Below are 72,089 nucleotides of genomic sequence, written 5' to 3' on the forward strand. Positions count from 1 at the left end.
AAAAATGAATCGATTGTATTATCTTGGAAGGAGCATATACACAACTTTATATAGAATTACAGAGCTAATTTACAGGGTGATAAAATAGGAAACTAACTTTCCTAAAAAACCAATTTCTATATCAGTGGGGTTCTCCAACTAATATCCCATGATTCTAGGATATCCCATGATTCTAGGAAATTAAGTTTCCTAAACTGATGGACCTAAAATTATGGAGAATCAATCAGAGAGTCAATCTTCTACTTTCCAACAAATGGTTTTGGATATTCAACTTGGAGAGGGAAGCACTATGGAAAAGAGTGCAATTACAGGTTGGCCAGCTTTGAGTGGGATTCTAGATAAGTGTTTACTTCACATGGAGTTTGTGTTTAAAATAGAGTTTGTATTTAGAATGAGATTATGCAGTTTCAACAATCTTGTATGGAGATGACAAAATTTAAGGCGGGAGAGCAATCTAGTTTGAGATCTTAGGAGGATGATTGATGTGGAATTAGAAAACTGTGTGAGTTATGCCCAAGACAATGCAGATTGTGCTCCCAAGTCATTACAATTCCTAATGCTTTGAGATTAAAGGTAATCCAGTGTTTTAAAAGGCGTGGGAGGCATACGCCTCCAAAACGTCCTGAGGTGCATGCCAGTGGTGTTGATACCTTTGAGGCAAATGCCTTATGCACCTTACACACCACATACAAAAAGACAAAAAAAAAAGGAAAGGAAAGAAAGTGAAGGGAAAGAAAAAGAGAAGAGAAAAGAAAGAAAAGGGAAGGGAAGGAAAGAGAAGGGGAAAGAAAGTTTTGGAATAAGACCCCCTTCAGCTAGTATTCTCATCTTCATTCTTCTTAATATAAAAGATTTTTATTAAAATAAAGAAAAATGAGATCTTCCTTCCTTTTCTTCCTCCTCCTTCCTTCTCACCCCCCTCCTCTTAAGGAGGTTTATGCTTCTTTCATTCTGAACTATGCCTCTACGTTTTAAAACACTGAGGTAATCAAGTTGTTTGATGTCCCAAGTTTAGAATACCTTTATTAGATAGGGAGATGGAGGAATGTATTGTTTTGTTAAGTTGAAAACAGGAGATAGCACCCTCAGAACTTAATTTGAGATGGCAGGTGTGCAGCAATAGTTGTTTTACTGTTAGATCTTGTTACAATTCTATAATTCAGAATCAAGTGGAGAATTCAAGCTTACCAGTATATGTTTGGAGTGAACGAGGAAAATTTCATTAGAGTGGTAGGCTGACAGTCATTATATTTTTTGGTAAAATATAAAAACCTCCCCTGTAGTTTTGAAAAACCTACAGTTACCTCCCTTCTGTCATTGTCCAAGTAGGCGATCAAGACTACAATCAGCCTTGAACCCTAATAAATTTCAGATTAGAAAAAGTAGAAGAAAAGAAGAGAAAGGGAGAAAAGAGAGGAGAAGAACTGGAGAAACAAAGGTTGAAAGAAGGGACAGATTCTCAATGATCTACCGCCACTACTCTCTTAGTATTTATAGGTTATGTTCAGTACATAGGGAAAATGACAGATCTGCCCTTAGTACTTACATGACAAATAAAAAAAATAAAAAACTGAAATAACAAACTGACCACCGACTGACACTACCATGACTTACATGACAAATAAAAAAAATAAAAAACTGAAATAAATAACAACTGAAATAACAAACTGACCACCAACTGACACTACCATGACTGAAACAAATAATTACACATACTGTCCTACGAACACAGTGGGGACCACAGATGTGGGGCCCACATCAGTGTTCTCTACACTCCCCTTCAAGTTGGGAATAGATATTTATCATTCCCAACTTGGATAGGTTTGCCTCTAACTTCTTCCTTGGTACTACCTTGGTGAGAATATCTGCGAGCTGCATGTTGGATGTGATATACGGGAGACATACTTCTTGTGATGAGACCCTCTCTCACACAAAATATCGATCAACTTCAATGTGTTTAGTTCTGTCATGCTGCACCGAATTGTGGGCTATATTAATAGCCGCCTGATTATCACAATACAACATCAAGGGCTTCTCATAATCAATACCCAACTCTTCAAGTAGTGATCTCAGCCATAGGATTTCAGCCACTCCGTTAGCCATTAACCTATACTCAGCTTCAGCACTAGAGCAGAAAACAACACTCTGCTTCTTACTCCTCCAAGAGACAAGGTTACCTCCCACAAGGGCACAATAGCCAGAGGTAGACCTCCTATCATCAGCACTCCCAGCCCAATCGGCATCTGTATAGACCTCCACCTTCATTTGATTATTGTTCTGGAACAGTATACCTTTACCCGGGCATCTCTTCAAGTATGCTAATATTCTCTCTGCCGCAAGAAGATGAGTAGTTCTAGGGGAATGCATGTACTGGCTGACAACACTAACTACATAACTGATATCTGGCCGAGTGAGGCAGAGATATAGGAGCTTTCCAACCAACCGTTGGAACATAACTTTGTCTTCAAGAGGCTCCCCGCCCTCTGCACTAATCTTGTGATTCTGTTCAATGGGTATATCAACAGCCTTAACACCTAACTTTCCAGTTTCTGCCAATAGATCCAGAACATATTTTCTCTGAGAGATAAAGATACATTGTTTAGATCTAGCAACCTCAATACCCAAAAAATACTGTAGTTTACCAAGGTCTTTCACCTCAAACTCTTTATGAAGGAGCTGTTTGAGGGACTCAATCTCACTACTACTATTTCCTGTCACTACAATATCATCCACATACATAGCAAGCAGGGTCGGAGAGGAGTCCACCCTCTTAATGAACAGTGTATGATCTGACTGGGCCTGTACATAACCGAATTTTCCAAGGGCTAGTCAGAATTTATCAAAACAGGCTCTAGGTGACTGCTTCAAACCATACAATGCCTTGTTCAGTCGGCAAACCTTCTTACCTGTCTCTGTATCATAGAATCTAGGAGGCAATTGCATGTAGACCTCTTCCTGTAAGTCTCCATTCAGAAAAGCATTTTTAACATCCATTTGGAACAGGGGCCAAGAATGACTTGCTGCAAGGGATAACAGAACTCGGATGGTGGTCATCTTGGCTATTGGGGCAAAAGTCTCCAAGTAGTCTATACCATAAGTCTGGGTGAACCCCTTTGCAACCATCCGGGCTTTGTACCTTTCAATGGAGCCATTAGCATTATGCTTCACAGTAAATACCCATCTACATCAAACCGGTTTCTTTCCTTTGGGTAGGTCAACTAGCGCCCAAGTATTATTTTTCAACAGAGCATCCATTTCAACTTGCATTGCATCTTTCCACTCTGGAACTGGTAATGCTTCTTGCACTGTTATTGGAATAGGGACATTGGCAATGGAAGTGAGATAGGACTGGTAAGAGGGAGATAGGCGACCATAGGATAAAAACTGGGAAATGCAGTGAGCTGTAGATGTGGTGCAATTCCGTTTCCCTTTGCGGACGGCAATAGGGAGGTCAAGGTCATCCGCAGGAGGTAAAGGAACAGTGGAAGGTGTCTTAGTGGGCTCTGGGACTGTAATACCTGGATCTGGAGTTGTAGAAGGAATTGGAGTTGGCCTGGACTGCCGATGACTGGGATCAACCTGCCTGCATCGCCTGTGATAGACTCTCAACTCCTGATCTCTCTGACCACCCTTACCATTACAGCCTTCATCACCCAATGGAATAGGTAAGGGAACAACCCCACTCCCACTGCGCTCCCCCTGAGGAAAAAGACCCAAATCCCCACTCTCATTACTCTCCCCTTGAGGAGAAACCCTAGGATAAAAGGGTGTCTCCTCAAAGAAGGTGACATCCATGGAGACAAACTTCTTCCCTGAAACAGAATCATAACAGCAATAACCCTTTTGGGTTGTGCATAGCCGAGGAAAATGCATTTGGAGGCCTTAGGGTCAAACTTGGAATGATGGGGCCCGAGAAGCTGGACGAAACAGTTACAACCAAAGGTTTTAAGGGGAATGGTAAACAACTCCTCGTCTGGGCATAGAAGGGAAAAAGGGGTTTTCATATCAAGAACTCGGGAAGGAACCCGATTAATGAGATATACTGCCGAGAGGATGGCATCATCCCAGAAGCGAATAGGTACATTGGAGGTAAACATAATGCTTCTAGCCACCTCCAAGATGTTCCTATTCTTCCTTTCAGCAACTCCGTTCTGCGGTGGTGTATGAGGGCAAGTGCTATGGTGAATAACTCCATGATGGAGGTAGGAGGTCAATGGCTTAACAAAGTATTCCTTTGCATTATCAGATCTAAGAACTTTGATCTTGGCCCCAAACTGGGTTAGAATCATTTGATGGAAGTTTTGGGTCAGAGCAGGAACCTCATCTCGAGAATACATAAGGTAGACCCAAGAAAAACGGGTATGGTCATCAACAAACAACAAAAAATATCTGTACCCACCCATAGAAGGGATGTGATATGGCTCCCAAACATCAGTATGCATAATATCAAAAGAATAATTACTCCTTTTATTATTCAAAGAATAAGATGTTCTACAATGTTTGGCAAGCTCATAACTCTCACATCTCAACTTTGACAACTCAACAGACTCAAATAAAGTAGGAAATAGACTCTTCAATGACCGGATAGATAAATGACCTAATCGGTTATGCCAAAGCATAACCAGACTCACAAACTGAGAAACAAAGGACTTCTTATCCACTGGTTCTTCCCAACAAGAACTCTCCCCGAGCAGATAGATCCCATTCGTCTCACGGCCAGTCCCAATCACCTTACTCGTCTCCAAGTCCTGAAAAACACATTGGTCAGGGAAAAATGTTACTGAACAGTTCATATGTTTGGTAATACTACTGACTGAAAGCAGGTTAGTATCAAGCTTAGGAAATGCAAGACTGAAGATAGAGAGATAGTATCCGATAACTTGATGTCACCCTTGCTAGAAATGGGAACAAGAGAGCCATCAACATTGGATACTCTATCTCTACCGGATGACAAGTGATAAGTAGTGAACAATGATGGCAAGCTAGTCATATGGTCGGATGCACCTGAGTCTATTACCCAATAGTGTTCAGTATTACCTGGAGCTGAAGCATGGTAAGCTGAGGCTCGAGTACCTGAATGTGCAAAGGCAGATGTGGCAAGGGCCGTTGGTGTGCTTTTTGTGCCCAACAGTGTTTAGCAGCCCGAACTGCAGCTAAGGTCCCTAGGGGTGTGCTTTTTGTGCCTGACGAGGATGCTGAATCAGTATTCACAGCCACATGAGCATTACCCTTCTTATTTCTCAGTTTTGCTGGGACCAAATGAGGATGCAACTTCCAACAAGTATCTTTTGTGTGCTTGGGTTTCTTGCAATGTTCACATACCAGGTCCCGTTTATCTTCCTTCTTTCTGTCCCTTTCTGGATCACCCCTGACTTGGGTTTAACAGCTGTCAGGGCTGGGGAAAGAGGCTGAGGTTGTATCATGACTTTCCGCCTGGTCTCTTCACTATGCACCAAGGAGTATGCTTGAGAAAGGGTCACACTATCTCTGGTCAGTATCTGTTGCCACACAATGCCATATTCTGAATTCAGGTCAGCTAAGAATTCAAACACCCTATTTGTCTCGACTTGCTTTCTATGAGTCTGTGCATCTCTGGGACTCTCCCACTCAAGGGTCTCTAGGTGATCAATCTCATGCCACAAGGATTTCAAGGTAGATAAGTAGACAGAAACTAGTTTCTCTCCTTGTTTAAGACTATTCACTTCACACTTCAGTTCATAGGCTCTGGCAACATTTAGGGGTTGGGAATAGGTTTTTTTCATAACATTCCATATCTCCTTGCTGTCTTGGCCCACAAGTAATTTCGCTGATATGTGGCTACATAGAATTACACAGCATGCCATAACCTAGTAGTTTTCTTGAACCCACTTGGTGTACATCGGATCCTCCTTGGAAGGTTCTTTCACATCTCCCAAGAGGTAGCCCGGTTTTTCCCTTCCCCTAATAGTCATCATGGCTGATTGGGCCCATTCCAAGTAGTTTGACCCGTCAAATCTCATAGTTGTAATCTGAAACCCAGTTTCAGATATACTACCATAACTACTATTCCCAAGACTACCTTCTCCCTGATTTTTAAACTCCATCTTTGGTCAAGAACTAGTAGGTACGAACTGTTAGGGTCACTACATCAGAAAACAGCACTTGGACAGTCTATCACAATCAGAAATCAGTATGGAATTAATGCAGGTCTGATCTGAAACCAATCGGCAACCACAGTATATGCATGAAACCAGTATAAATCTGATATGAAACCAATCGGCAATCACAGTACCAAGCAGTTCGTACAATTTTTCACCCCCTAAAAGAGCTCGAAACCAAAAACACGTCTGAAACCAGCTTAGAGAGCAATCTGAGATGCTGGGACAGAATTAGGGTTTCAATCGTAGGTCAGAAATAAGTGCTCAGCCGCACTTTCCAAGTAGTCCATATAGTTAGGTTTTGTCGTAGGGTCAATGTGAAACCCTAAAACTGATCACCTCTGGGAGAAAACCCTAAAACAAGCACTTTCCAAGAGGATAGCAAGAGTTTGGCCCAACAAAAAGGTTTGCCGCAAGGTTAATATCAAACCCTAGAACTGAGAGAAAACCCTAAAACAGTTCGGCCGCTCCTTCTAGATAGGTCCAACCTATCTTCACTGATAGCAGTCTCTAGAAAATAAATAGGACTTACCAAGGTTGCCTGAACCCTAACCTTCTCTGATTCTTCCTGATTACCAACACTCTGCAAGCCGTGGCAAGTCTTCAACAGCTGCGAACCTCTTCTGGTAACTTCCAAGAATCAGCCAACGTATTCTTCTTCATAAACTTCCAGCCCTAGATGGTTCTCATGTGGTCGGCTGGACTAGACTCACATGAGAAACCCTAGATAGATAGGCTCTGATACCAAGTAGGCGATCAAGACTACAATCAGCCTTGAACCCTAATAAATTTTAGATTAGAAAAAGTAGAAGAAAAGAAGAGAAAGGGAGAAAAGAGAGGAGAAGAACTGGAGAAACAAAGGTTGAAAGAAGGGACAGATTCTCAATGATCTGCCATCGCCACTCTCTTAGTATTTATAGGTTATGTTCAGTACATAGGGAAAAGGACAGATCTGCCCTTAGTACTTACATGACAAATAAAGCAAATAAAAAACTGAAATAACAAACTGACCACCAATTGACACTACCATGACTGAAATAAATAATTACACATACTGTCCTACGAACACAGTGGGGCCCACATCAGTGTTCTCTACAATCCAAAATGAAAAATGCTGGCCTAATGCATTAATTTTTCAAAATACCCATTTACCCTTTGTGCCTAGAAATATGGATAGAGATATACTAAAATACCCCTGAAAGAACTTTTAACTAAAAAAATTCCCGGGTCAGATTGAAAAGAGTAATGCTATTTTACTTTGTAAGCTCATAAGGATTGAGTGAAATCTAGATGGGCAAATTTGGCTTTTTGAATCATGTTGAAGATGTCCTAACAAATAGTAAGGACATTTTTTTTTTTTCTGAGAACTGTAAAGTCAAGTGCTTTCATTAATAAGATCCACTACAAAAAAACCCATGTACAATGAGAAATGAACAGAGGATATACAAAAAAACCATCTCATCCCGATACAGCCTTAATCCCCCCAAACAAAAACAAAAAACTATCCGTTCCTTACATATAGAAAATTAAAATAAAAAAAATACACTTGGATGTCTGCCTTAAAACATTGGGTGTATTGCCAGCCATGAATGGATCATCCCCAGAATTTTCCTTAGTACATCTTCTTTTGAGTTCTGATTTCCTTAGAATATTCTATTATTTCTTTCACTCCACACTGCCCACATAACAGCTGCGGGGATGATACTCCATGCCACCTTTCCAGCCTTACAAGACCTCCCAGCCACCAAACTTCTACGAGTCCCTTTACATCTGCTGGAAAGCACAGCTTAGCCTCAAATAAATCCACCACTCTCACCAAACCCAGTGTGTAAAATCACATTGTAACAGTAAATGACTTAAGGATTCCACATTTCCACTACATAGGGGACAAGCCAAGTCAGCCACTTCTACCCCTCTTTTGGCTAAGTTCTCCTTGGTTGGGATCTTGTCCAGTACTGCTGACCAAACAAAAAAAGCTATCTTTGAAGGTACAGGTTTAATCCATTATTTTTGACATGGAAAAAAGATGTCTTCCTCCTCTGAAACAACTTTAAAGAAAGTGTTCACAGAGAATACCCCTGATTTCTCAAAACTCCAGTCTTTTATCTTCCCCTATTTCGGGTATGTTTGAGTCATACAACAGCTGGAGTAATCTGATTACGGATGACACCTCCCAATCATTTAAGTTTCTCCTGAACTTGAGGTTCCAAGTGCATTGCCCATTCTGTCTTTCCAAGCAGTCAGCAGCTGTTGCATTTTTGTTTGTGGAAATTTCAAACAGATCCAGAAATGTGCCTTCTTTACAGCAGTCATCCTTCCAAAATTGGACCCTTCTACCATTTCCCACTTTGTATTTAATGCCCTTCAGAAACTGGGGCTTTATTTTTTGAATTGCCTTCCAGTTTGAGCAACTGTATGGGGAAGCTATTCCTCTGTTTCCCAACCCCTGCTACTCCCATATTTGGCAGCTATCAGCCTTCTCCACAAAATTTCTGTCTGTTCATTAAACCTCCATAGCCATTTTCCAAACAGAGCTTTGTTTACCTTTCTTACTGATCTAATCCCTAGGCTTTGTTTACCTTTCCAAGAAGAGCTTTGTTCATAAAACCTCCACAAAATTTGCCTTGGAACAGAAAATTTTCTTCCAATTCACCTGGTGGCATTTTGATTCCTCCCTCCAACCACTCCACAAAAAGTCCCTCATCTTTTTTTCTAAAGCTGCAGCCCATTTAGTTGAAATAGGGAATAAAGATAAGTAAAAAACAGGGAGGGTGGCCAACACACTTTTAATTAAGGTTACTTTGCCACCTTTTGATAAATATTTTGTCTTCCAAGAGGCTAGTTTCCTGTCCACTTTCTTCAGAATCGGTTCCCATATAGATTTGGATTTACAACTTTCTCCCAAAGGCATGCCCAAGTATTTACCAGGAAGCTTGCCAACCTTGCATCCCCAATCATCTGCCCATTCTTCCATATTTAACACCTCCCCCACAGTCATTAATTCACTTTTCAAGATGTTGACATGTAATCCTGACACCACCTTGAACCATCTTAAAATAGCCTTCACATTCCAGAGCTGCTCCCAAGAAGCATCACAGAAAAATAAGGTGTCATCTGCAAATTGAAGGAGAGCTATCTCCTCCTCCTCACTGCCTACTTTAAAACCTTCCAACAGACCTCCCAACTGGGCTCTTTCTACCATTCTGAACAAGGCTTCCATCACACAGATGAATAAGAGGGGAAAGAGAGGGTCCCCTTGTCTCTGTCCCCTAGAACTTCTAAACATTCTACAAGCACTGCCGTTTACCAGAGCTGAGAAAGATGGAGAAGATATGCATACTTTTATCCAAATTTTCCATTTTTCCCAAAATTAAACCTTTTCAGCTTATAGTCTAGAAAGTTTCAGTTCATGTGATCAAGCCTTCTCCATATCCACCTTGCACAGCAGACCCACTCTTTCAATTTTCTTCCTTGAATCTATTTACTCATTTGCAATCAGGAACCCCATCCACTAGCAGCCGGTCCCCTATAAATGCCCCTTGAGATTCTGCAATCAGATTTGATATCACCTTAGCCATTCTATTAACTAACACTTTAGCTAATATCTTGTACATGCTACTAATTAGACTAATTTGTCTAAAATCAGCCAACTTCACTGCCCCCTTCTTTTTTGGGACTAAGGTGATGAATGTGTGGTTTAGGCTTCTTCCGAAAGTATCCGTTTCATAAAATTCTTTTAAAACATTCATCACATCCATCTTCACAATTTCCCAACGTTTCTCGTAAAACAACATTGTGAACCCATCCGGACCCGGTGCCTTATCACTCTCAAACCCTTTTATCACTTCCCAACTTCTTTCTCTGTAAATGGCTTCTCCAGATCACTAGATTGCTCAGTTGAAAGGGATTCAAACTGTAAACCTTCTAACGGAGGTCTACGCTTCCAATTTTCTTTGTACAGGCTTTTGTAGAACTTCACTATGTGGACTTTAATCTGCCTTTCCTCCTTTATATCCACTCCCTGCACTTCCAGTTTTTTTTATTGTGTTATCTCTCTTTGCACTGGCCATTTTATGGAAGAACTTTGTGTTACTGTCCCCCTCTCGCAGCCATAAACATCTTGATCTCTACCTCCACTTAATTTCCTCTTTATAAGCTAGCCCGTCATACTCCCTTTTTTCCATGTCCCTTCTTTCTCTTTCCTCTCTGCGAATATTTCCAATTTCCTCTTTCCTATCAATTTCAGCAATTACCTCCAGAAAATTCTTCTTTTTATGCTCACTTTCATGGAAAATCTCTCTGCTCCAGCTCCACTCTTTAATCTTCTGTTTTAACCCCTTCAATTTTTTGCTGAATATGTGACTTGTGCCTTCAAAGTAAAAACCAGCCAACCACTCAGCTACCAAATCCAGAAAATCTGGTTCCTCAAACCATAAATGCTCAAATCCAGAAAACCTGGTTCCCCTTATACCACCGAACTCCAACATTATTAGGGCATGATCTGAAACAGGTCTTGGTAGCGCCTCCAAGGTCAGATTTGGGAATAAATCCTCCCACTCTGTTGACACTACAGATCTTTCTAGTTGCTTCTTTTTGGTTGTTTGTCCATGTATATTCCCCCCTTCCCCCCCAACAAAGGTAAGTCTATCAACTCCCATCTCCTCATGAATTCTGCAAAACCCCTCATTCCCCTCCTATTCTCCCTTATACCCTTCTTCCCATAAGAAAGCTTGATTGTATTAAAATCCCCACTTATAACCCAAGGATGACTCCATTTTCCCCTTATCTTGTCCAATTCTTCCTAGAACAAGCGTCTCAAACCCTCCTCATTTGGACCATAAACCACATTCAAGACCCATTCCCAATCTCTTTCTTGTGATTGGAGAAGCAAAGAGATCAAGAACTGCCCTAGAATTTTATCTTTCACTGATACCAACTCAGTGTCCCACACCACCAAGATCCCCCCCCACCCAATCACAGCTTTGTAGCCACCCTCCTACGGCCTGAATTCAACCCCCTTATATTCCACGACACTAACTTGAGCGACTCCATCTGTACACTAAAACCTATAGTTTCTATTTACAATTAACACTCTCAACAACCTTCTACTTTTTTCACCACCCCTTTCCCAATTTTTTCCCTCTGTCCGCATTTTCAACCCTCTCGTTTAGACCCCAAGCCAGTCTAAAGAGTTCTTTCCTTTCTTCTCCCTCTTTTTCCTTTCTCTTCTAAAACTTTTCTTTCAATTTCTTCTAGGTACTTCTTTGTCACTCCTTCCAGTCCCTTCATCGACACCCTCAGAAAATCTCCTATGCCTAGGAGCTTTGAAAAAACCCAACTCGAGACTTCCACTCCCTCTTCTAACGTCGGTTGAAGATCCCGCTGCTCGTTGTCTATCCATTCCACCCTTTCCTTCGCCATGACCACTACAAGTGGTTGCACCTCTTCTTCATCAACCATTGCGTTGTTCTCAGCTACCGTGACTAAATCTCCACCTCTGTCAGTAACTTCTTTTCCTATGCCCCTTGTTTCACCCTGCACTCTATCTTCCCCTCTTTCTTCTTCCCCTTCCCCCGCCAACATCTCTAAACTCTCTTGCCTGAGATTGCTTTCTGCCATAGTTCCCCTATCTTCTTCTCTTCTACTTTCCCTCCAATCCTCCCTCATTTCTTTTTCATGAGAGCAACCTTTGCTAGACCCCAATCTAACCAAATCGAGCCGTTGACTAGTTCCCCCACAGCTGGCCCCCTTCCTAGTCCCCCATGTTACCTCACCAGAGTTTGCAGGTGGGTTCAGTCTCCTGTCACCTCTTCCCCTTATCATGTCAGAAGATCCATGTGGGGCCAACTCTGCACCCGTCAAGGTTTTTCCACTGCCATTCAAAAAATTGGGTGGGGACATGAAAGACCTAGATCGCCTTCTTCCCTCGTGTCTTCTCGATCTACTCCTCCCTCTTCGACAGCCCAGATCACCCCATCTGTCTTCTAGCATCCAACAACATCTCTCCACTACTTTTTCACAGAGCCTTTCGAAATTTGTAACTTCCAGAGAGTTAAAGCAACACCCTGCCCATCCTCTGGCAGTTTGCTGCCCACTCCCTTTGGCTGAATACCCTTGTCATCTTTACCTCCCATCTGATTGGTGGCAGCGACTACAGTGTCTGTAGAATTTGCCACGCATCCCACAGCCATAGCTGTCCTTGTCCCCTTTGTCCCCTCTGTCCCCCTAGCTTATCCTTCTTCGGCACCGGTGGGTCTATCCCCTTCGTCTCCACAAATCGCCTTCTCTTTCATCTTCGCCCTTACTTCTTCTTCTTCTTCGATATTAGCCCCTAAGAGAACCGAATTTATCCAGTGCCTGTCCACTAACACCGCTTGTCTTGCTTCTTCCGTTCTCTGACATTTATTTGGTGGTAACTCCAGCCATAATGTTGTTTCCACCATTTCATTTTCTTCCACAATATTCGTTGTTGCCGGCGGATACCCCTTCCACTTTACCTTAATCTTCACCCACTCTACCGTTTCTTTCGCCTCTTGTGAATTATCCATCTCCACAAACCCTCCACATAAATCACCTTTCCGATTAACCACCGCCTCACTCTAGAGTTGCAACGGAAGTCCGAATATCTTCACTCAATATTCGCCGTCCTCTTTAAGAGGTTTACCCAATCCTCAGAAAACTCTTCCCAAGGGACCAAGTGCATCAAGGAACCTTCAATATTCCTCACCCTTATCTTCCAGTCCTTGATCGCCTCCTCCTCAGAAGGCGGGATGGAAAGGTAGCTTTGTCCCTATAGTCTCCTAACCCTCACCCGGAGGCTACATTTCCATTTTCTTACCGCCCACTGCTGCAACTTTGAGATTGAGTACGAGGTCTCCACTGGGCCAAGCAGGCAAGATTTTGGAAACTTAACTTCCTTCTCTTCTCCTCCCCTAAACCACCAACTTCCACGAAGAAATTTTTTCTCTCCACTTTTTTGGCTTCTCCCTCCTTTGTCCAATCCAGACCTTTTGCTTTCTTTGCGAAGGACTTCCCTTTCCGAATCTCCCTTCAACTGTACCTCTTACCGTTTAGTCCCTCTACTCTTCTTGTTCTCTGAGGAAAAGGCCTTTAGTAGTAATGGTGACGACTCCCACTCTCTCTCGGGTGGAAGCTTTTTCGAGCAAATCTATTCCCTAACACCTCTGGTCACCTCCAAACAATCTCCTTATGGATTTACACAAAACGTCATTCATATCAGCCCACCAGCAATCACCATATCAATACCTTTCCAAAAAGCAGTAACTAACCAACCACTCAAGGAACTTCGGGGGGGGGGGCGGGCAATGATAAAAAAAGGTGTAACTGCAGGTTTTTTTGAATCTATAAGGGATGCTTTTGTTAAAGTGAAACCTCAGGGGATGTTTTTATATTTTACCTTTTTTACTCTTATCTTTATTTAAGGTTCATCCCCAACCAAAGGAGCTAAGATGGCCCATTGGGTAAAAGCACAAAAATTTGTTCAGTGGAGGATTGTGTTAGAGAGAGTGGTATTAATTGCCAATTCTGCTATGCTGAAACCAAAGAACTCTTAGCAATGGAGACCACCAGCAGTGCATCAAATCAAATGGAATTTTGATGGCAGCATCATGGGCGGGGGGTTTGGGACTGTCATGGCTCTGTTTTGGCATTGTACTCAGGACAGGACTATGTGGTCATGGTGGCTTGACCAAAGCTGAATTTACAGCTCTAGTATAAGGTTTAAGAATAGCAAGACCTTTGAAGCTTGACAATCTGATTGTGGAGGGCAATTCAAAGGTGGTTATAGGATGGTGGAATAGCAGAAATCAGATTCATTGGCGGCACAGAAGCATGATGAAAGAAAAACAAAATCTGGGAAGAGGCTGAAGTTTAGAAAGTATATGGGTCCCCAGATCAGCCATAGAAAGTTGTTTGACAGAAAGAAGAAAACTACCGAAAAGAATTTGTGCTGATATTGGCATCATGATCATGGAATTGATCCTAGTTTTGTCAGAATTTTCCAAGGTGTCTAGAGAGTTTTGGTGTCCAAGGTTTCCCTTGTGGAGTTACTTGTAACTGTTGTTTGGGGTGCTAACTCATCACCTTTATTTTTCTGTACTCTTTTTGTTGTAATAAAGTTATTCTTTTTTACTATAATAAAAGTGAGTTCCTTTTGAAGGTTGACATCATTGTCAAAGTCAGTTCAAAAGTCAGAGAAAGAGAGAAGCAGACAGAGAGAGAACAACCAAATGGTGGGTGTGACACCTTGTGTCAGTCGACACCCTAAAAGATATATTTATATTAAGATGTAAAAGGACAGATCTGCCCTTAATGTACGGGAGAGAAATAATACAAAGAATAGATATATAGCAAAGAAAAGTAAAAGTACAAAAATAGCCCTACGACTAGATTTCACTATCTCTACACTCCCCCTCAAACTGATGCCTAGGAATAAGCATAAGTTTGTCCATGAGAAATAGATGTTGAGCCCGTGTTATTGCTTTAGTCTACAAGTCTGCTAGTTGAAGCCCGAAAGAGACATGAGGAAGATATATGGTACCCTCAAGATGGAGATCGCGAATGAAGTGGCAATCAACTTCTATGTGTTTGGTGCGCTCATGGAAGACGGGGTTGGATGCGATTTTTATTGCACTGATATTGTCTGCATAAAGAGGAACAAACAATGATGGCTCATTTTGTATTTCAAATAGAAGAGCCCAAAGCCATATGATCTCACTACATACGGAAGACATAGCCCTGTATTCAGCTTCAGTGGAAGATTTGGTCACAGTAGCTTGTTTCTTGCACTTCCAGGAGATAAGAGAGTTGCCTAGGAAGACACACCAACCAGTAGTGGACCGTCGGGTGTCAGGGCATCCAGCCCAATCAGCATCCGCATAGGCCATATGAATGTGGTTGTCTTGGAGAAGAATATCCCATGTGATAGTGTGCCTCGCACATATCTTATAATCTGATGAACTGCAAATAAATGTGGTTGTCTCGGAGAAGAAACAAACTGACTTATTATTTGAACTACATAAGATATATCTGGCCTTAGTCATGGTGAGATAGATTAAACTTCCCACTAGCTGACGATAAAGGGTAGGATCTTCAAGGGGAGATCCATCATCTTTGCTGAGTTTCAGGTTCAGTTCTAGTGGAGTGTCCCCAATCTTAGAGTCACTAAGATTTGCCAATTTAACCAGGTCGACCGCATACTTATGTTGATTAACAAAGTAGCCTCGAGAATTTCTGCTCACTTCAAGGGTGGAGAGTAGGGAGGCAAGAAGTAGTGGTTACTCATTTACAATTTGCAGATGATATAATTCTCTTTTATGAGGGAGAGCTTGAGGAGATGATCAATCTGAAATTGTTGGTTGAAGGTTTTGAAAAGGTCTCTAATTTGAGAGTGAATTGGAATAAAAGTTGTGTGGTTGGGGTTAATAGATCAGATGAGGAGGTGTCTTCCTTGGCTAGGTTGTTAGGCCGTGAGTGGAGTGATTGGCCTATAAAATACTTGGGTTTACCCCTGGGGGGGAACCCAAAATTAGAAAGTTTCTGGTACCCAGTCTTGGAAAGATTCACAAAGAGACTAGAAGGGTGGAAGAGGAATTACATCTCTTTATGAGGTAGAATCACTTTAATTAAGTCAACTTTAGCAAATTTGCCAGTGTAATTCCTGTCTACCTTCAAAGTGCCTGTCAAGGTGGCAAATTAGTTGGAAAAAGTAATGAGAGATTTCCTCTGGGAACCTGGGGAGTCAAAAAATGATCACCTAGTGAAGTGGGAAATGGTCTCTAGGACAAAAGACAAAGGGGGTTTAGGGATTGGAAATATCCGTCTAAGAAACATAGCATTCTTAGGTAAGTGATTGTGGAGGTTTCCCAAGGAGCAAGACAGTTTGTGGCATAGAGTGATAGAAAGCATACATGGATTAGCAGCAAATGGATGGGATGCTGGTATCAAACCCAAGGGCTTCTCGTTCCTTTTCGTGGAAAGACATTGTTGGTATCTTGCTTGCCTTTTCTCCTTTCATCAGGTATGACGCTTGTTCGGGTAATAAGGTTCTTTTTTGGGAGGACGTTTGGATTGGGGACCAACCTCTTAAGGATAGGTACCCGGCCCTCTACTCCTTGTCCTTGAACAAATTTAAAGTCATCTCTACCTTTCGTGTTTCTAACGAGGTCTGGGATTTAGGGTTCAAGAGAGGATTAAGGGAGTCAGAAATAGGGTTGGCAGATGATCTTTTCTCCCTTTTAAATTCAGTGTTTTAGGGTCATTCTTGTCTTGATAATAGAATTTGGTCTGAAGAGTCCTCTGGTGTTTTTTCATACACTTCTTTCTTCAATGCTTTAGTGCACTCTTCCAATTTAGTTTACTCTTTTCCTATAAAAGAAGTGTGGAGTGCTCCTGTACCTCCAAAGGTGAGGGCTTTTTGTTGGGAAGTGGTTCTCCAAAAAATCAACACTTTGGACTTGCTTCAAAAAAAAAGACCGAATTGGTTCTTATCCCCTCATGTTTGTAGCCTTTGCTTGAAGAGTGGTGAGACAGTAAATCATCTACTAATATCTTGTCCTTTTTTTTACTCTTATTTGGGATTGATTTTCCTCTCTCTTTGGGTGTAGGTGGGTTCCCCCTACAAGCGTGGTGGATCTTTTTGAATCTAGCTTTTTTCGTCAATCAAAGAAAAGATTAAGGGTAATGTGGAGAGCAACGAGGGCAGCAATTGTTTGGGCAGTGTGGAAGAGAGAAATAACAGAATCTTTCAAGGGAAAGAAAAATCAGCACATGAAGTCATAGAAGAGATCACCATCAAGATCATACATTAGCTGAAATCGCTGGATCTGTTCAAGGACTTCTTTGTGGATGACTTAATTAGAGGGTGGAGTGTGGTAGCAGCTTCTTCCTGCCCCTCTTTAGCTATTCAAGAGGACTGGTTGCCCCCGTTATCTTTGGATGTTAAGTTAAACTTTGATGGTAGTTCTATAGGTAATCTAGGCCCCTCTGGAATTGGGGGTGTCTTTAGAGATGGGGGAGGAAATGACCTGGCCCTTTATTCTGGCCCGATAGGACTGGGGGACTTTCTTAGAGCAGAAGTTTTGGCACTCCTACAAGGGCTCAAGTTGTTTAAACAGTTGGGTTTTCAACAGTTGGAAGTGGAGGGAGACTCGAAATTGGTAATAGGTTGGATGCAAACAAACAACTTAGGCACTTGGTCCCTTAGACAACCTGTAAGGGAGATTATGCAACTAACAAGGGAGCTTGAAGTCAGGTTTAAATGGAGTAGGAGATCAGCCAATGCAATGGTTGATACTCTAGCAAAGCAAGGAGTTAGTAGGCAGAACCTTTTTTGGGCATGTTTGTAATCTGTAGAGGGGTCACCTTGTTTTTTGAAGGTGACAATTGTACCAAGTTTCTTAAAGAATTAATGAAAGTTACTGTTTCCAATAAAAAAAAAAAAAGAAATATGTCAAAGGCCCCAAGTCCTTCATCTTGAAGGATTCACTAACTATTGTAGCCTAGAAATTCCTTCTGTATCATCTCTTCTAATGAGTATATCATCAACATAGAGGAGTAATATTGTTATTCCTTGTTTCCTCCTGAAGATGAATAAGGAATAGTCGGAAGGACTCTGGGTAAAGCCAGCATCGGTGATGATGGATTTGAACTTTTCAAACCATGCTCTAGGGGCTTGCTTTAGGCCATAAAGTGACTTATTCAGATGACCAACAAGTTGTGGATCTATACAGTATCCTGGAGGGGGCTTCATATAGACTCTCTTTTAACTCTCCATGAAGAAAAGCATTCTTGACATCCATCTGATGGATTGTCCACTGTTTGGCTATAGATATGGCCATCAGAAGACATACAGTAGTCATTTTAGCTACAGGAGCAAAGGTCTCCTCATAGTTTATCCCGTATTCCTGTTTGAATCCCTATGCAACAAGTTTGGCTTTATATCTATCTAGGCTCCCATCAGATTTCAGTTTCACAGAATTGACCCATCAACTTCCTATGAGAGAGGCTTCTGGTGTAGCTTGAACTAGGTCCTAGGTGTCATTCTCAAGAAGGGCTCGAATATCAAAATCCATGGCATCTTTCCAATGTGGTTCTGCTACGGCCTGCTGGTAAGATCTGGGAATATCTGTGGTAGATAAAACAACAAAAAAGGAGTATGGTCTAGTGAATAACCATAGCGGTTAGGTGGTCGAGAGATTCTAGTGGAACGACGTAAAGTGAGTTCAGGAGGAAGGTCAGGTACACTTATTGAGGGAGCTGGAGTGACCAAATTAACAACTGGAGGCGGAGCAGAGGGGGGGATGGAGACTGAAGAAGGCCGTTGCTTCCTGAAGTATGTCTGAAGCTGCTGCGGAGGTGACAATGGAATATCTAAGATGCCTGTAGAATCAAAATTGTGCAACAAGGAAATAGAAGGAGCTGAGAATTTCACAATATGTTAAAAAAAGGACACACTTTCAAGAAAAACTACATTACGAGAAATTCGAAGGCGACGAACCAAGGGATCATAGCAAACGAACCCCCTTATGTTCAGAACTGTATCCCATGAAGGCACACAAAGGTGCTTCTGTAGTTAACTTTGTGCGTTCATGGGGTGGAAGGTGGACAAAAACAAGCACAACCAAAAACCTTGAGCATGGATAGGTCTGGAGGTTTGTGAAAAAGAGATTGAAAAGGACAGGAGTTATTCAAAATATATGACAAAAGATGATTTATGAGATACACAGCAGTGCTGGCCGCCTCCACCCAAAACCAAGAGGGTACATGGGAATCCTGTAAAAGGGTTTTGACTACATACAAGATGTGCCCATTCTTCCTTTCAGCTACCTTGTTTTGTTGTGGGGTGCATGGACAAGATTTTTGAGGTTGAATTCCGTGTTGTTTCAGGTAGTTTTGAAAATCCCCATCAATATACTCTCCCCCTGAATCCGATCTTAGCACACAAATTTGAGCATCAAATTGGGTAATTACATAAGCGTGAAAGTGTTTAAAAATAGTGTACACTTCAGATTTCTTTCGAAGAAAATAAGCCCAAGTAAAACGAGTGCAGTCATCAATGAAGGTTACAAAATACTTATATCCCATCCGTGAAACAACTGGAGACAACCAGACATCACTATGTATTAAATGAAAGGGAACGGTTGCATGTTTAGAATAAGAAGGAAAGGGTAAAATATGATTATTACATAAACCACAAGTAATGCAATCTTTATTCACATTCTTAAAAGAAATAGCAGAAAACTACCAGAAGCAAATAATTGATCAAGTTTCTTAGAAAAAGGATGGCCAAGGCGTCTATGCCACAAATGCCAATCATTATTACAATTAAAAGATCCAGAACTAGAAGTAGTAGAAAGCAAACAAGAAGTAGAAGTAGAATCAGTCTTACTCTTCTCAAACTCCAAGGCAAAGAGTCTTCCCAGTCTATGCCCTTACCCCTTCACCTCCCCAGTTTGCTGGTCCTATATCAAGCAACCATCAGAAGTAAATGAGACATTATTACCTTCCTCTACAAGTTGGCCAACAAAAATCAAATTGGTGGTGAGTTTAAGTACAAATAGAGTTTTGGATAAATGAAACGGTGATGCTTTAGAGGTAGATAAGTACAAATCATCACAACCAAGTATGTCAAATTTCTCACCGTTTGTAGTAATAATATGTCTATTGGGAAGATGGGGTTTGGAATATTGACCAAGAGTAGCCCCTGTCATGTGGTTAGAGGCTCTTGAGTCTATTTACCAGAGGTGGTTCGGTGAAGGGCAATGGGTTGGTGGCTTACCAGACAGACCGATAGCAGAAAACGCTGAGAAGATGATCGAGGACATGAGTTGTTGAGTCCTTTCTTCAGACATACCGTTGGAGGTGTCATTTTGTCCAGCTATAGAAGTGATAGAGGAGGAGGCATCTGAACCATCTACGTTAGTCTGATAGGCCTTGTAGTTCCCTTTCTTTTGATTTGGACCACTACCTTTCTGCGGTCGGGTAGGACATTCGGTGATGATGTGGTCGACTTGCTTGCAAAAGGTGCATGTGTTTTTCTTCTTACAATGGGAGACAACATGCCCATACTCCTTGCATTCATAACACTGTATCTTAGAGAAATCCTTCTTCCCCTTTGGTTTAGTTGCCAAGAAGACAACATCAATGTTGGAATCCTTCCTTCCATCCTGTGTAGTTTGAATAGTTAATCTAGTTTCTACCCTCAAAATCTCACCAAGAATAGTATCTAAGTCAGGAAGTGTTCCTCGGCTTAGGATATTAGAACGGACAACTTCAAATTCTGGCCTTAGGTGCATTAGGAAATGCATAATTTTTCTCCTATCGAAGTGTTCCTTCATGTATTTAACACGATAGTCTGAAGGATCATCTCCCATGTGAATTAACTCATATTCTGTCCAAAGGTTAATGAACCCGGAATAGTACTCCTGGACCTTTCTATCACCCTGATAGTAAGAAAAAATGTCAACCTCTATCTGATATTGTCTAGAGGTATTCGACTGTTGATAAACTTTCTCAAGGTATTGAAACATCTCATAGGCTGTCCTGTACCCTCTCATAGGGATAGCAATATCAGTTTCGACTGAGCCTAAAATCCATGACGCAATTTTTGCGTTGTCGATCTTCCACTGATTAAGTCCCTTGATGTCAGAGTCATCAGGTTTAGACACAGATCCATCTAGGTACCCCCAAAGACCCTTAGCTTTGACATTGAACTTCCATAGTGCGTAGTTCGTACCATTGAACTTAATAGGAAGAACATCCATCCTTTCTGATGCCATCGCATGACAAAAGGGCAACAACACACTCCCAGAAACCAAAAGAAATTCGAACCAAAGAAGAAAAGAAGAATACCTTTCAGCTGATGTCCAAAAAAGGCAACTGTAGAGTTCTGCTGAACTGAAAAGTGGATCAAAACCCCTCAAAGACGAAACCGATCCAAACCAAACCAAAGAGGTTCAGTAGATCTGCTCTGGGCGACACCGGATCTAAAATTTCAGGCTAATCCGATGTCTTTATAGGGAGATATAAAAAAAAGGTTGAACCCAGTGGCGCAACAGTCCAGAAAACAGATGTCTCTGTTATTTATCAAAAAAAAATTGTCCAGAAAACAGATCTGTAGAGTCCAGATCTGTAGCCGATCCAAGAAGAGAGGAAAAGAAGATTCTCAAGAACTTCCAAATACTGTTATGGAGTTCTTGAATCAGTAGTAGCCGAGGTGTTGAGTGAAGTTCAGGTCGTGACCTGCTCTGATACCATGTCAGAGTCAGTTCGAAAGAGAGAGAGAGGCAAACAGAGAGAGAACAGCCAAATTGTGGGTGTGACACCTTGTGTCAGTCGACACCCTAAAAGATATATTTATATTAAGATGTAAAAGAACAGATATGCCCTTAATGTACATGAGAGAAATAATACAAAGAATAGATATACAACAAAGAAAAGTAAAAGTACAAAAATAGCCCTATGGCTAGATTTCATTTTCTCTACAATCATTGCATCATGTTGTCTGGACAATATTTATACTTCCAGTTGCTTTTAGTCTGGCTCATTCATGGTGTATGATAGGGTTCAGCAGAAGGGTGTATATCCTCTGGAATCTTGCATCTTTTGTAGCATGTTGGAGTTCGTGCAAGGAAAAGACGAAAAACTGAAAAATTATTTTTTAAACCATAGTTTGGAGGAGAATAAAAAAGGATGTTCCATTGCTCCTTTTCGGGTCTTCAATCCATATGGAGTTCAAAGGGCCTACATGACCATGTAATTTTTTATGTAGGGTTTTCCCCTCGTTTACTTCACCACCATCGTCTTATAGCCTTGTCCCAACCATATGGAATTGTCTACATGAATTCTATTTTGCCATTCTATTTTGTTCAGTGCCATATTCATTGTTAAATTATGGACACTTCAATCATTTTTTAATGCTGTTGCAATTTCTTCCATTTGGAATGGGAAATAGAGAGGATGATCAAGATCTGCAAATGGTTACTTCAGAGCTGAGGATTTGTTACGGTCCTAAATGGTTAAAGTTCTTGGCTTGACGCATTCCATCAGCCTTCAGAGCTGAGAATTTGGCGTATTGGCCAAGCACACAACATTCTTCATAGATGATTGGATGGTGATATCTCTTTATTCAGTGTCAGTTCACCAAATCATGCATGAAACATCTTCAAGTGTTGACTAGGTGGTTGCTCTGTTTCTCACCTCACTTTTTAATCTCTCTCTGCTGGCTTTTGACAGAATTCCTTTAAAAGTTTAAAACCTTTCCTTTTGCTATTTTGCTAGGTTTTCCGGAAGAAAAAAAAGCATGCCAGTGCCAGTTTGGTGTCCAACCCCGTCCAATCGAGCCTTTCATCCTTGTGGAATTTCAAGGAATTACTGGTTCACATTTTGCAAGTGTTAATAGCTTCGTACTTCGTACTATTGTTGGGGATGATGGAATTTTATGTGCAAACCCTATGGTTGTGTTTGGTTTGAAGGAAAAGGTTGTGGAAGGAAGGGAAACCTATGCTCCTTTCCCTATCTTTTCCTTCAAATCAATCACAGCCTAAAAATAAGCTTTCTTTTGGGCTTTTTTTGCATATTCTCTGTATACTGATTTATTTCTTCTCTTTAATGCAATTGGTTTAATTATAGACAAACAGATGCTTGGGATAAATTTAGGAAAGCCTTAGCTTGGGGACTAATCAACCATTTCTAGGATGAAGCAACTTTACTGTTCAAGTGTTCATGGAACTAATTAGCAACCTTTTTGAGAGGGCTCCTGCGGTGATTGAGCTGTGTGACAGCTGCGCCCAAGTAGCTACCAGCATGGCTTCACCAGGAGGAATTTTTTAGCTTATATAAGCTTATTTTTGACTTTTTTATATCTATATTATTATTAAAGTGTGAATGATAGTGTGAAATTTTTGTTTGACTAAAATATCCCCATTTTTTTTATTTTGTCCTTCTCTAATTTCCAGGAAATATAATTTGAACAATTACTTTTATCCTCCAAATCCTTCCCATCAATTCTTATTTAAGGTATTAATTTCCATTAACATTCATTGAATTATTTTTCTACTAAAATGCCCTTATTTTTGAATTTGGTCTCTCTTTAATTTAGAGGGCACAAAATTAGAGTATTAACTCTCATTCTTTCATTGGTCTTATATTAATTAGCCACATTAAAGAAAAATAAGTGTGACAAAGAATAATTGATATCATTGATATAAATAAAATATAAATTATAAAAAAAAAACTCAAAAATCAAGTTTTTTTGTTTGATGGAGGGTCATCAATTCAACCTTTCCGGTCAAATGTGCCAACCATGGTTGTCATCATCATGATGATTATTGTTAAAAATGATAATACACAAAATTATAAAAATTACAAAAAAAATTATAGAAAACATTTGGACACATTTCTAATGTTGTATATTCACCGTCTTAAACAAAAATAAGAATAAATTTTATAGTGATAAAAATATTATCACTATCATTATCATAAAAAATCGACATGTGCAAAACACACTTATTAGCTTTTACCAAATGGGGTTTCACGAATTTCCAGGTTTCATAGTTCATACAACGCCAGAAGTTGTTGCATCAAAACCCTTCCAAATGGGAACTAGAGTTATTTGTCTCTCCATGTATTTGTAGTTGTTTATAACTTTATATCATTCTTTTTCCTTTTCTTTTTCTTATGAATTGAGAAAAAGAAAATCTTTATACATCAAGGTCTGTTGACGATGTATGTGAAGATTTCATCAGGTTTGGTGTCAGATTTAGATGGTGGGGGCTGAGCGTGGTCTGGCGGTCCTGCCTGTACCAAGTTTTGGCCCAGCCTAGCTCTACCAAATTAGGGCAGCGCCTGAGCAAATGTAGGCCCAAAGCTGAGTTTAGGCCTGGTGCACGTCAACGTGAGCCCGATACATTATGTGATGTAGTGGACTTCCATTTTAAAGCCTGGTAAACACTTTCATGTTGACCTTTCAATCTTTCGACCAGCAACCTGCAACCTTCAATGATGGATTCAATCTCTAGGGGGGCTCCACGCTATTCTTTAGGCAGTCGATAATCAATTTTGAGTCACCCTCTATAATATCCATCTGACTGGAACATACTGCTTAACCTTTTCTTCATTCCAATCTAACTCTGTTTTATATGAATCTCAGAAAAGCATGTTTTGCTCTTTCAATTAGTATAGCTGGTGGGGCTTTCTTACTACTAAAAACACTATCCTTGTTGTTCTTCCACAAAAATCATAGCAGGAAAGCAATCTTTTCTTGAACAAACGAACCATTTGAGTTGCTAACCAAACTCTTCCATTGATTCAAAATTGTGTTAATATTCTCTTGATTCCATGTGTTGAAATCACTCATAATGGCCCACACTTGCTTGGTCAAGGTACAATTCACAAAAATGTGATTGGTATCCTCTTCTTCTTCACCACAAACACCGCACAATCTGTCAATATCAAAGCCCCTATCAATAAGCCTTCTTTTAGTAGGAAGCTTATCGTTCAAAAGCAAATACATGAAGGTTTTAATTTTCAAGGGGGTTTTCAGAGACCACACTTTATTAATCTCAGTCACAATCCTATTATTGTCATTCTCATTCATCTTGCAAGTCTCATTATAGGCTAATTTAATCGAAAAACTGTCTTTCGGGTTGGGTCTCCAAACCAGTTTGTCCTCACGATTACATGAAGGAATAAAAAACATTTTAATCTTCTCCCATGCTGCCATGGGAACACAATTTTAATGATGTTTTCTTTCCAAACCTTCCCCTCTCCGGGTCAATTACTTCCCCAACTTTAAGGTCTGGATTACTAATTTGATATGATCAACTGCTTTGGTCAGAGGCTCGTCCTCATAAGCCCATTTGTCAATCCAGAAATTAGTGGAGTTGTTCCCAATGATCCAACCTGAGCCTCTCTTAAGGAGATCCCTGGCAGAGAGGATGCCTCTCCAAGCCCAAGACTGATTTTTCTTCGGATTTACCTCCCATAGATTCACTCTACCCAAATATTTGTTCTTGCTTACCACTTGAACCCACAGATTTTCTTTCTCATTCAAAATTTTCCATATGAGTTTTGCCAAATAGGCCTCATTCATCCAAAATAAATTCTTAAGACCAAGGCCACCCCTATGCTTGGTAGAACAAACCCGGTTCCGGTTGATTAAATGAAGAGATTTATTGTCTTTGTTATTGGACCACAAGAAGTCTCTCTGCTTTCTTTCCAAATCTTGTATGACCCCCTTTGAAACTTTGAAGGATCTCATAGTTTGGATGAGGATTTGATGAGGATTAGTCTACTACCGAGGGAAAGAGCATTCTTTTTCCACCCAGCTAGTTTCTTATTCATTTTCTCACCCAAGAAAATGAAAGTATTCTTACCAAATCTATTATTGAAAACACGCACCCCTAAGTAAAGGCAGTTTCTTGGTTCCAGGGGAATTCTAAGCATTCTAGACATTATTTTTTTTCAACATCGGATGGATATTATTGGAAAAAATGATTTTAGATTTAGCAAAGTTTGGAGCCTGCCCAGTTGCTTTGGCAGATTTACGGAGGATGTATTTTATAGTAAAACAAGCTTGAATATCTGCTTTAGCTAAAATAACACATTCAGCTGCAAACTGCAGTATTGGGATCTCCATATCTAGAGGCCTTAATACCAAATGGAACTTCTGATAGAGGAATCCTCCTTCACCAGATTCTTAGTAAGAGTCTCTACATACATGACAAAGATATAAGGAGACAGAGGGTCTCCTTGTCTGATGCCATGACCTGGAGTAAACTCTCTTGTCGGCACTCCATTGACTAAAATTTGATAATTCACTGTCTTAATGCACTCTATCACCCATTCAACCCATTTGTGTGAAATCCGAACCTCCTAAAAACCTTTTTTTATAAACATCCAGTTCAATCTATCATAAGCCTTTTCCATATTAATTTTGTAGGCCATAGCACCCTTCATTCCCTTCTTCTTTCTCATAAAATGAATAACATTATGAGCAATGAGAACCTTATCAGTAATCTGCCTATTTGGAATGAAGGCACTCTGGAATGGGGATATTATGTCATCAAGAAAAGGTTTAATTCTATTGACTAGAATTTTCGATATTGTTTTGTAGATGACATCACATAGACTAATAAGCCTGAAATTATTTTCCTAAGAGTGCAAACCCAGAGTCTCCATGGGGTTACACAAAGGAGTAGCCCATCCCCCAAATTCATAACCCCCCAGATTGGATGGACCAATAGGACATATTGAATTGGACCAGTCTAGACTTAATGGTCTAAAGTATTTATTGTATTAGATTGGACCTAGTCTATCTGTAATGGATTGGGTCAAATTAAACCAATTTCCAGTCCATTGGTAGAAGATAAGAATGCAGTTGTCAAATGGGCCAGATTTGGGTTGGAAACAATCTACATTAAAACCAACTTGAACAGATTGGATGCTCCAGATATTGAATTGGATTGGTCCAAAATGGTCCAGAGTATTCATCATATTGGATTGGACCTGATCCATCCATAATGGACTCATACTGATCCAGATTGGATTAGACCAAATCTGGTCCAATTTACACCCCTCTCCCAAGTCTTCGCTACAACCAGCAAGAGGCCTTGCCAACTAGTCAATTTGCACCTTGAAATCATGTTTTACAGTTTTGGGCTGCCCGAACCCAGCTTGAGGTACACTTAAGGCCCAGTACTTTAGACTAACTTTGGGCTTCATCCCTGCCCAAACCCGAAGCTTTCATACTTGGATTGGGCTAAGTCTACCCAGACTTGATCCAATGCCCAACCCTACAACTACAAGGAAGTGTTTGATGACAACCTTGTGGAACATTTCTGGTGTTACAGGAATAGAAAAGCTCATTACCCAATGCCGGTCCTGGCAAGTGGCATTCAGGGTCTTGGAAGGGTTCGGTTGGACTCATACCAAACTTCTCTCTCTCTTCCTCCAAAGCAGGTCAATTGTTGATTTTATTTGTAAGCTTTCTCCTAGCTAAATGGCCCTAATCTTTATTTGACGAAAAGGAGATGCATTATACCTCGATGAAGCAGAAGATTCAACAAGGCTGCAAGTCTGCAACTCAAGCTTGGTTTGCTCAAGATTAGGTCAACCCTAATCCAACCCTATGTATTAAAACTTCAATCCTAATTCTAACCAACCCAACCTAAGCTTCTCAATCTTTACCCGGCCCAAGTTTTGTGTTTGGGTTGAAACACTACCTACTAAATTAGCAAACATGCATACACATTTATCATATTCATACAAAGCATACACATCATAATGGCATTATAAATCACCTTTCATCATCCCCTCTCAAACATGCATCACATATAGTATAAATTATAAAGGGTAAATTTCTTGAATTACCCTTATGGTATAGCTAATTGACTATTGTACTCTTACTGTTTGAAAATTGACTAAGGCTATCCTTACTCTTTCTGACAATTGACTAATACTTTCCTTACGGTTAGCACCCCTTAATGTTTGTTAACAAAAAGACTATTTTACCCTTTATTCTTCTTCAAATTTTCAAAATAAGACAAGAAAAAAGGGGGAGAGAGAGAGAGAGAGAGGGTACATGTCTAGATACCACTTTCTTCAATGAGTCTGATTTCTAATGCTAGTGGATCAGCTTCCGATTTCCATTAAGTTCTGGATGGAACTAGCATTGGCATGGAGGGCATCAACGATTTCCCTCCACTGATTATCTCTCCAGTGATCTCCTCTCTCTCTCTCTCTCTCTCCTTTTTCTCTTTTCTTCTCCTTCTTCTTCCCGCCTTCTACCATTTTTGCCAGCTTTTTTGGTGGTTTTCTCTTTCCCTCAATCTCTCGATCATTTCTCTCTCTTCTTTAAAAATAATTCACAGGAAGCAAAAATAATTATCAAAACAACTTCATCTGATAACTGATTCAAGACACCCATTAAATCATAAAACAACAGCTTCCCGGATAAATTAGACATCAAAACAGCTTCATCTGATCACTGATTCAGGACACCCATTAAATCACAAAACATCAGCTTCCCAGGAGAAAAAATTAATTCATAGGACAACAAATAATGTCCCAAATTTTTTGACATAAATAGTGTGATTATTTCTAAGAAAGAAAATAAAATAGTTAATAGTGTTCCAAAAATTTGGGACACAGGTTTTCCAAGCGCCAAAACATGTTGCTTCTGAACAATCACCACAAATGCTATCGCGCGTCTGCTTGTAGTGCACCTACGGTGCAGTAAGGCTGTTAATCACCGACATGCCAAAGCCCTCTATCCTCTATCTCTGCCCTGACAGATTTATTTTTCTACCTTTTTTTTACTTGAAGATGTTAAGAGATTACGAGAAAATGAAAGATGGATTTGAGAAAACCACCTACTTTTTCTTCTTTTTATTGGTTTCCGCCCTCTACTTTCGACACAACGAGCATGTGGTGCTCATTGCTGACGATGAACTTGACGGTGCTCATTCTTGGTTAGCAACTCTACATTGTCCTCTTCTGGATCCTCACCTCGTTAGGGACAAGACGAGTGATATTCCACAAATGGCAAACGAGCGGTGGTGGTTCGATCTACGGATTTGGTACTTCCCTCTCCACCACCTCTCTTCTCCCTCTTTCGTCAGTTCCTCAGATGTTGAAGGTTAGGGTTTTGCAAATGTCGATGCCAGAAGATATAACAAGGGTAAATCAGGTATTTTTAAAAGTTATAACCGTCACATGACACACATTTGAATGGTTTATAACAAAACGTTAATGATAAGAGAAGTATTAATCAATTGTCAATAGCAGTAAATATAGCGTTAATCAATTTTCAAACATAAGAATACACTTAATCAATTAGCTAAATCATAAGAATAAATTACAAATTTTATCCAAGTATAAATGTTGCCCCATGTCCAAACCTAACAGTGACCATTGGCTCGGCTGGACTGGGTTTAGCACTAGATTTGGGCCCAACTCAATAATTAAATTTTACAAAATGCATATAACATTTTGTATCATAATATGAAAAATGTAATTGATATATAAATAATATATTGAGGGCAAAGTCGTGCCTGAGCCAAATACTTAGGCTAGACGCAGTCCCGAACACAAAACTTAGGGCGAAGCCCAAAAATTTTCAACCCATCGACGTCATTTTAACCGACCCAATACCCATCCCTAGCCGAGTTGGGTCGGATTGCATGTTGCTTCTTGGTGTAAAACTATAATTGTCACCAAAATAATAAAAGAAAGCCACAAAAAACATGGGCTAAACTAAGCTTTTAATAGTCAAAAAGCACAAGGGATAATACCCAATATAAATATTAAATAGCAAAAGCAAAAGCAACGTCTGATAAGATTGGTATTCGTTTCTCCCATGCATCATGTATGGAATGTATCCTTTTTTTATAATAAATTTAAATTAAATATTATAATATAAATAGATAAATAAGGAGCCAATCTCTCGGTGTCCCCCTTTATCGGCGCACTGCTGCTATCAATTAATCAGAGCTTAGCTCCGCAGGGCGGAGGATGAGGTGATCGCCTATCCGGCTGCGTCCGACTTCCGATGTCGGAGATAGACGGCTTTATTGCGGCTCCGAACTTCTATTTATCTCTCCTCTGAGTTTCAGTCATTTGTTCTTGTTTTTCTTTTCCGATTTTTAGGTTTTCTTTTTAACAGATTATTGGTCGCGTGATCGACGGATAGGTGAAACAGGTATTAGATGATTGGATGTTGATTTGGGTTTTCACTTTTCACGGGCACTACGGGCTCTTTTTTTTTTTTTTTTTTTTCTGTTGTTTATTTTGATTTTTGTTCTTTTTAAACTCTGTTTTGTCTGCTCTATCTATTATACGTTTACAATGGTTCATCCCTTTTAATGTGCAACGTATCCGTGGATCTTGATTTTGGTCTGGGTTTAGGGTTTTCGGGTGATTTGTCGTTGATCATCAGGCGGAAAGAGAACCAGCCATGACTGGAAAGGCAAAGCCTAAGAAGCACACGGCCAAGGAGATCGCCGCCAAGGTCGATGCTGCTACCACTAATAGAGGAGGAGGCAAGGCAGGGCTCGCCGACCGTTCCGGGCTCGACAAGGGTGGCCACGCCAAGTTCGAATGCCCTCACTGTAAGATCACTGCTCCTGATGTCAAATCTATGCAGATACACCACGATGCTAAACACCCTAAGATCCCCTTCGACGAGGCCAAGGTCGTCAACTTGCACGCCAGCCATTCCGTCGATCCAGCTAAGCCACGTCCTGGTGTCCGTGGAAGTTTTAAGAAGTAGAGGGATGCCTCTTGTTCCTTTTGGTTCATCTCTTCCCTTCTTTTATTTTCTTTCTACAAAGTATATTAGTAGGAGTCTTGGGAATGTTAGAACCCATTACTACCCTTCTTACTTCTTCTGGTGAGACCATAAATCTAAGGTGGGGAGGGTTTACAAAGATTCCTTCTAAAGATCCAAGGAGGTAACTCTTTTGATGTCTATAAGTTGGTTGCTTCTGTTTCATGAATCGAATATATGTTGCATATCTATCCTTTTGTTGTAATCTGCTCAATTGATGCCCTAATATTTGTGAATCAGTGTGGTTATGCATTCTCAATAGATGTCCTATTTCTTGATAAACTTTTTTTTTTCTTTCTGCTGCGTTTATTTCAATGCAGGAAAGGTTGGATAACTCTGTTTTTGTAGTGGAAACTTCCATCCCTCCTACATTGAAAAGCCTTAGTTTCTTTGCTATAAAATTTAATTGAACTTTCTATTCATTACTTATAATTTTTCCATTTATATGCATTGCAATATGTCTATTAATTAGGTATGTTTATGCAATAAAAAAATTTTAACTTTAGATAATTGAAAGTTACTAATAGAGATTATACTATTTTGAGAAATTAAGACGTGTTCATGGTGAAATGCAGAAAGGAAACGGCAGAATGCGTTGCATTGCTGAAGAGAAACTTCAATTCATGAAGTTGTATCTCTATATTGTTCAAAAAAGTAGGTAATTTATTAGTTGAAAGTAACTAGTGTGGGTGTGCAAGCGGACTGTTACAAATTGGAAAAAGACTTTTTAGAAAAGTTCAGGATCAACTATTGTATCAGGTTTACTGTTCAGATTTATTATTCCATATCATTTGGGAATTGGCTATAGAAGTGTTAAATGAAGTTGATGTCATTGAATAAAGTGACTTACTCGATGAATAGCCTTGGATATTTTATGAGTTAATTCATGTTGAATATTGTATTGGAAAGAGGATGAGCAAAAAATAGGGTTCTATCCTTCCATTTAGTGATAATAAATGGGATTGGGAGTGATTTTCCTAAGAGGATGATGAGTCTGTAGAATGCAATGGCATTCATGGCGAAGTAGGGAATTATTAATGCTTTGATGAGATGGAGTGTATACTTTTTTGATAACTTATTATATGGATGTGCTAATAATAAGACTTCTTATATGACCAGTTAAGATCTCTTTATGGAGCCAAGTAGAAGCGATTTCATTTCATTTGAATGTGTATCGTGCATTCAACAATGTTGCTATAAAAATGGAGTTTTTCTCTTTTGTTGGTAATGTTCCTACAATGACTTTTAAACCCCTAACAAGTTTGCAAACCAGGTAGAGTTGGAAGCTTGGGCTTTGGTGCTTCAAGATCTATAAGAAAGCTACTCTGATGTGGCTATGGATGTTTGGGCAGTCAGCATGTACATACAGACAGACAGACATACAGACAGACAGACTAATGTCTGCAAACCAGGTAGACTTGTGTGTTCTATTATAAAAATGTCCCACACTTATATGGTTCTCTTGAGTCCAAGATATCATGAATGCAGATTAGGTAATTCAAGGCCTTCAGGAGTTGGAGTTTTCAGGATATTTTTTATGATAAAAAATCTTCTCTGTACCATATGACTGGGAGATTAAGGGCAGATTTAGCAGAACTTCTAGTATTACTACAAACCCCAAAACTTTAGAAATTTATTGGTCAGAGGGGATTTAAAAATGGTATTGTGATGCTTGATGGACAACGCTAGATGTTTTGTAAACATAGGCACATTTATGAGGGAGTAAAATTTTTGCTGGATTGTTGTATTAGCGAAAGAAGTGCGAATTCTTTTGCTAATGTATTAGCAAAACGAGGGGTGGGTAGAGAACTTCTGTTTTGGGCTTAGTTGTAACTGAAATGAGAATTCACTGGGAGCTAAGAGAGATTATCTGTCCCATTTCCTTGCTGCTTGTACTACGTTTTGAATTTCTAATAAAGCCTTACAGTTATTGATAAAAAATATCTGCTAATAACATTATATAGTCGGACTTAGAGATCAGCCAACAGTTTGGTGATGCGTTTGCAAGGAAAGGGGTTGATAGAAATCAGATGTATTGGAGGATGGTCTATCAGCTGGATGGTTGTATTCCAATATAAAAAAAAAAAAAAGATAAAAAAGGGAAGAGAGGGGGCAGGGGGGTAGGTAGCCTGGTGGGTTTGATAAAAACTGCCCTATACTTTTGATTTGGGAAATCCTTCCAAGTCTGGTGGAATAAGATCGCTGGAGGTTTTATTGTTTAAATGTAACATTTATTTACATAGTTTCTCCAGTCTCATGCAGATATGCTGGAACTGGGGTTGTTAATGGATCAGATTCAAATCAGATATACCAGGATCCAAATACAATTCATTAATGGTTGGATACAAATCAAATCATATGGTCAGATTCAGAATAGAGTTGAATCAGATTTAGAAACTATGCATTCTTAGTTATTAAGTAATGATCAAAATATTATATATTATTAATAAAATGAATGAGTTGTGACTTGATTAGTCTTTCCTTTTTGAGGTTATAGAGAAATTTGGGTTGGGGGAAAGGTGGAGATTGTGGATTAAGGGGTGCTTGAGCTTGGTGCAATATTCAATCCTGAACAATGGTTATGGTTTTGCTAGAGAATTTTCCCAGCTAAAAGAGGCTTGAAATGGGGTGACCATTTATCCCCTTTCCTTTTTTACTTTGGCTTAAAATAAGTGCTTAAAAAGAAGTGTTTATTCGAATAAGCGCTTATTTGCATTTGTCACCCAGCTTTATGAAGTGCTTATTTTATGTTGGGCGTTTGGTGGCCTTTTCCTCCAATAAGCACTTGTGACTCTTAAAAAATAAGCACTTATTTTTCGAAGTCCATTTTTTTTCAAATTTTCAAAAATATCTAATCCAAAGTGAATGAATAAAAGTGCTATGACAGAAGTGCTTTCATAAAAGTGATTTTATAAAAGTACTTTTGTTAATGCGATTTTATGGAAGTGCTTTTGTAAAAGTACTTTTATAAAAGTAATTTCATAAAAATGCTTTTATAAATGTACTTTTGCAAAAGTGCTTTCATGTAAAAGTACTTTCATAAAAGTTATTTTGTAAAAGTATTTTTATAGAAGTGCTTTTGTAAAAATACTTCCATAAAAGTTATTTTGTAAAAGTATTTTTATAGAAGTGCTTTCGTAAAAGTACTTTCATAAAAGTGCTTTCGTAAAAGCACTTTGTTTTCATAAGTGTTTCCGTAAAAGTACTTTACTTTTCTAAAAGTAATGATATTGTTGCTAAAAGCAACAATATTGAAAGGGTATAATTGGTATTTTAAAATTTTATAGGGGATAATTTTGGGAGAAAAATATTGAATAAGTTCTTATTGTATGAGCAATTGAAAAAAAGCTAGAAATATGGGCTCAAAAAATAAGTCCTTATTTTTAAAATAAGCACTTATTTTAGGCTTATTTCCCAAGCACCAATAAGTGCTTAATGGTGTGGTCCTAGCCCAAATAAGCACTTATTTTTAAGTACTCCCAAACATGACCTTTGATAATTTAATCAAAGGCTGGAGGGGGTGGGAAGGGCTAGGAGTGTAGTTACTCATTTGTAGTTTGTAGATGACATAATCCTGTTTTCTAGGACAATAGCCCTGAGTCCCTTGGAAATTTAAAGATTCTTGTTGGTTCTTTTGAGAAATTATCTAATTTAAGGATCAACTTGGGGAAAAGCTGTTTGGTGGGACAGACTTTTGCAAGAAGAGGAGGTCCTTAGAATAGCGAAGTTCTTAGGTTGTAAAGTCAAAAACTAGCCCTTGGAGTACCTAGGGCTTCCCTTGGGTGGAAACCCAAGATATGAGAGTGTCTAGGAGCCCGTGTTAGAGAAAATTGCTAAAGAAATTGGCATGAAAAAAATTACGTTTCTTTGGGAGGGAGGATAATCTTTTGACCAAAGCCATCTAAGCCAACTACCCATCTACTTCTTATCCACTTTTCGTATCCTTGTTAAAATTGTTGGGCTTGTAGAAAAGTTAATGAGGGATTTCTTGTGGGAACCGGGAGATAGAAAGAAAGACCACTTGGTGAAATGGGAACAAGTAAGTAAATCTAAAGAGAAGGATGGGCTTGGAATAGGAAATTTAGTCCTAAAGAATTTAGTTCTCCTAGGAAAGTTGCTATGGAGGTTTCCCCTAGAAAGAGATAGGCTCTTCCACAAGGTTATTAAAAGCATACATGGTCGTTCGGACAATGGCTAGGATGCAATGGTAAAACCCCCATTGAAACTCCACTATCTCCTTGAAAAGCAATTTATGAGGTATATCCCTCTTTTGTTAACCTTATTTGTTTTGAGGTGGGGAATGGATTGAGTGTTTTGTTTTGGGAGGACCTTTAATTAGGTAAACAACCACTAAAGGGCCAATTCTCTGTGCTTTATGCATTCTCCAATTACAAATTTGAACCCATTTCTTAGTTTGTGAACTTCTTTGCCTCGGGTTTAAATTGGGACTTTGGATTCAGAAGGGTCTTTGGAAATGGAGTGTGAATAGCTCATCCTTTTTTTGACTAGACTTAACTTTTTCTTTGGGGGTGATTTTCCAGGTGAAAGAAATTTGGAGTAAGGCAATCCCTCCTAAAATTTAGGCCTTATGTCCGAAGTTTTCCTTGGAAAGATTAACACCTATGACATCTGCAGAAACCAAGGCCAAATAAGTGTTTATCCCCTTACATGTGTTTCCTTTGCAAAAAAAAAAAAAATGGTGAAGCTATATCCTATTATCTTTTTATCTTTTTTTTTGATAATTATCCTCTATCTTTTTATCTTGTCTTTTGTATTGGGATCATCTTTGTTCTCTCTGAGTGTAGGTGGGCTCCTCCTCAGGATGTGGTGGGTCTCTTTGACCCAAACTTCTTGAGACAACCAAAGAGAAGGGGAAGGTTGTTGTGGAAAGCAACGAGGCCGCCAACATAGTTGTGAAGGCGATGTCTAGGCAGGTGCATAGGTGGGGAAGGTGGTTATGGAAAGCAATGAGGCTGCCAACATAGTTGTGAAGGCGATGTCTAGGCTGGTGCATAGGTGACACTTAGGCGACAAGGTGCCCTTGAAAGCTTGCCTTGCAAATCGCCAAGCAGTTTGTTGTGTTATGAAGTATTTTTATATTTTTTTATTTTTTGAGACTATAATTATAAAATAGACATTATTAAACTACATTTTGTGTGTTTATCTACTATTTCTTTTTATTATAGTCTTATTTGTTAGGGTTTAATCAACACTTACATTGCTGAGTGTTAACCCTCAAATACTTCAAATGGTAGATTTTCTTTTTATTATTTTCTTCTTCTTTTTCTTCTTCTTCTCTTTTTTTGACTTTTTTCATTATTCTTTTTCTTCTCATGAATATGTGGATTTTCTTTACTTTTGTCATGAAAATTATGGATTATTATTAAGAAAATATGGTTATGGAACTTAGGGAAATACTCTAGGATATATGCTTTTGACTTAAAAAAAAATTCATTGCCTAGGCAACAAGGCAATGAAGAGAGTAGGATGGAGGTGGAAACCATTGACACAGTAAAAAATAAAAGTTACAAATTGGGTGAAGATCCTAGAAGATTTCCAAATTATCTCGCTAAATGACATTCTGAGAATTTGGAAGGAAGTGACACTTTTGGCTCAAGAAAAGGAAAGAAAATATGGACTTGAGGCCCCTAGCAACCAATTTTGTAAAGCTTTTATGGGAGTTGCATTGATAATTGGGTTGTGGCTTGGTTGGGAGGTGTTTTCCTAGACTTTGAAGGAAAGGTGCAAGTGGTGTATTCATGACCGTTAGTAAATGCTGATGCACTAACAAAAGAACTGTTTGGATTACTTCATGGACTAAAATTTGTTAAGAAATATGGATTCCACAATCTGGAGGTAAAAGAGAACTCTTAGGTGGTAATTTCTTGGGCAATTGGAGAGGATGACTGACTCTTTTAGGGCTGAGAAACTCAGCGGCCATGGAAGGAATCCAAAGAAAAGAAAAAGTTCAAATGGTTGGCCAAGGATATTGAAATAAAATATAGCTGGGTGAAAAGAATTGCAAATTCCTTTGCTGATGTTCTAGCAAAGCAAGGGGTGAATAGGGATTCTTTTCTCTGCTTGTGGGGGGAGTTAAGATAGTTTATCTCTGTATGTAATCTTAATTGAAATTCTATGAAGGTCTTTGTTATTGATAAAAAAAAAACAGCAAATGGGATGGTGGATGCTTTGGCTAAACAATGCGCTGTTGCACAACAAATGTTTTTTGGGTAAACCTATAAAATTGTTTTTCTGGGGTGAGAACTTTCTCACATTGATGTAATATTCGAGTTTTAATTTAATAAAATCTTCTCTTCTTGATAAAAAAACAAATAAATGATAGGTGATTGGATATTGTATATCATTAATAAAATGAGTTAAAAGTAATAACTAGGAGATTCGAACATATGACCCTTGAGTATAAAATGCATTTCTAATATCAACTTTCCTTAATAACTCTATGTTCATTCCATACAGGATTAATATCTCTTTTCTCTTTTCTTTATTTGTTCTCATTTTCGTCCTTATTTTAAAGGAATTATCATTTTCATCTGTTTGAAAATCTTTAACAAAATTTCATTATCGAAATTACTTTACAATCATCTACATCAAGGAAAATTTCGTCGTTCTTCATGTTTTTTTCCTTGGAATAGTCTATTCACAAATATGGCCTAGGCTCTGTTTATTTTTCCCTCTTTATAAGTTTATATAGTTTATACAAAGAGATGCAATACAATCAACAATAGTGTGTTTTGATTGGTGAAAAGAAAGCATCTCAAACCACAATAGTGTGTTTTGAACTATGCATTCGAATTCAATTGCAAAATTAGTTATTTGAATGACTCGATATTTGACAAATACTTGATTCAAACCATGCTAAAGTATTTGACAAATACTTGAATATTCGAACCATGCTATATTCAATTTCGTCTAAATACTTAAATATTTGAATTGATTCAAAATGCTTAACCACATCTTAATTCAACATTAGAAACCCTAACCTAGATATCAAGAAAATCAAAAGCAGCACCCTTTGGCACTCATATTGTGATCTTGTTCATGCTGTTTGAACAATTGAGTTATAGAATTGCCGAGAGAGAGAGAGAGAGAGAGAGAGAGAGAGAGAGGTCTCATTCATGCAATGTGATGAGATCTACAATACTCATTTCCTCCAAGGACATGGAGTGTGTGTCATGGCCTTGTATTCAACTTCAAAACTATTTGTTATAACTATTTATTTCTTAATCTTCCATGTCACTAAATTTCCTCCAAGGAATGTATAATATTCCATGAAGGATTCCGTCAGACACTGAGAAAGTTTAATTTGCATCAATGCATCTTTTTATTTCAAAACTCCCTCCTGACTTATAAAGAACCCACAACCTGATGCTCCTTTCAAATATTATACAATTCTAAAATCTGCATATTCTAGTTAGGAACCCATGAATTTTGCATAAACTAGCTGATTACACTAACTACAAAGGAGATATTTGGTTAGGTAATTGTTAAATAGTTTAACTTTCCCATTAACCATCTGTACCTTCTAGGATCATCTTAGACGTCACCTACATTGGTACTCAATTTAACATTTGGATCCATAGATGTTTAGTTAGTTTAGCACCTAACAACTCAATCTCTTCCAATAAATCAAGATTATATTTCCTTTGACACAAATTGGTACATTGCTTTGGTCTCACAACTTCTATACCCAACAAATACTTCAACTTGCCAAGATCCTTTATTTGAAAGTAATTTCACATGAAGGCCTTTAACTTGTCAATCCCCAACATATCACTACCGATTATAATAATATCATTTACATGGGGATGACAATGGGGTCGGTTTTGTAAATTCTAGACCATACTTTCCTCCCTAAATCTCCTAATCTCTACTCACCCCAAAACTAAGAATGGGTTGGATTTTGAGAATCCAAACTGTCCCCACATATAAAATGCAAAACCCTCCCTAACCCTACCCTCCCAACATTCAAGGGTAGGGCGGGTTGGGTTTAGAACCTACATCTAATTTCTTATTATTTTTTGTTATGTATAAATAATAAATAAGTAAAATAATAGGAACAAACAACAAAATTTCTAATTATTTGATCAAGACATACAAAAACACATAAACTATCAATTATCTTTACATAATTCAAAGTATTATTAAATCAAACACCTAATACATAAAGTTCATATGCTTTCCAATAATAAGTAGGGTGGTGAGAGTTGGATTTAGACTAATATCGTACCCTACCCATACATGTATGGGTTGTAGAATCCTATATCCCATCTCTGCCCCAAAATCCACCCTTTAAGCAAAAAACTCACCCCAATGGGTACCCATATGGTAGGGTAAAAATTTCTCTAGTTTCAAAATCACAGTTGGATATTGAGTGTTCTACTTGACATTATTTCATACCTAAGTTTTTTACTACTTCATTGAATATACCAAACCAATCGTGAGGAGCATGTTTTAGCCCATAAATTGCATTCTTGAGACAATACACCATACCATCCTCAAGAGAGAAAATTTCCATATAGTCCATCCCATACAACTATAAGTAGCCCTTAGCAACCAACTAAGCTTTCAATCGCTCTGCTTTGCATCAGGTAAGTATTTAATAGTGTATACCCATTTGTAGCCACAACATGCTTACTAAGAGAAAGAACGGTGAATTGCCATGTATGATTGTGTGCGAGAGCAAAGAGTTTCTCTTCCATTGCCTAACACCACCCTAATGAGTTAAGAGCTTCTTAGACATCCTTAAGGATAGATATAGATGATAAAAGAGAAACCAATTGGTGATAGAAAGTAAAAAAACTAAAACATAATTGAACATTGAGTGAAGAGTACAAATACGTTTACCTTTATGCAATGCAATGGGGAGGTCAAGGTTAGAAGTAGGAGGCAACACCAAAGTATGAACAACTACAAGATTTATGGATAGGTTAAAAAATGGATGTGGAGCTAGTTAATGAAAATATACTTGCCTAGTTGGAGATGTTCAATGTTTCTACACTTGGAGGTGAGGGCTCGATCACAATAGGAATAATTAGAATGGTATCATCAATTGGAATTGAAAGAGGAACCATTAGAGGAGGGGGGAAACACGACGACTACTGAAAAATGCAACATACTAAAAAAAGGTAACATCAAGACAAAGAAACGATTGCCGTGTGATAGAATTATAACACTTATATCCTTTTTAGGTCCTTGAATAGCCAAGGGATACACTTTGTAGAGTATGGATCTAACTTATCTAGTTTAAGACCTATATTATGAACAATACACACAATTCAACTTTTGAGAGTCAAAGGAAATGGAGACAAAGTAGGAAGCAAAATAGAAAAGGGAGAACAACCATCAAGGATGAATGAGGGCATCTGATTAGTGAAAAAACAAGCTATAAGCATTGCATCACTCCAAAACCATTTGAAAACATTCATATGATGAAAAAGTGATTGAGCTGACTTAAACAAATTTTGGTTCTTCCGTTCAACCACCCCCATTTTGTTGTATACATATAGGAAGTTTGATAGATAATATCATGTTGCTCAAAATATTGTTAAAATGAAGTAAAAAAAAAAAATCTTTCCTACTATCAAAATGAAGAATTTTTATTAAAACATCAAGTTGAGTGTGAATTTTAGTATGAAACTTTTAAAAAAATAGAAAACAATTCACTTCTTTATTTCATTAGATAAAATCATGCCAATCTTGAATAGTCATCAACAAAAATTGTAAAATACTTGTAGTCATTATAGGACAACTTTATTTAGACCCTGAACATCTAAATGTATTAAGCTAAAATGACTCAACATATGGCAATAGACTCTATGATTAAAGGAAACCCGACAGAGTTTTGCATACTAGCATGACTCACACTGTAGTACTGAAAGATGATTCAATGATAAAGTTGTAAATCGGGCTATGCTGGGCCGGCATGGCACGTCCCACTTGTGGCTTGTGCAAAGAGTGTATCGTGTCGTGGTGACATGCGGGTCTAGACCAAGCGGACTGTAGGCCATGTGGGCTTGGGTTGTGCCGACCTAGGCCGAATCGGGCCAAATTGTTTTTTTTTTGTTTGCTTTTTGACATTTTGATTTTTTTTTGTTAAGTAAAATTAAAATACTTAACTTTACTTTAGGAACAAATTGAAGAAATAAAAATTCTAACAATGAAATGAAAAAAACACTTAACAAAATACAAAATGCCAAATGGACAACAAATTGAAAAAAATAGTAATTTTATTTCATTTAAATTTGAAACTTGAATAATACAATGGTCAAAAAATACTTAACAAAATGGAATAAAATATAAAAAATATAATATAATTACAAATTGAAAACTAAAAATTACATTGTTGAAAAAAATAACAAATAATTTAAATAAAATAAAATTTAAAAAAATTACAATAAATTTAAAAAATGTTGCAAAATTATTGAGTATACATAAATAATGACTTCATAATTTTTCTTCAAATTCCACCTCCATCTCCATCTTGATTTTGATCATCTACTTCAAATGAATCATCGAGTGTAGTGTCATGCCCTCCTTTATCTTTTAATCAATCCTCAACATCTAGCCAATCTTTGAAGCAGATGCGCATCTATGAACTTTTATCATTCATGTAGTTTCTCTTGTCATCCAGTACCCTAATCCCTGCATTAAAACAAGACTTTGATGGAACTATAAACACTAGAGGGGTTTGTAGATTATGTTCCATGGCGGCAAGGATTGGATAATTTTTTTTCATGTCCACTCCGCTATTGTTAAATATCAAAATCATTCATTCATTCCTAGTCAAATGAATCACTTAAACTAGAAGTTCTTTTTGTAAATAAATATCAAGTTCAGTAAATGAACTTGTTGATGAGGTGGCAACAAGTTTTTGGTTTCTACTTATTAAAGACTAAACTCTATCTTTTGCACTACTGGAACTAGTTGTTTCAGAAGTGAAAGTTGCACTTGTATAAGTTGTAGATTTTTTTATGCCCTACCATATTAGATTCATATAAGCTATACACTTCAAATAATAAACTATTAATTTTTTTTTTCTTTTTGATTTCCAATTTCAGTATTCGTATTTTTGCAATATGATTTAAGTAAAATATCTATACAATCTTTTCTAATCCTAGGAACTAATATTACAGCTAAACAATAAAGAGGAGAAATGTTCTCCCAATATTTTTTAAATTCATTTTCCATTATTTCAACAATACTTTTAAATTGTGGATTTTTTCCATATTTTGTAAAACATTCACTAATCATGAATAATTGATTAACTAAAAGACAACTAGTTGAGTAATAAACACCAAAAAATTCCTTAGTTGCATCATAAAAAATTGTGTAAAATATCTCTTATACAAATTGTCATTTGCTAGTCTTTCTCAAGTATAATATCATGTGGCACTTTTTAATTATAAAAATCAGTAAGAATTTGTTTATAGGGAATACAAATTTCTAACATAAAACAAATAGAATTCCATCTATGTTGAACATCTAACATAAAATATTTATATTTTAAACCATAATTATGACATAAATATTTAAATTCTTATTTTCTTGCTCCAAAACTTTTAATATATATAATAAAGTTTCTAATTTTAAAAATATGATGAGAAATAATATTTAAAGCATCTTGAATACATAAATTTAAGATGTGACATGTGCATCTAATATGAATAATTACCATTAAAATAAGGTTTTAATTGAGATTTTAAAATATTTATTGTTGAATCATTATTGTTGGCATTATCAAAACTAATATAAAAAGGTTTATTGGCAATTCCATAAGAATGTAAAGTATTTAAAATACTTGTAACAATAGTTGGGCTAGTATGTCGCCATTCAAGCTTATATTCGTAAAAGCCAATTTTCATCAATAAAATGACCAGTAATACAAATATAACTTATATTAAATTTAGAGGTCCAAATATCAAAAGTAATTATAATTCTAGAATTAAGATTTGATAAAATAGAAATTAAATTTTGTTTATATGAATAAAAAATTGTCAAAGCATCTATTCTAATAATATTTCTAGAAACTTTTTTAAATTGAAGATTTATAGAATTATGTAAAATTTTTCAAGTTTACTATCCTCGGCTAATAAAAATGGTTGTGTAGTACGTACAATAATGTTTTCCAACTATTGCCTCATTTTTTGTGAATATTTAAAAGTACCAAAACCCCCTCCCAATTTGTGTTCAAGATTTTTATTTCCCTTCTTCTTCTTCTTCTTCTTCTTTCTCATGGATGAGTAAATGTCTACCCAAGTGGCTAGTACCACCCTTGTTAAGATAGCTAAGTCATTCCTATATTTTTGGAAAACAACCCTTTCTCCCATTCCTCTCAACCTCCTCTATTTTAATTAATTTCCAAATTGGGCTAATCAATTTAGTTCCCTTCTTTTTCCTACCCCCAATAGTAGTATGAGTACTAGGTAGAAAGAGGGGGATTAAAGTGCCCCCCAAACTACCTTATTTATAGGAATTAAAAATAATTCAATTACCCAAAGTACTCCAAAAAACTAGTCATTTTTTAGTTGTTAGGAGGGGTATTTTGGTCTTTGTAAAGTCATTTATCACTTTACCCAAAATGCTCCCAAACTAACTATTATATAGTTGTTGTAGGGTGTTTTTTATCATTTTTCTCCCCCAACGCCAAAGTACATAAATACCCCCTATATATCTGTTAAAGTTGTTAGGGGGTATTTTTGTAAACCCCCCCAATGGCTAGTTCCTTGGGCGGGCTGCGTTCGTCCTATTGCGTGTCCGTAGACCGTGCCATGCTGACAAGTAGGCCGTGGGTGGCATGACACACAATTGTGTTGTGTCGTGCTGGCCTGTGGACCTGAAACCTCCTGCCACAACATGGCCCACATGATCGTGCTATGTCTGGCACGATCCGCATGCCATCGTATTGGACTGGTGCAAAATCATCCAAAGTCAAGTAAACACCTTCTCAAGAGTGGAGAAAGCAAAACTACCTAGTCTTTATGCTCTAATTGATTCATACTCTAACTTCAAACCTACAAAAAATCTTGTTACATTGAGTTGTTTTCTTTGTTGCTAGACTTCAACATTTGAGGATAGGGGATGGTAAATATTGAATTCATTTATGAGATTTCTCATACTAGCATAACACTCTTTAAGGCTTTGATTTCTTTGTTGAAAATTGAAATATTCTTAGTAGGGTTGATATACTCTTGTAGTGTTATCTTGACCAGAGTAAAGTCTCTTAGCACAATCCCTTATCTCTTGATTGTGTCTATAAACATAAAGTTTACACTTATTTTGGCTTTATACTATTCCATAGCCATGTCATAATTTAAGTATCTTCTTGCTCACAATCTATATACCATTGAAATCAGCCAAGGGTTTATCTTCTCTCACATGATTCACCTTTTTTGCTTTAAGAAAAAAAAAAAAAAGCTCCATCAATTTTGCCCATGGTACATAATTCTCACCATTAAGTTTGATTGGTGTCACCTAGAATAAGAGGGAACCATTACACTTATTTTTTATCACCACTACTCTCTCTTGTGTTGTCATAATAGTGTCCACTCAACAAACTATCAACACCACAATAATTATTCAATTATTAACTCACAAAACTAGTTGTCACAAAAAAAAAACAAAAAATCTATTACCTAGGCATTATAACAGCTTACTCACCACCTAGCAATAATTTTCAGTCCACACGACAAGAGGGACATGTGTAATAATGCCCTCTTGAAACTGCTCAATGAAGGGTTCAAACCACCATACAACGACTAGGGCTGTCACTCATAGTGACAATAGTCCAGAAAAGAAAAAAAAAAGAAAGAAAATGATTCATTGCAATCTTCCAAAAAGTGGAATCTCATCTTTCTCCTCCCTTTTTAGAGCTTTGATACCATATTTTAATGGATTGATTCTTTCTGGTTGTAGAAGAAGAAGAAGAAGAATAGAGATAGAGATAGATAGATATAGAGATAGATAGATAGATAGAGAGAGAGAGAGAGAGAGAGGAAACAATAGTTTGAACTTAGAGAAAATAATCTCCCACCTAGACCTCAATTTGTATAGATTATCCAAAGAATACAAAGACTACTATACCCTACTTAAATATTGGGGCATAAGGTTTCAATCAAATTGAGCTCTAATGAATAGTTCGGGCTCGAATTTGATTAGCCTTGATTCTAGTTTGAACCATGGAGTAATCTCGATTAATTATTTGAGCCTGAGCTCGACTAATAAAAAGTTTGGCTTGAAAGCTCGCGAGCTTGGCTCAATTAACACATACATACATATTGAAGAATATAAAATATACTATATATTTTATAATACGCTATATATATTATAAAAGAATAACACATATATATACATACATTTGAGCTTTCGATCCAAACTCGAGCTCATTATATGTTTAATTGAAACGAGCTCATGCAAGAAAATATAGTTCGAGTCGAACTCAAACCTAGTAGTATTTTAGTCGAGTTGATCCAAGACATGCCAAAGTTCGGCTTAGCTCTATTCACTTGCAACTCCAGAGGAGTATCGACATATTTATCACCAATAATGCTATTAGTTTGACAAGATCAAAAGCATATATCTTTACTAACTATTGAAATACTCTCAATTACTATGTTGGACTTCTAAACACAAGAAATAAGTAAGGGAGCTCAAGTTATTCATGTTAAAGGCATTATGAAGTAAGGACTTCAACTTACAAATGTCTTCATCATCATAACTAGTCAATTGTTTATGCCACAAGTCAGAATCAAACAAAAACTTTTACTTTTCAAGTATGGATGGCTCAATCGTTTATGACACAAGTCTTAAACATTGTTTCTTTGACTAAAAAAGGAATTATATATAGAAGAATTAAGACATGTTGTGAATGTTGTTGCTTAAGATTTCTCGAATTCTAATGCAAATAGATGGCCCAACCTATTCCCAATGTATCAGTCCTAGATAAAGCAACCATCATGAGAAAAATGTGAGTATATTTCCTTCATCAACAAATTGGCCAATAGAAATTAGATTTGTAGTATGGCTAAGAAAAAAGAAAGTCTATGAAAGAAGAAAGGACATAATGGGTAAAGGCTTAAGAGATAGATCATGACTATCAATGATGTTTAGATTTTTAGCATTGGCAATAACAATGTGTTTATGATGGGTTTTAATAAGGAACTTGGTTGATTGGGTAGGCTCTTGTCATATGGTTAGTAGCAGTAGAATCAACAAACCAAATATATGAGAAAAAAATAACTAGATAACTCACCAGACAAGCTAATAATAGAAAAAATAGAAGAAATAGCAAATGATACCAATTGTCAAATTTTTTCCTTATCCATAGGCACAGAAAATCACCTTTAATAGAAGAATCACCCTTAGTAAACATAGTATCATTTGCCTCCCCTTCATTACCTAATAAAAACAAGGTTAATTCATCTTCTAAGCACCCATAGTTGGTTAAACAAGACAATTAGGAATGATGTGGTCATGTTTGCAATGGGGGACAAATATTCTTCTTATAGGCAAGGTTCAAATTTTTGGCAACGTATCGAGTCGTATCAGACGACATATCGTTCTGACAAGTGCCTGATATGCAAAATGTGTAAAAATCATCTGTTCAGTTTCTTTTCATATGTATCGCACTGATACAGGCCCGTATCGAGCTAGCCGATACGGACCTAAAACAGTCCGATACAGCCCAATACACTTGATTTTTTTTGGGTGCCCTTCATTCATTAATCTCTTTAATTACTTCTATATTTGTTCTAATTTTTCTTTCATTAAGAAGTCAATTACTCATACTTTAAATTTAAATTTTAATGCCTAATTCGAATTCTAAATAATGGCAAGATTCGAACCTTATTCACTAGGCTTTAACAATTGTAAGTCACCACTAGGCCACACCCATTTGTTTGTTATGGTTGTATGCATTATTATTTTTAAGTAAATTTTCTCTTCTCTAAAGGATATTTATTAATAAATGTTTGAATTAATTATTAAAATTTGTATACTAATGAATATTAATATATATTGATATATATATATATATACATAACATTTATATTGGTTATTTGAAAAATGATGTATACACATTCATATTTTAGTGTTTTTTTTTCTCACATTTAATTTATTCCATCATTTTTCAACAATTATTAATTGTAATTATCTACAATTAAATGATTGAAAATATGGATGTTTACATTTAAATAACTTATCTACAATAATTTAAAACTTGTAATTATTGTTAGTAATATATTTTTTAGGATATATTTGAATTTCTTAACATATTTATATGTATCTTAATTTTTTGTTTATATCTATGCGTATCCAAAGTGTATCATGATACGTCTCTTAAAATTATTTTTCCGATACACCTTACATTTCCGATACTTTGAACCTTACTTACAGGATGCAATATGGCCAAAACCCTTACACTCATAACATTGGGTCTTAGAGATGTTCTTAATAAAAGATTTCTTGCTATCATGTGTTAGAAAAGTTTTTTCAGCCCTAGATTCCACCAAATTTTCATCAAATCAACTACAGTTAGAAGTCTAATTTCTTCCCTAAGCAATTTTCCTAACACAAAGCCTAAATCTAAAAGAGAACCCCTACTTAGAATATTGGACTTGCCTATCTCATATTCCAGTCTAAGTGCATTGGGAGTTGATATCTTTCTCTTCTCAAAGTATTGCCGAAAGTACTTCACACAACCTATAGAGTCAAAAGGGTCAATATGAGCCAATTTATATTTAACCAACAAATGAGGAAGCTAGCATAATACTCTTGAATCTTCTTATCTCTTTGATAGTATACAAATATATCTAGTTTGATTTAATATTGTCATCACTTATTTAACTGTTGATAAACTTTCTTCCCGTACGAATACATTTCAATCTTCATCCTCCTCATAGGTACAACAATATGGGATTTTATAGAGCTAAGAATCCAAGATACAATTTTTTCATCTAAAAAGATTCTATTTCGATCGATCTCATTGGCCCACACACAAAAACCCTTCCTACACTCATACTCATCTCAACCCTCCATTTTCTAACCCAAAAATACCCACCATTGAACCAGACTTCCCTTGGACCAATTTTGGCCCAAACCTACAAATTTCAATTTTACCCTCAATTTTTTTGTAAAACCACAAAAGACCCCTGGCATTCTTTAAAAGGAGCCGAATGTCTCGTGTTCGCCCTATGTAGAGTAGACCTGTTCATGGGCCGAGTGGCCCAACGGGCCAGCCCAGCCCCCAGATGGGCTTGAACATGTTTATAGGCCTGTGGGCTTAAACTCGAGTAAAAAAGCCTAGCCCGCAGTAAATTTGAGTTAGGCTCGGGTTTTGTCAAAATAGCCCGGCCCGAGCCAATTCAGCTCGACATAAAATGGGTTGTGATTATGTCCATTTGAATAAATTTTTTGATTTAAAAATGTAAAACAATGTTTTAAAACGTAAAAGAAAGGGAAAAAAACCATAGGCATTATTCATTTAAATAGGAAAAAAAAAATATCTGAATTTTTAATTCTATTTTGAATAGGGAAAATTATAATTTTTTTATTAGATTGGGCTTCGGGCTCGGGCCTGGCGTATTTCCATTAATGATGAGTAAAAGCCCGGGAGATTTTTCTTTCACTGTTCACCGTCTTCACCTGTTCGAACCACCAGAGGCAGCGGCGGCTTTGTTTTCTCTCATATATCACAACTCCCTCTCGATTTTCTCTCTTTTTCCATCTCTCTCTCGTTCTTTCCCTTAACCTGAAGCTTTCCGCCACTGTTCATCGTCATCTCTGTTGAACAGCGGCGAGATCTTTTTTTCCCTTTTTCCAACAATCAATCTCAGCTTCCACGAGATTTGTGAAGAGCCCATCTCCAACGCCATCACCTCTATCCTGCTTCGTCGGTGTCATCTTCTTCTTTCTCCGGCTTTCTACAGCTGACTGAGGCCTCCCCTGTTCTGCGAGCTTCATACGAGTCCAACCCGCCTCACCAATCGTTAAAGCACTTTCACACCAGGAGGGACTCGTTCAAACCCTTTGATTTCCACCTACGAAGTGCGTTGAGCTCACCCGTTTACAGCATCGATCTATCCCAGGCCGACATACTTCAGATCAAATCCGGAGGAGGTTACGAGAGGAAGCACTGTTCATTCTCTTCTCCACAGCGGAGCATTGAAAGAGGAGCCCTTGAACAGAGAAATCAAAATGAAACTTCAAATTCCATAGTTTGACCAATTCAGTTTCACAAGGATAACGTCTATTCTATCAGACGCCATATCATAAAAGATACAACAATCTACGAGCAAGAAAAGCGATGAAACCAAGTTCAACAAGAGATATAAGGAAAGACTACCACTCCAGAAAACACCACAAACAACTTCAGCAATCAAGACCATTGTCGAACCAAGAAAGGGAGAAACAAACTAAAATTTGAACCAAGTAAATGAGAAGAAAGAGAACCCTAGGACGACACTAAATCTAGGGTTATAGGTTGATTGGATCAGCTGATTGAGAGAGAGAGAGGTGATTTACCAACCTGTTAGGGTGTCTTTTGCAAGAAAATTAAGATATCTTGTATTGATCAAAACAACCCATAAAGAACTACAAAACAGAATTTGAACACATATGCTAAATGCCTTGAGATTATCATTCAATCTTGAATGAAAAACTAAGATAATAAGCCAGTACTAGTACCATGTAAACCCTCCTAATCGAAATGAGAAAAGAACTTAGAATAGGGTTTATGGGTGTCTAAATGAATCCACCCACAACCCAAAGAGCCTTCTTAATATTAAAAATATGTTAAATTGCAAAAATTCCCAAAGAAAAAAAGAATAAAGAAAACATGTACAATAGGGACTAGACCAATAAGATACATTAAGTCACAAAATCTCCACATTTGAAGTCTCAAAAGTTAAAATTTGATAGTATAGTACGATATGCATTGGTATATTCTTCATATTTGAACCTTGATTGGTATTGCAAATTATCAAGATGTTGAATGGGTCACATGGTTCTTGTGCCATTTGGATATATGGTAGTAATCATAATCACCACTAAAAGTATTTGACCATTGGCATAGGTCAATGAATTGTTCAATTCAACCATACTTTTTTTGACAGTTATATGTTGTCTCAATAGTTTGAACTGCCAACATATATCTATTTATGTTGGTGGTCCAAACTTGTTACATTTGTGGATTTTCGCCAAAAAATTAAAAAATCTGAAAATTATAAAAAAAAGAATTTTTTTTTTATGTTTAAATGATTATTATTACAGGAAAGAAATATAAGATGGGTCTATCATGATTTATTAAACCCATTGATCTAACAGTAATTTATGTCAAAAAATGATTTTTTTTCTTGGTGTTTTAGGATAAAACCCAAAATTAAAAATATATATATATTTTACATATTTTAAATGATTTTCATGGTAAGGTAAAAATTATAAGATTAATCAATCAATGATCTATCAAACTAATTGTTCTAACAACAATTTAATGTGTCTTATAATGAATTTTTAGTGGATTGGAAGCACATTGTTTAATGTCCTCTTAATAAAGCTAATTATACATGATATCTACATGTGTAGACTCCTAGCATTGTTAATTGTAATGCATCTTTTTATATATATATATATTTTGATAAATATCTCTTCGTATAAATTATTAAAGCATTTATTTTTTATTTATTTATTCATAGTTATTTCAACATTAGATTTAGTGTTATTAATGTATTTGTGGGATTTATAAGAATTTCCTCCCAAGTGTATCCATAACACCATGTGCATGTGACACTATTTGCATCTAAGTTTACCAATACATGCCATACCAATACCAATACCAATATTTTGAACTAGGCATCCCAAAAACTGCTGTGGCTGCCAGTTATTTTCGAAACAGTCTACTAACCATCCACTCTGATATAATCCGAAAAGAATGATTTAGATCAAAACAATACAGCTGCAAAATGATGGTGGGCCAAGGCATTTTATCAGAAACGAGGCCCTAGTATGATCTACCCCTTGGATTATTCAACGCAATTTCTGGAACAGAAACAGATTGGCCTACGTCTCCAATTTGAGTCCTTAATTCTCAATCCAAACCACAAATCCACCAGCAATCCAGCCTCCTTTATTCACATAAAAATAGAAAAAGAAAAAAATTCGAGCAATATCTTCAGAGGTCCTATGGCATAATATAATCTTGTTTATAGATACCATGATACCATCCACTGACAGGGTGTATATTATATATAATTTACATTTGGATTGTCATGAATTAGTAGTTCCTAGTCCAATCTATCTGTACTGTCTCGTTTTTCTGCTTCAGTTGAATGAATATTTGTTTTACCAAAAAAAGTCCAATCACTCGTACTGAGATAAATAAAATAAATATAAAGAAAATGTACCTGGCAGAAATCGTCCTAAATGGCAATTGCACTGCTAAAGCAACATGATTCAAGTTCCTTGAGACTACATTTCAAATGCAAAACATAGTTGAGAATGGTGATCAAGTCTAAAAACAGTTGAGACTCATGAGTCTACTATAAATTTACACCCACTTTGATTGGAATATTCAATCATAGAATATATGAAGACAAGCCTTAAAATACATATATTGACACAAAGATAGCCCACCAGGGATGAAGTTTATCACTGGTGAAACTAGTACAAGTTTGATCAAAGTTCTGAACAATAAGACTTGAATGATGAACCAGTATTGCAGGAAGCACATTAAAAGGCGTTAGTGTGAATGACCAAAGTTTGTCCTGCTGAAAGACTATTATCATTGTGCCCTGAAAACCAATAGAGCGCTTCTGTACTCCATCAGATGTCCTGCAACTAAATAGACAGCATGCAAATGAAGGATCAAGTTTGGGTTTTACCAAACTGACAATGCTGGAGATCAAGACTAACCGTCAATCAACAATCTTCCATGGCCTTATATCAGAAGAAATTTCAGCCTCTATCCATTCAATCCTTGCAAATATATTTTCTCATGTAGAAGTATAGTGGAGATGTTGCTCATAGAAGCTTATTAACTGGAAAATAAGAAAAAAAGGGGTCATAGAACTATTTCCTACATTATTACATCAAAATTGTGTAATCTAGTCAAGAGAGAACAATTTGTGCAACAGAGGGTAAAATACCAGAAGAGGATTATTAGTCTTTAGAAATTTGCTATCCACCACCACTTCTTTACCATCAGACCTATAAAATTTCAACCCAAACAATAATATCAACAACTATGTAAAACTTTAAATATAAGTTTTTTGTTTGGAAATTTCTACCCATGACAGAACTGATGCTTGTAGGCTAGAGAAGATGAAAATAAAAGTCCAAAAGAGAATGGTCAAATGTAGAAACAAAAATCGAAATTAAAAAAGACTGCACACTATGATACTGAAATGTTCAGAAAGCCTCACGAGAGTCACTGAAATGTTCTTGTACAGAATATGAATTAAGGGAGTATAAGCCATTCAGTGGTGTTCCCATAAACAGAAAAGATCAAGGGGTTCAATGCATTGTAGAAAAAACAAAAGCTTCTATGGGGCTAAAAGTTACATCTGAAAATAACATTCCAGAACCTCCATACAATGACAGGTTATTGCACTTCAATTTCTTCTTGCATGCATTAACTGTTTTTTTATTGGGATTGCAAGCATTAACTGTTGCAAAACTTTATTTTTAATTAATTTATCTTTGGTAATTCAACAATTTTGTATATTATGGGTGTTAAAGCAATTCCATGCAAGAAAGGACAAAAACATTTGAGACATGATGTTTTGAAAAAAGATTAATTATGTTATCCTCATATTCGTGAATGAATATAATCTAACAATAACAGCTACATATTTTAAAATTATGAATAGTTTTTCTTACACCCGTCTATTGAATGCATGTCAACCTTTCTGTTTTTCTTCAGCCAAAGAAAAGGAACCTTCTGTTTTCTCCTTGGGAGGAAGGAGCAACTGACTTATAAAGATTATAAGCTCATCCTAGAAGCTACATTGCCCACATATAACAGGTTAACAGTAATAGATGTATATTTATTTAATTATTTTGCATGTCTACATTGAGGTAGATTGAGTGGGTGGGGGCTCAAAAAGGTGATGTACTATAGAAATAAATTTCTAGAAAAAAGTAAAGAATTTAGATGAAGATATTGTGGGATAAGATGACCAACTGTACTAAAGGAGTATTATAAAATGTGAAAAAAAATAAAAAAACAAAGCAAGTAGTAGACATAGACAGATGTAGGTAACATAAATATGTTTCTGTTTATGTTACCTAACCCATTATTTTCTGTATCAAGTGATGCATTGCACAACTTAACTTAAACATGTTTCTGTTTCACACTAGTACAAAAAATCACTTTGTCAAAAAATTAAAAAAAAATGATTAGTTACTCAATAGTGCTTCTCCTATAAGGGGGAAAAATAATTTTCTCTTTTCAATCTTTTCAATTGATCCCACAAATAAATTTCTTTTGACATTTTTGGGAGAGAGCCCAATAAAGTGGTACAAGGCACTGTTCTGTTCCTTAATGATTTTGCTAGCCTAGCATAAATGGCTAGAATCAAATCCCATCTCAGCCATTGGATTTTCTTCCTTCAACACAAGATTTTACTACATAACATGAAACTTTTTGGAAGGATCCGGATTCTATCACTTGGTGCTATAGGGATGAAATCAAGAAATTCAAGTGGAAAACAAGGAATATTAACATAAGAATGTAATGGGTGGGGAGATCTACAAATGCAATGGCTGACTGTTTAGCTATGCAAGGGGCCGATAGGGATCAATTGTATTGGGCTCAGTTGTAAGTTGTATCTTTACAATTTAACATTTATCAAAAAAAAAAATGTGTAATTTAACACTTCATTGGGAGAGGTTGTAGTTTGCACCTCTCCATGGGATGCTTGTACTAGCTTGAATCTTTAATGTTAATAAATTTTCATTTATCAAAAAAAACATTTTTTGCAAAATTATTGCTTGTGAAAAGGTTCTTTATTCCAATACACCTCATTTTTCCCATGAACACATTGCAATATCACATCTCACATGCACCATTTTATGTTTCTAAATTGACACCTCTTCACATACATATCTTTTCCTTACTCTAGATTAACTACCCTTTTCTACATTAAGAATGCTAATTTCCATTCCTTCCTCCAAACCACCTCTATTTTCATTTGGTAATTTATCTCATCAAAATTGGCTACACTCATTTGTATAAACCCCCTTGCAACTTACAAAACACTCCTCCTCCAAGCAAAGATCAGTATTCTTCAATTTGATTGGTTATATACGTCTCTAATCCATGTCACAGACTCACAGCTTAGGGCCATTTGATAAACAACTGTAGTGATGATTGAAATGAATGACTTATTACTTTGTTTCTTAGTGAATAAGTTTTTAAGTAGGTTATGAGCTCCTTAATGGTTGGAGCTGAAGTTGGGTTGATTAAACCTTCAAACACTTTATTATTTATCCAATAGAAGGCAAAGAATTAAACATTCAGTTCAGCCACTTTACCCATTATTAAATGGCCCCTTAGTTTTTCCTCATGTTACAAGTCTTTTTATCTTGTATTTTTTTTTTTTTGATGGATTCATACTTTTTCTTCTATATATAATGTTGAAGTAATTATTGGCTACCATGAATCTTGTTTTTCTTCTAACTGAATAGGTTTTGTTTTTGACGGATATTGCATGGTTGTGCAAGATCTTAACTACGGTTCATATTAGATGTTTCAACAAAGTAATGGAAACAAGTTAGATAATTTGAACAAGTGAAGCCAGACACTCAGTAGGAAATTTGCCATTAGATCTGAATCCATGTCCAGAAAATGAGTGGCAAAATGCATATTTTGAGATGGATGAGTGGAAAAACTAGAAAGGATAGGATCAGAAATGAAGCCATTCATAGGAACTTAGGAGTAGCTCCAATAGGTGATAAAAGGAGAAAAAGTAAACTAAGGTGGTTTGGTCATGTGCATAGAAGACCATTAAGAGAACCTGCAAGAAGTGATTTGTTACAAGTTAAAAGGGCAAGAGGTAGACCGACAAGGACATGTGGGTAGAAGTAGTAAGAAATGATTTTAAGCGCCAATAATTTAGCAACGGATATGGCAGTAAACAGAACAGATTGGTGAAATAGGATTTATGTAGTATTACAACAATGAGAAGAGGAAGTTTAAGTGATTGACTAAGGACATTGATGTAAAATGCATTTGGGTAAAGAGAAGTGCCAACTCCTTCACCAATGGTTTATCTAGGCAAGGGGTGCATAGGGATTCTATTTTCTGAGCTCATTTGTAACCGGTTTTTCTCTCCTTGATTGTTTATTCTGATCCCTAGGGGAGCTAAGATATTTTATCTCCTCCCCCTCCTAGGCAAGGGGTGCATAGGGATTCTATTTTCTGAGCTCATTTGTAACTGGTTTTTCTCTCCTTGATTGTTTATTCTGATCCCTAGGGGAGCTAAGATATTTTATCTCCCCCCCCCTCCTTTGTATTTTAATCTCTTATATTAATGAAATGCTTCCTGTTATTGATACAAAAATAGGATTTATGTAGCTGACCCCATATAGTAGGGTTGGATGATGATGATTATCTGACTCCATAACAAGATCATTGATGAATAGGTATTGCCATATACAGGAGTAGGTACCCTTATTACAGGAGCTATTGAACTCGATTTTGATTGATACACATTATGCAGCCTGGAGCCATTTGGTGTCAGAAGCTCATTCAGAGGAGTTGGTGAGAGATTTTCATTGTGCATTCATGTTTGAATGGTCATGGTGACTTGGTTAGAGCAAATGACATAACTATGCTCCAGAGCCTTCATCTGATGTTTTCTAAGTGCTTTAAGAGTTAAGATATTGACAGGGACTCCTGAGTTGTTAGTGGATGGATGCAACATAGATATCAGGACTTTAGGACTGTGAGACATTTGATTAGGGAGACGGGAGCTTTCTTCAAGTGAATATCTTATTCAAATGGATCTAAGGTCCACTAACTGATTTGCAGATGCTTTGGCTAAGAGAGGGGACTCTAGGCCTATTTTGTTGGGTAACCTGACTCTGGATATTGCAGGTGTTAGCTTCTTTGTTGCTTTATTACTATGTTTTCTATGCCCTCCTATGGGCCCAATGCATCACTGTATGTTTCTATTTCGGTCCTCAGTAAAATTCTTGTTAGTAATCAAAAATAAGGATCGGATGAGGTAATGCTTTAGAAGTCTTGTAGGGATTGGGTTGTAGCATGACAGCCATAGAGCTATGTTTGGCTTTATGTTGGCTCAGTTCAGAGTGCATGTTGTAATTGGTAGTGGGTAGAAGACGAAGATTCCACATAGAATCCACTAAAACGATAGTCCAAGTTTAATGGTTGAGTTGTTGCATGCCAGCATAGAATACCACTGCTGCTACCATCTTCTCTAGTGTCCCCTCCTAGTAACAGCGAACTTAGTATGACATACAAAAAGAATATATTTCAAGAAATTTAAAAATCTAAAACCTTAGAATAAGACCAACACTTGAAAACAAATTAGAATCTATAGCCGTTACATGGTAACTATCATGAAGACATCCTTGTCACATTTTTCCCACTTCAAGAAAAATTGGTAAAAAATAGAAAGATATATATGTTGAAAGGATTAGAAAAAAGGAAAAAGAAAGGATGGGGAGGTAGAGGTAAAAATACCTGACTGCCAGGAAAGTAACTGTGACATCTTGGACATTGTTCAATATGTTAGCTGAATACCCTATAGGCTTAACAATCTTGGTAATAGAATATGGATTTGTGGAGTCATCCAACTTGTTCTTGTTACACATATTATCTCCATTGGACTCAGCATCATCTATACCCACTGGGCCAATTCTATTGCGATGTTCAATAGTGCTTCTCACAAATGGACTTTCACCATTGCCGGGCCCACCTGAGGCCAAATCCTGTTTAAACCTTCTCACACATCCAGACTTCCTCTTCTTGGCACCCGTTAGGAGACTGCTCTGAGCAGGTTCCATACTCTCAACCTTTGAAATCCCATTAGTAGGACCATCTTCTGAAATCTTGGCATCAGGGAAACTTGTTGAAAATTTCTCATCATTCCCTCCATTATTAGGCGTCATTGCTTTTAGTTCACTCACCCTGGGATCAGCTTCATTTGCTTGATTGTTTGGTTTACGTTCCATAGAGATGTTTACAGATCTATTATCAGCAAGGTGTTCAGTCCCCTCAACACTCACAACATCTCCTCGCTTATTCGAATGATTACCCTGGGTTGCTTTGCCCATTTCTGCTCCATCAGCAGTAGCAGCAGGAGGACTGATAAGGCTTGAATTGTCTGAAGGAGCAGAGGGAAGAGGTTTATCACCGAATTTAAAGAACCTGTAAACCTGTAGCTACACGCTGCTTCTTCTTCGTTTGAGTGTGGAAACCTCCAGACTTCCGTTTACGCTTACGAGAACACCGACTCTTGCTCACACGCAGGCTTTAAAGCCCAACAAGAACCCCCAAGAAAATTGGTCAGGTATTGAGCAATTTCGACCATTTTCTACTCAAGCAAGAATAATGGAAAAATCAACAAAGAAGAAAAGAAAAGCAAGGAAGAAACCTGTCTTCAAATGCTTCAATGACGTCAGAACACTGTACCAGGTTCTCAAAGGGTTCCCACGTGTTGGCAGTCTCCGGCCAACCACGCCTGAAAGAAGATGGTAGAAATGGCGCTTTAACCGGTCCATACCCCACACAAGTGAAAATTGAGAAATAACATAAAGGCGCTTAGCTACTCACCATTTGATCAGATACTGGGTTTGACCCTTTTGCCCCAGCAATTCATGGCAGCAGAAAGCAAAAGATTAATGTAAGAAAGAAACCCAATATCAAAAACAAACAAACGAAGCAAGTGGACTGGTAGGGTTTGAGTTTCACCGGTGGAGTACCCTGCGAACCCTTTTCTCCCTGACGTCTTCAATCTCGTAAAAGCCATCATCAAGCTTGGGGCGCTCTTTTCCCACTCCAGCTTCTCTTTCTCCCTCCTCCTCGTTTTCTTCCCCCTCTTGCTCCACCACTTCGGCCACAGCCTTCGCCGCTGCAGCTTCGCCTCTAACGGCGTTGTGGTGTTCCTCAGTCGGTTCGGTCTTCTTCTTGCAGACCATTCTCTTCGCTCTGGTACTTTCTGCTGTGCCCGTTTGTGTGCACTTGCATGATTATTCGGGGCAGGGAAGCTGCCAACATGGGAAAATCTAGTTGGCACATTTTGAATTTGCCATTTAACTGATTTTAAATAGTGATTCCTTCGTTACGACAGAGACAGAGAGGGAGGACAAGACATGAACATTTTCCATGGCATGACCGCATGAGGATTGAGGAGCAATTGCATTGTGGAAATCCGAAAGCCACCTGATTTGTTGCCCCATTCGCTGAACGGCCATTGCATTTAGCTCATCCGTCTGTATAAATTGCATTTGCATACATTGTTGTAAGATTCCAACTAGACCAACTGACCCATGACTCAATGACAGCAGGTCCTTTTCTAGTGATGGTTGAGCCGGCCATTGGCGAAGATGCCTTGTCTTATATGTACAAGGAAGCATATTCCACCCGAGAAAAAAAAAAAAAACCTCTTCAAGACATCAACGAATGCCCTCATCTCGATAAACCCATAAACCCTGTCCATTTGGGATACGAACACCGAATTATAAATAGGTATTTCCCGATTAAGGTAAGGGGCTTTTGGAAATCTTTAAATACTTTTCTATATTATTTTTTTAGCTTAGACCACCATTATTTCAACCTGTTCGGCCCGATCATATCTTTCTCTACCCAACTGACTTGAGCATCAGAGTACCTACCCAAGGAACAATTTCCCGGGCTTTTGACCTTTTCTCCTGGTTGTAGATCTCGGTGCACAGCTCTGTCCTTCCACCTCGACCTCATCCAATTGGCAGGATTACCTGATTGTGTCATCGGTTCAAAACACCTCGGATCGAACATCATCAGATTGGTATCTACGGGAAACGTACAAAGTCATTTCCCAAACACCTTTCCACGCACTTAAAACAACCATGCCTAAAAACACATCCGATTTCTCTAGTGCCCGTTCCCTATCTCAGGGATCCTACTCATTTTGTAGCTCTCCACTTCGAAAATCCCAACATCAGACTGTGGTCGACCCCATGCAATTCCAGGCCATACAGCAGAAAGTCGACTGTATCCTGGCCATGAAGGAGATGCTAGGGCAACCAACTTGCGTCCCCCAAGCTACTCACCCTGGCACATAGGCACCTACTATAGCCAATCCTCACATTGAGGACCCCAAAAGGTGCCATGCAGAGAGGCATAGACCCCAATTCGACCGCAAACGACCACAACCATCTAGAAGATTTGACTCCCCATCCCAGCCTCACGGGCACGATGCCCGCAGTAGATCCCATCACTCCACCCGTGTGTCGACGGAAGAATGACTTGGCAAAGGTTTATAGAAATCGTCAATCTCGATAATCGAATCTAGCTCAGTCGGAGATCGACCTATGATCCCAAAAGGGGAGAAGTCCATGAACATAGTCTCAGCCGACAGAGACACCGAGATCAGAGAACAAAGAGAGTGCTTGGCCAAACTAGAGCACAACCAAGAAGATAGAAGTGTCGCTCCTTTGACGGCCCGACCCTTAGAACAACACTACAACCAGCCCACATAGGAACCCATCTTTGTCTAGGAAATCGTTGATGAGCTTCCCCAGTCGGCTAGAAATCCCCTCAATTTGAGAAGTACAATAGAGCATTGGACCCCAACAATCACATTGAGGGGTTCAAGGCCATAATTATGTTTTATGGCTCCTTTGAAGGTCTCATGTGCAAGGCCTTCGTCGCCACCTTCTACGGAGTTGCCAGAACCTAGTACATTTCCCTTCCTCCACGGTTCATGTCCTACTAGGAGAAGTTGGAGATGCAATTCCTAGTGCAGTTCACCGCTAGCCAAAGGCACTAGAAGACATCAACCAACCTCATGCAAATGCGACAAAGGAAATGAGAGACTTTAAGGCTATGTTTGGTTTGAAGGAAAAGGTAGAGAAAGGAAGGGAAAGACAAGGAAACCTATATAAACCTTATATAAGTTTCCCTGTCTTTCCTTTCCTTTCCTTGCATTTTCCTTCAAACCAAACATAGCCTAAGGGAATACTTGGCAAGGTCCAACACCGAGGCCTCTAGGCCCAAGCTCTAGACTAGTCAAGGGTTGTGACACCCATCATGAGCAGACTACGCTCCTCAATGTTCAACTTCTCATTGCAAAAGAACACTCCGCCCAACCTAATCACACTCATGAACACATGCACAGAAGTACATGAACGCCAAGGAAGCCCAGGCGCTACAAAGGAGCGAAGATGGCCAACATGAGTGGAAGCGAAAAGACCATGACGAACGCAGATTGAACATAGATAGTAAGAGATAGGACCACCGACTTGACCGCAGACCGAGGACCCTATTGCCGATGTACAAAAACTTCACTCCCTAGAACACACCACAGGCCGAGATACTGATGCAGATTCACAACCGTAGCTTCATTAGGTGGCCTGAAAAGTTGAAGTCATAGAACAAGAAGAAAATTTGAGACAATATTGTGATTTCCATCGAGACCATGGAAAAGCTGCCACGATCTACACCATCACTTGGAGGACCTCATCTGGCATGGGTACCTTGACGGGTTCGTAGACATCAAGGAACACAAGCCAAAGGGAGAAGAGCGCCACCCTAACGCACCACCAGCCTGAGCTCCTCCAACTAGAGTCATTGTTGTCATCTTGGGCAGGATGGCCTCTAGAGGAGAGAGCAGCTTGGCTCGCAAGGTCTATGCCAGAATACATCAGTTCAAGGACATGGAACCAAAATGATAGTGTCAGGATGCTCCCATCACCTTCACCGATGATGACCTTAGGGGGGTTCAGACACCACATGACAACACCCTTGTGATAACCATTGAGATCGCTAACTTTCAAGTCTGACGCATATTAGTAAATACAGGGAGCTCGGCCGACATCTTCTTTGAAGAAGCCTCTGAACAACTCGGAATCAAGAAAGACCGTTTGATGCCAGTCAACACTCCTTAGGTGGGATTCTCTAGGGACTCCCTAATATCCCAGAGGAAAATCACCCTACCACTACTAATAGGCGACAACCTCATCACTACCATGGCAATGGTCAACTTCATTATCGTTCACTTCTTGTCTCCCTACAATGCTACCTCATCCGACCCACGTTGAATGCTCTACGAGCCTCAATCTTCACGTACCACTTGGTCGTGAAGTTCCCGGCCCCATATGGAGTGGGTGTAGCTCATGGAAACCAGAGAACTGTGAGGTAGTGTTACTTAACAACTTATAGAGGGAGACCATGCACCATTGAAGTGCTCACCATAGAAAACATGGACCTAAGGGATGAACTACGGACATAGTGCAGCCAATCTGTGGAAGACCTCGTCCAGGTACCCCTCTTTGGTGAAGACCCCAAGTAGGATCCCTCCTAGAAGGCCGCCTTCGAGATGGTATTGTATAACTCCTCAAAGACAATGCCGATGTGTTCGCTTGGTCAACAGTAAACATGTTGGGGATCAACCCCAAGGTCATCACCCACCGCTTGAATGCCGACATGTGCTACCGAAACGTGAGGCAAAAGAAGAAGAGCTTCACCTCAGAACAGTGGCAAGTGATCAACGAAGAAGTGTAGAAGCTACTCGACGCTGGCTTCATATGGGAAGTGACATACCCGGACTAGTTAGTGAATGTGGAGATGATCAAAAAGGCCAACAGAGAGTAGAGGATCTACATTGACTTCACTGACTTAAAAAGGGCATGCCCAAAGGACAATTTCCCCCTTCCAAGGATCAACCAGGCACCAGATCATTGATGCAATGACAAGGCATGAGCTCCTAAGCTTCATGGACACCTTCTCTGGTTACAATCAGATTCAGATGCACCCAAATAATCAGGAGAATATGGCCTTCATCACTGATCGATGACTATACTGCTACAAGGTGATGCCCTTTGGACTGAAGAATGCCGGTGCTACCTATCAGAGGTGGGTGAAATACATATTCAAGGAATAGCTCTGCCAAAACGTGGAAGCCTACATGGATGACATTCTGGTGAAGAGCAAGAAAGCCGATTAACACCTGACTGATCTAATGGAAATCTTCGACACCCTTAGGAAATACCAAATGAAGCTAAACCCAATGAAATGCACCTTCGGCATCAGCTCCGGCAAGTTCCTGGATTTTATGGTCACACAAAGGAGAATCAAGGCAAATCCAGGAAAGATCCAAACCATCCTAGACATGTAGCCGCCCAAAGCAGATTCATGTCAAAATTCGTGGACCGGTGACTGCCCTTCTTCAAAGCATTAAAGTAGGTGAAGGACTTCTAGTGGACCGATGGGTGTGAACAGTCATTCCAAGAACTGAAATGCTACCTAAGCTCGCCACCCTTGCTCACGAAACCAAGCCCGAGAGACCAAATCCTACTCTACCTGTCTACTAGTGACAAAGTGGTTAGCTCGGTCCTAGTAAAGGAGGAAGGTTAGACCCAAAGCCGATCTACTACATTAGTAAGGTACTCACGGGTGCGGAGACACAGTACTTGAACCTAGAGAAGGTCGCCCTAGATCTTATCACCTCAACAAGGATGCTCAGGTTGTACTTTCAAAGACATAGCGTCCAAGTACTCATCGACCAACCACTCAAGCAGGTCCTACAAAGGTCAGAGAAATCTGGATGCCTAATCAAATGGAGGATGGAACTGAGTGAGTTCGATATCGACTACACACCTTGGCCATCCATCAAAGCCCAAGCTCTAGCCGACTTCCTGACCGAGTGTACTTTCTCAGCACAAAACCCAACTGACATCCCACCAGCCTGGACTCTCCATGTGGATGGGTTGTCCAACCGGTAGCAACGTCGGGTTCATCCTCCTCGGCCCAAATCACACCACCCTGGAGCATGCCTTGAGGTTCGAGTTCAAGGTGTCTAACAATGAGGTGGAATACAAAGCCCTAATAGTCAGACTTTAGCTCGCTCTGGATGTCAGAGCAAGGCACGTGGAAGCCTTCAACGACTCCCAACTGGTGGTCAACTAGGTCACCATCCAGTTCAAAGCAAGAGAGCCCACCATGGCTGAAGGGATAGGATATCCATCACATGGACGCCCAAAGATTGCGGAATAAGGGGACGAATTTCAAAAAAAAAAATTCTCTCCCTTCAATTGGGAATCGAATTCCCTATTTAGAAAATCATATTTTCAAAGATCATTCTTGAACCATAAACTGAACCAGATCTGAACCAAAAGAAGTAGGGAGGGATAATACCTGATACGGAGAAGCAGTATCTCCCAATGGAGGTGTTCACACCCAAGGAAGGATCCAAAATTTGCTCCCACTGAAGATGGCACAGCGTAGGGTGGAGTAGAATCAACAGTGTTCTTCCAAAAGAACTTGACCCTTCGCAAGAATCAATTGGATGACTTGTGAATACAACTCCAACCAATCTTTTCTCCAAAAGATTGGTATCAAAATCAAATCTTGATTTCTCTCAAGAATTGGAAATCGAACAACTGGAGGTGGCAGCTGCAGGAAGGAGGCGGCAAGAGAGTATTTGTAGGGTGCAGAATTCTCTCTTCTTGTGATTTCAGCTCTGAAGACAAGAATGTGGATTGCATGTCTAAAGGCTGCTGCCCCCTCTTCCTTTTATAATTTCAAAGGGATCAGCTCCTAGTCCCATTAGGAGTTGCTAACCCAAATCATATTTGGATTAGAAGTCCCTTTAAGTGATAAGGGATAACTCTTATCTTATCTACATATTAGATTAGCCATCTCCTAATCTAGTTAGGAGGTTTCCTTATCTAAATCTTATTTAGATCTTGGACTCTCTAAGTGGATAGGGTCAGGGCCCAATCCTATCAGCTGATCCATCTCAGAATTCACCCCTTTAAGTGACTAATCAAATCAGCCCAGTTCGAAATGGGCTTAAGGCCCATTTAAGGTTATGTATTTATTTAGCCTTCCAAACTGCTGCCCAGTTGGGCCTTATTGTATGGCGTGGGACCCAAACATTGATCTACACATCAGCCACATGGGTTCGGCCCAGCGTTTGTTACAAGGCCTGGCCGAATACACTGTTATGTACAGTGCACTCCCTGAAAACCATCTTATGGTCTCTATGGGCCCAACACCTACCCTAAGTGGTCCCTGGGCCAAGCCACCTTGTAGCACCCAGGGACTGTGGGCAAATGCAAGATTAACCCATCAGGTATTATCCTCAATGGTCTTACACTTAACCTCTCAACCCATAATGATCATACACTGCCCGACAAGAGAGAACCTCTCCCTCGGCTGCAAGGATCAGTGTTGCACTCTCTGCTTATATGGATCTCGAGAATTAAAACCTTCTTGCAAACATTTCAAAACCATATATATATACTTTTATATCTCATATAAAATATATTTTTGCAAAACAAATCTCAACGATTGAAATCGGCTGTCGGTAGTCTTGGTTTCCATCAGTGAGAGTGCATCCCCAATCATTACCTTTGTCCGACAAAGGGCTGATCCTGTCACTATGATCACCCACTCAAATGAATTCTCATACTGTCCCAACATACCCAAGTTTTGACCCCCGCTAAGGATCTCACTGATTGGTACATCAAAGACAGCCCAATCTGACACCTAGTGCAGTATCATAATCGAGGTTAGGGGTCGGGTGTAACTTTCCAGTTTTGCCCATCAATCTCTAAGGTCTAGGGCAACACTGGAAATCTGGTCCAGTTCAAAGATTCAATTAATCCTACACTGTATGTGCCTAGGGTCTCACCCTGATAGCTGAGACAGGCCACCCTAACCGACTTGGTGGTGCCACAGTGTCAGCCTTGTCAAGATAGGTCTCCTAGACTGACCCACTGGCTGTGATTATTCTAAACTAACACGAGTCTCATTAAGTGTCCAATTTAAGGGTATTACATAGAAACATACCAAGGGAACATGAATCAAATATGCACTTTTATTCATTTACAATAAACTCATAAAGTACATCATCTTGATTGAAGCTAAGGGTATACAAAACTGTCTAACAATGGCAAGTTACCTGCAAAAAGTACAAGCATTCATCCAATAGCTTGAGCACTTTGCCATACAACAAATCCCTAGAGTCGAGAACATCCGGGTCGATGCATTATCAAAGCTTGCCAGCTCGCCGTGTCGACTTCAACACGATAGTCAAAATGGACACTTTAGCGCAAACCATTATTTCAGAAGCAACTTTTATAGTCCTCCCAATCTAGCAAGAGCCATCATGGTTGTATCTCATCATATAGTACCTCCAGGGCAGCACCCTTCCGATGGACCAAACTGAAGCAAGGAGGCTCACCCATAGGTTGGCCCGATATTGCCTCATCTAAGGTCTGCTCTATCGCCGGTTTCACACTTTCCCCTACCTAAGGTGTCTTCCTCCCCTCACACACATTCCTAGTTCATGGCCTTTTGCCTAATGGGGGATGGGCATAATCAGAGCATTCCCCACCACGCTCGAAAAGAAAAAATACCTCTTCGTTGTGCTAGACTATTTCACAAAATGGGTAGAGGTTGAGCCCTTGGGATGCATCACTGCGCAGAATTCCTAGGGGTTCCTATGGACGAACATCATCTATTGTTTTGGCATCCCTCAGGTCCTCATCACTGACAACGGTTCCAGTTCATCGACTTGAAATTCGAAGCCTTCTGCATGGAACTCAAGATAGATAGTAGAACAACAACTATTCATCGACCACATAGCAATGGACAAGCCGAGGTGACCAACCAAACCCTGCCCATTGCTCGAAGACTAGACTCGACAAAGCCAAAGGCAGGTGGGTCGAAGAGCTGCCATGCATCCTCTGGGCCTAGAGCCTAGAGGATGTAGAGATCAAGTCCCCTAGTCTACATCCTCTAGGTCGAAGAGCTCCATTGCCCCATTCAACTTCAACCTAGCATTCGGAACTGAGGCGATGATCCCTGTAGAGATCAGGTCCCCTACTCTTCACACATCAGGATGGCAGCACAACAAAAAGGATGGCCAAGTACTACAACTCCAATGTTTGGAGTTGAGAATTCAAGACAGGAGACTTCGTCCTCTACAAAGTCATAGTGCCCGAGCCAAGAGAAGAAAAGCTTGGACCTAACTGGAAAGGACCGTATAGAGTGACCAAAGTCCTTAGTCCGAGCACCTACAAACTAGAAGACCTTGACGGGAAGTCGATGCCAGGGAGCTGGAACACCGAGAATCTATAGATGTACTACCAATGATTAAAGATGAGCATCAACTGCATCAATTGTACATGATTCAAAAAAATAAAGTTTCCTTTTGAGTTCAGTAAACAAGTGCACACTGCACACACTCGCCCAACCAAACTCTAACAGTTGTGGACCTCAAAACACATCACTACACACACTAGTTCACACATATCGACCAAGTTGAGCCGATCTAGAGCGATTGACAGACCTGGTCAAACTAAAGTGGCTGAAACCTAAAGCCAAACAAGCCCCATCGAGCACCGTGGGAACGACGCGTCCCCGCCACAACAGTAAGAGAGACAGGCGTTGAACTCTACACACCTAGTCGACTAACGGTTGGAGCAGAGCCAGTCGAGAACCACGGCTAGCCCACTCAAAGAGTGTAAGGCTCTCTAAGACAAGGTGCCACCAAGCTCCCTGACACCATTGAGGGATTGGAAGCACCTGAACCAATATAAGACCGAGGCCACGAAGTCGAAGACCCTGGCCGTCTAACATTATGCCCAAGACCTCGGCCAACAGGAGGCCAAGGCCGCGAAGTCGAAGACTTTGGCGTGGCCTATGGACCCCATATGCTTGGCAAAAAGATCAAACTTCCATTAATTAAAAGGTTCATATAACGATTATAAGCTCGACATACCGAGTCGTGTATAAAGAAAAAGAAAATCAATCCAGGCCAGTCATGCCATCTGCAGGGTTGTGGCCGCGCTGTCATTCGGAGCAGCTTACTTGACTTATGGCACCTCGGCTCAAAGGGACCGTACTGCTCCATGCTTGCGGCGATCTCAAGATGCTAACACATGACCCTCCTTTGGCAGCGAGCAAAGTCTGTTTGCTAGGAGTCCATAGCATAACCATCGATGGCAATATGAAACTCCTCGGACTCTTTGTACTTGGCGACCACCTCCTCCTCGGTGTATAGCAGTTTTGCCTTCGCCTCCTTGGCAACCTTCCTCGCCTTATCATGGTCCCCCTTGAATTCATCAGCATGGCTCTTCAGATGCCATAGCTCTTCTTCCTTGGCCACCGCCGCTTGTCTCAACTCGGCCATCTCTACTTGTAGACAGGAGAACTCACCTTCCTGAGCCTCCACCATTTGGTGAAGGGCGCACATCCTGTCGACCAATCACCACTATGCAGACAACCCGAGAAACACAAAGTCAATGAACATGGCCAAATAAATCGAAGAACAGAGGAGATAGTATAGAAATCTTACTACAACGGACTCCTGGATGGCTGCGCTCCCCAACACCCTGTTCGTGCAGTCGTTGATCACTCTACGAATGTTGGGCAACAGATTGCCCCTAGCCAACTGCTCGGGCATGCCCTCGGTTTCTAGAGTGTCCTCTAGCCAAAAACTCTAGCTCGGCCTGTACACCTCAACTACCGGCTCTTCTAGACCCAAAGATGGGATCTCAAAACCTCTCTACGAATCGGATCTCGATGGGGATCCATCGGAGCCAACGTCCACCACATCTCCCTTAACTAGCCTTGGTCTCTTGCTCGGTCGAGGGTTTGCAACCTTAGGATAGCATTTCTGCTGAGTCACCCTAGCCTAGGCCGCCACCCTCCTTTGCACGGTAGCCTGCATGCATCTCATTCTCTCCTCCTCATCCATGATCGCCATATCTGCCAAAAAAACAAGTCAATCTAGTTCTCTCCTCCCGCACATCGACCCTCTCTATCCGCCTGATGGTCGCTAACTCCTCCCTAGACAACTCGACCTTGGCCAGAGCCTTCACCTTGGTCCTTAGGATTGATAGCTCGGTGGGGAACGGCCAGCCCCTGGGCAACACACAAAAAAGAACCCCTCCTTCCAATGTTTCATCAAGGAGGGGGCCTCAACAAACACCTTATTGTGTTGCTAAGCTGAGAAGTAGTAATAGCCTTGCTGGTGCTTCTTTAGGTGCAAAAATTATGTGAACATTGGTAGGGTGATGTCTACGTCATGAACCAAGAAATAACAAAGGAGGCTAACCAAGTACTTGAAGGAGTTGGGCACGGTACCACCTCAGCACTATTGAGATATCCTCTCTCAAAGGAAACCTCAGCCCGACTATCAAGTTGTGCTCATTGACACAAAATTACCCCGACCGAGCCGAGATAGCCTTCTCACTGATATCAAGGCACCTCAGCTCGTACTCCTCGGGAATACAGTGAATGGCCCTAATTCGGGCTAAATCCTCAAGAGTTAATTTGCAAGGCTAAAACACAAAGTGGCTACCAAACCACACAGGGACACTGGGCTCCTCTTCTGACACAACATCTACTTCGACCTCATTAGTTTCCCCAACCTCAGCCTCCTGAAAGGCCACAACCTCCTTTGTTGCGACACCTTCACCCTCAGGCCCATTGACCTCGGCCCCACGGGCATCAGTCTCACGAACCACAAGCACAACGGCCTCAAGATGAGACCCCAGCTCAGGCTCACTACTCGCCGTACAAGAGCTAGACAAAGAGAGGAACAATGAGACAAGGAAGATGAAGACATCTTATCAAAGATATTACACCATAGAACACCTAAAGCACCAGTCGATGACTATTTCATGCCAAGCTCCTTACATCGCTAACTCAAAATGACAAAGTAAAATGGCTCGCCATCTCCCTTTTTATAAGAGGGACCAACGGTCCAAATCAATGGAGCGATTCAATGCCACTCTTCACACACATGTGACCTCAGGAAGATGAAATGACGCGTCTTTCGACCCGTATAGGAAATGACATGAGTGTTGAACTGACTGGTCCACCCAGCAAACTGGCCTTACTCTGGGTTAGTCAACTCAAAGAAATTAAAGTTCCTCAATCGAGGATCATAGAACTCTTCCACACCTAGTCACGGCTAAGAACTACACTTCTCGACTTTGGAACTAGGGGAGTGGTCTGATGGTTGAGTTGGCCAAGGATGCCACGTGACAATTTTTGCAGTCACCCCCTCTCTCAAGCCACATCGACACCACTTGTAATGGAAGAGTACGATTAAGAAGGAGTGTCCTGCATGGACAAGGAAGAGGACTCCATCGGGGAAGAGGAAACCTCCTGAAGACCTCGTCGGATGCTTTCATCTCGATAACCTTGGAAGCCCTATCCATCTGGAACACAAACAACCAATTATAAATAGGTATTCCCCTATCGAGGTAAGGGACTTTTGGAACCCTTTGGATACCTCTCTGCACTATCTCTTCAACCCAGACCAGCATTATTTCAACCTGCTTGGTCTAACCACATCTTTCTCTACCCAACTAACTTGAGTGTCGGAGTACCTACCCGGGGAACAACTCCTCGAGCCTCTGACCTTTTCTCCTTATTGCAGATCTTAGTGCGTGGCTTCGTCCTTCCACCTCAGCCTCGTCCAATTGGTAGGATTATTTGATTGTGTCCTCGGTTCAAAAAATCTTGGATCGGACACCATCACATCCCGGTTTGTGTTGATTGTTGAATGAAGTTTTTTGGTTAGACGAGGCAAATTTTTTTATTGATGATCAGGTTTAAAGTGAATTTCAGGGGTTAGGCAACTAACTGCAACTACTGATATTGAATTGTTTCCTATTATATCTAATTATATAATTATATAAATATTGTTAGATAATTAAATATATATAATTATCTAACTATATAAATATATAATAGTTATTATAATTATTGTTAATAACTAGATATTGAATCATTCGAACGGTTTTGAACATTTTTTTTAATTTCTTTAATTTTTTTGTCAAAATGGGCCAACCATTCAGTTCAAATGATCGAACCGTTTGACCCGATAATTGGACCCCTGACCGGTTCGATCTCTAGGTCAGATTTAAAAATCATGATATTATGTCATTTGAGTGTGTGACTCATACGACCCAAAAATTGAACTGTTCTGGCCACCAATTCAAACGGACGACCCATTTTGACAACAAAAATTAAAAAGTAAAAAAATGGCCAAATATAAATGTTATAATTATATAATTATATAAATATTGTTAGATAATTAGATATATATATATATATATATATATATATAATTATCTAATTATATAAATATATAATAGTTATTATAAATATTGTTAATAACTAGATATCGAACCATTCAAACGGTTTTGACTGTTTTTTATTTTTTTTAAGTTCTTTATTTTATTAATTTTATGTTAGAACGGGCCGACCGTTCGGTTCAAATGGTCAGACCATTTGACCTAGTAACTGGACCCCTGATTGGTTCGATCTCTGGATCAATTTTAAAAACCATGATGTTATGTCATTCGAGCGTGTGACTCATATGACCTGAAAACGAAACCATTCTGGCCATCATTTTTTGGGTCGACGGTTCGACTGTTCAGTTCAAACAGATGGCCCATTCTAACAACAAAATTAAAAAAATAAAAAACAACCAAAAACCATTGAATAAGTCAATGGTTTGATTGCCCAGGTCAATGGGTTGTTGACCGATTCAACGATTTTTTGCCAAGGACCGAGATTAGGATAAAACTGAACTGTTTGCCCGGATGGTTCCCAATTAAAAATAAATCAAAAACGGCCAAAAACCATTGAACGGGTCAACGAGTCAATGGTTCGACCACTCGAGTCAATGGATCGTTTACCGATTCAACGATTTTTAGCTAGGAACCGAGTCAACGGGTTGGCGGTTCCATTCCAGCCCCTACGAAGTAAGGCCCCTCCGCTAGTGTTAAATAAAAAGAAAGGTTACAAACTTTTGAAACAAGAAAACCTCAGCACAATGCTTGCAATCACGCATTAGTTGAATCTCTGAGTTAATGGGTTGCGTCCTTAACTAATGCTCATCTATCGCATCCAATGTTTTAAAAACCCGTTCTGGCCACCAGTTTCTAGGTTCATGGTTCAACTGTCTAGTTCGAATGAATTGTCAATTCTATAAAAAAATTAAATAATTAAAAATTAATTAAAACAAAAATGGCCAAAAATCATTGAATGGGTCAATGATTCGACTACTTGGGCCAACATATTGTTCATTGTTGACCAATTTAATGATTTTTGGCCAAAGACCATGTTTGGGATAAAATGAAATTGGTTGCTTACTAGGTTTGGGGTAAAATAGAATTAGTTGCTTGAATGATTCCCAGGCCAAATGGTCCGACTATCCGAGTCAATCATGATACAAAAACATTGATCGCATGCATCACAACCGAATTGCAACCATTTTTTCTACGAGATCAAATCAGCCCCCCACAACGTCTCACCACACATCCCTGCCGTAGAAGCTTCTCTAGATTATTCATCATTTCTAGTATTATCATCGATGATATGATATGGGACGTTGTAGGGGGCAATCTTGTAGGGGCTGATTTGAACGATTCCTCTACATATTACCATCATAGTAAAATCATTACAAGATAAGCATTCTGGTTTTAGTCGATCTAAGTCTTGCATCATTGACATCATATGCGAATTTGATCCTATTCAATTTAATTAAAATCATCTAAGCTTAAATTTTATAGTATATACATACAGATTTTGATAATGTATTAATTATATGATTATTATATACTTAGATAAGTTTATTATAAAATATGAGTTCTACAATGTGAAATATTAATGGTAAGGGAAAACCTCATCTTTTTACTTCATGAGAGCTGACGTGATAAAGTGAGAACCGGGAATTATGCCAATTCATTGGGTGGTGTCTCATTCAAATTTATTTTCACGTCATATGAAAAATCTCTTTTGCACTAACTAGCATTTGTCTTTTTATTTAGGGTCATTTATTAGACACCCCTATACTTTGTACAGTTGTTTGGTTTGAAAGAAAAGGTAGAGAAGTCTATACAAAGTTCGGAGAGTGGAAAGAGATGTCACACACCTTGGATGGAAGGGGATGGGTGGTGAATGTTTGACTAGTGCAAGTGAGGCGGGTTGGACTAGGTTTATGGTTAACTCAGGTTCGATTCTAAAATTTGGGCTTAAGGCTCAAGTCTGAACCGAGTCTGATCTTCCCGGCCTGCACAGCTGTATTATAATTTAATGCACTCGAGTTGGCCAATAAACACATTCTATGTGTGTGTATGTAAAAGTATATGGTTGGGCCAAACTCGGGCCAGATTCGGGCTACCTAAAGGCTAAACCCAGGCTCAGGTTGAAAAATAAAAAAATCTAACTTCTTGACCCGAGCCTAGCCCGAGGACTGAAATTCCAAACCTAGGCTGTGTAAAATTTCAGGCTGGGCCCGTCCAAGTTGCACCCCCAATTCCATCCAACTATCAAGGTTGGTGTAACGGCTCTTATCCTCCCTTCGTCCCGTCTTCAATGGATCGTGTTGCCTAAGCTA

The 72,089-nt window shown here is 38.9% G+C and overlaps 2 protein-coding genes and 1 pseudogene across 4 annotated transcripts; 1 reads left to right on the plus strand and 2 right to left on the minus strand.

The window, feature by feature from the left end:
* Positions 1–19,253: 19,253 nt before the first annotated feature.
* On the minus strand, positions 19,254–21,484 carry LOC148873558 (uncharacterized). Its single transcript, XM_088966155.1, has 2 exons — positions 19,936–21,484; positions 19,254–19,618 (listed from the first exon to the last, which is right to left on the minus strand). The coding sequence occupies exons 1-2, from the start codon at positions 20,933–20,935 to the stop codon at positions 19,581–19,583; spliced, it is 1,038 nt and encodes a 345-aa protein (XP_088822281.1). The 5' UTR covers positions 20,936–21,484; the 3' UTR covers positions 19,254–19,580.
* Positions 21,485–29,716: 8,232 nt separating this feature from the next.
* On the plus strand, positions 29,717–31,351 carry LOC148873559 (protein METHYLENE BLUE SENSITIVITY 1-like). Of its 2 annotated transcripts, XM_088960761.1 has the most exons (3): positions 29,717–29,856; positions 30,063–30,449; positions 31,059–31,351. In XM_088960761.1, exon 2 carries the CDS (start codon positions 30,112–30,114, stop codon positions 30,424–30,426), a length of 315 nt encoding a protein of 104 aa, XP_088816887.1. In that variant the 5' UTR covers positions 29,717–29,856; positions 30,063–30,111; the 3' UTR covers positions 30,427–30,449; positions 31,059–31,351. The 2 variants fall into 2 exon arrangements, with proteins under 2 accessions (XP_088816887.1, XP_088816886.1); XM_088960760.1 differs by lacking the exon at positions 31,059–31,351 and having other exon boundaries at positions 30,063–30,765.
* Positions 31,352–50,992: 19,641 nt separating this feature from the next.
* Positions 50,993–57,931, minus strand: LOC148873560 (chromo domain-containing protein LHP1-like; annotated as a pseudogene). The gene is made up of 6 exons (XR_016105312.1): positions 57,442–57,931; positions 57,293–57,318; positions 57,114–57,200; positions 56,201–56,990; positions 51,639–51,699; positions 50,993–51,530 (listed from the first exon to the last, which is right to left on the minus strand). The product of XR_016105312.1 is annotated as a chromo domain-containing protein LHP1-like (transcript).
* Positions 57,932–72,089: the final 14,158 nt, after the last annotated feature.

The sequence above is a fragment of the Nelumbo lutea genome, chromosome 1, assembly GCF_056320005.1.
Source record: "Nelumbo lutea isolate HS-2025 chromosome 1, American lotus-T2T, whole genome shotgun sequence".
NCBI lineage: Eukaryota > Viridiplantae > Streptophyta > Magnoliopsida > Proteales > Nelumbonaceae > Nelumbo > Nelumbo lutea.

Coding starts and splice junctions, on each gene's coding strand:
- LOC148873558 (XM_088966155.1), bottom strand. CDS start 20,935: ATGGCATCAGAAAGGATGGATGTTCTTCCTATTAAGTTCAATGGTACG. Junction 19,619..19,935: donor TTCTGCTATCGGTCTGTCTG/GTAAGCCACCAA, acceptor TGCTTGATATAG/GACCAGCAAACTGGGGAGGT.
- LOC148873559 (XM_088960761.1), top strand. CDS start 30,112: ATGACTGGAAAGGCAAAGCCTAAGAAGCACACGGCCAAGGAGATCGCC.